Genomic DNA, 72,089 nt, shown 5'->3' with positions numbered 1-72,089 from the left:
TTCAGATGTTATTAAGCCTCAGTGTTTAATATGCTACAAAACATTGTCGAATGAATGTATGAAACCAGCCAAGTTAAAGCGGCATTTGATGGCTCAACATCCTGAGCTAGCTGGAAAGCCACAGGCTTTTTTTGACAGAAAGAAAAAAGAATATTTAAAGCAAAAAGAAACTTTTACACAATCTTTGGTGTCGAACAAAAAATTAATGAAAGCATCTTATTTAGTGGCGCTAAGGGTTGCTCGAGCCAAGAAAGCTCACACAATTGCGGAAAATTTAATTCTTCCAGCAGCAATTGACATGTGTGAAGTAGTTTTGGACGGCAAATGTGCAGCCAAGCTTAACCCTTACGAGGTTGGGCTCCCTGGAGTCTTGCTCAGTTTGGGGGGGGGGCTGTCGATTCTTCTTATGCTTTAGGAGTGATATCTCTGTTATTTTTTAAGGTACGGCTTCAAACTTTGGGATTCACTTTGTAAAATTATTCACGCTGAGCATATCCGAAAATTAAACCTATGTGAATTTTAGAACTGCTCATAGACGTTGAAATGTTCAGGTGACTTATGACTTTTGGATTATTTTGCAATTAAAGCAATTGTAGCGTGAGTTTACACATTATTTTTTGGTAGAGTAATGAAGAACATGCATTGCCATGTTGTGATTAAATTTTTTTTACATAATCTCAATTTGAATCTATATTTTTCATGCAAAATAATAACTTTTCCCACGCTCAAAATAAAGCTCGCTTCTTGACTAAAAGAACAATGCTTCATCAATTACATGCAGTAATGAGATTTCTGAACGCGTGTCACACTAATTTGGATTATGATCTTGTGACCTCGGTTCCAAGAACAGCAACTCCTACGCTTTATTAACAAATGTAGACCAGCTGAAGAAGCAGGGTGGCGTTTATCAAATACTATTATGTAATCCACGAAACGAATGGAAGATCATGCAACAAAAAAAGCGGTTTAAATGCAATGTATTGTAGTTGCAACAGCGTCTCTCAATGTAAGTTCAATGTGAACTCGGCTACATACAAGGCTAGTACTAGGAGTAAGATTACCCGATAAAGTCGATGATGCTTTACATAAACAGAAGTCAGAAAGAAATTCAAAATAAAACAGTTACGGTTCATTAATTAACAGAACGCCACAACGCTTTTCATCAAAAGGAAAATCTGTAATGCCTCGGGTCATTTTCTTGTGGATTCAATAAGCTCTCTAAGATTCATATGCCACACACTAAAATCCAAACAATATTTAGATTTATTCAAAGTAGTATTTATTATGCGTCAAATCATTGTGAACCTGGAGAAATACTTTACAAAGAATTAGCTGCCTAATGGGCGTTTATGCGATAAAAATGTCAGTTTGGCAGCAAAATATTGATAAGTATTTTGATTTGGTTACAGCAATACCGGACTGCAGCAATTGGCACAAGGCTCTTGCAGCAACGTTTTTCAACTTGATTCAATGGTAAAGCAACCTGTGTTCTGTCAGGTTATGTACACACAAATTCAGAAATATTTAAGAATATGCAATGAGGCACATTGAAATTACAAGTGGCTGCACATTTACAGTTCGATAATACGAGAAATTGAATACAACGCTAATACAATCATTTCGACGTGGATTCAACATTGCAAGACGATGTAAACATGCGCGGGTTTGCAATTAGATTACTTCTCTTCTGTCCTTGTTTGTATAAAAGTTATAAAATCAGTCGTTGTATCCGTGCTAAAATTCAGCTATGCTCAAACCGCATTATATTGATATTTTCTAAATAGAAAATGGATTTATAAAATATGAATACAATACTGTTTCAGCATATAAAAATGCTGAATTTTACATCGAGTAATACGATTAGTTTTATGACCCACTTTTTATACAAAAAAGGATAGATGATTTTGATAAGCAATCTAATTGCAAAACCGCACATGTTTACAAGTATTCAACGTCTTGATATGTTGAATCAACGTAAAAATAGCTATCTGTCTAATAAAAGGAAAAAAGGAAAATCTCTCATTGAGCTCCGCGTTTTATTTGGCTGTGGTTGAAGCCAAAGTTTATAAAACCGCAATCATTCAAATAGTTTATTCTGCGCAAAAGCAAACTTGACATACTCGTATGGAATGTGCAGGGCATAAAGGCTTTTCACAGCATTGACATTGGCCACGGTTTTTTGGTAGTTTATTTTTTGTGGCTTTGGCACCTTCTCAATAAGCAAACGCAGTAGTTGTCCACCGTGGGGACTTCGCTTTGCACGTGAATGAACCAACCCATCCTTTGGTCGATGATATCGGTGCCACCCTTTGTGAAGTCGTAAAGCTTATACAAGCCTGGCTTCTTTTTGCCGTCATCCTTGGTAATCCCCAATAGAGGTTGCATGGTCGTCAACATCAACACATTCCGCATGCCAGAATTCTTCGTTTTTACTACATAAGAATGTAGGCTGAGATCAGCCTCACTCGTCTGCCAATAAATTTCGTACGAAGATTTCTCCCTACCACTCACTTGCTTCACTTCCAGGGGTATTCCTCTACGTATAGCGTTGAGGGTTCCAGCTGACGTTATACCCCTGTCAAGCAACCACTGCGCGAGTGGTATGGAGGTGTAAAAGCGGTCATACGAAATATTCCGACCTTGAAGGTCACCGTGTTGTTCCAGGCTCATCACCATTCCTTTTACCAGTTCTTCTGTTCCACGAACGTAAAAATTAAATGGCTCTTCCTTCGGTTTACCTGAATAGACCGATGCCGCAAATGTGTATGGGAATCTGCTGGCGTTTACCGACTTGAACAGAAGGCCATATTTCGCAGGCTTGTTTGGATTATATTGCTTGAAGGCAATTTGTGTCCTCATGGGGTATAGCGTTTTGTCCAACGACAAGTAGTCACCTGGAATGACATGTTTGCCGCAGTTTTCGTTAAACATTTCGAAAACGACTCGAAATTCGGCCAACCGGTCATTCTTCCAACGTTGCGGCCTAGTATTTTGGTCGTCAAACGAAATGTTCGAAAATAAAAATTTAAAGCGGTTCTTGCTCATTGTTGCACTAAACACGGGATGTCCTTGCAGTTGATTGAACAATACATCCGTGGAATGACCAGCCTGTCCTAAAAGCCCCCGAAAATACTCCAATTCAACAAAGGCCAGCATCTCCTCGTTGTTGGTTGGGCCAAAATAGCAGTACCTGCTGTCATCTAAAATTCTCTCTGGCAATTGAGAAATGAGTGTGGCAATTGTTCTATTTGTTTCTTGAACAATAATGTTCAAAATGTTTAAAGAAAAAAATAGTTCCCATGCTTGCCGAGGGGTCTTGGCTTTATTGGCTTCTCCTCTAACACCAATCGGGCCAGATATAATGTTAGCCCGGCCCCTTCTCCCATTGTGCACCGGTCTCGCATTAGACCAAGTAATGCTGACGCCGCCCTCTTGTCTGTTCTTTGGCTTTTCTACAAAAGTTGTATAAGACTTCAGTGTGTCAGAAAAACTCAACAGCATCGTAGTTGTTCATGTCGAGATAGGAATCTATGCTGTTCACCAGTCTTTTCGATGTTATAATCCGTCCTGATGGCGCAAACTCCGGTTGAACATCGCCCATGGAAGGTAACTGGTCGTCAATCTCGATCGGAATCGCTGTTGCGGAAGTTGACGGAGAAGAATCCGCTTCTTCATCTGAATCGGAGTGCCATAAATCCTCCAAATCATCCGCCTGGCTTTCGTCGTCAGAATCCAGTAAAACATGTTGCAATATTTCTTCAGCACTGAATCCTTGCCTTGCCATGTTTTATTTAAAAGTGAAAAGGACGTAATTTTTTTAATAATGGCGTTGAAATACTAAAGAAAATGTATAATGAAAGAAATTGTTAGTCCCATAGAAACTAGTTAGAAAAAAACTGTTACACAGAATTATAAAAATCGAGAATAAATCAAAACTTTGCAATATAATAAATTGTCAGACCGTTGTTAAAAATTGTGAAGTGCACTTTACATATTTACTGATGATGAAACTATATGAATGCTATGGTTATCTATGGTGATTCAGATTAGCTTTTTGAGCAATGCTTCACGTTTATGATAAACTACACGTAGAAGGGAAATCCAACAGGCGTTTGCACAATATCGTCGTTTAGCGACGTAGATTCGACGAAAGCGGCATAATAATTAGTAGGCCTACCTGGTATCAATATTGGCTGTTTCTGCAATGTTGCGTTATGACCATGAACGCCACGTGGCTTGAAAAACAACATTATAACGCTGAATGAAACCATGTGCATGAAACCGATAATCTATCTAATAAAATTATCTCTGATGTAAATTCAACGATTGGGCAATGGTATGTCACAACAAAATTACCAAATATTCCATCATTTTGACGGCTAGAATGCATTGTTGAACCTAAACCGAAAAATATAGATGCGCTGTTCATTCATAATTTTTGATATTTGTTTATATGTTTAGTGAAAATAAGCTGTCATTCTTGTTATTATATTGAAAACGAAAAGAGCAGTTTGCAAAACGTCTATATTACCATGAATGCGGTTTCATCTATTTTGATTGTCCCTTGCTGTAGGCCTACTCAGGCAAGTTGTAATTATCACAATCTAACTTTTCCAAACTGTGAGCACTATATCTCGATGCACATTTGTGTATTGTGAGAAAATTTTGATGGTGTCCAAAAATCAAATACTATTTACAAAATAACTCGGTCTCTTACAATATCCTCATATGTCACATCAACAAATACTTTCCTGACTTACCAATAGGCCTAACTAAGGTAATAAAGAAACATTCTACTAACGGACAGTTCAGTGATAAAAAAAATCCAAAAGTTTGATATTTCTTGCAAATGCAAACAATATAAGTTTTTCATAAAAAGATGAAGTTCAATAGCATTACAAGAATTCCATCACCATAATTCAAAAAGAACCTTTCCATTACTTGGGTTGACCCTTGCGATTACCCCGCATATGGGTTATGTTATGTACCACTATAGTTCACCGTACTGCCGATTGCCTAAAGCATGAAAAAAGTTGCATCTGTCTGCGGTTATAAGTTATATTTTTTTCTAAATTGAACTAAAACAGCTATTCGCATTATGAAACAGTTGGAAGTTTTTATGGAAGTTTGTTGGAAGTTTGTATCTCTATAAAAACGCCTGCCTGCAAAATGATATCATGTTCATAAAAATTACTAGATGTACATAACGCAATATACTTTATGATATTATATTTTCTGATTATACATTTCCAGTCCTTGTCACAGACTGCATAATGCTTACTCATTCACTTTCAATGTAACTGAAAGTAGTTGTTAGATAAAACCTATATATCACACGCGCTATCAAGTAAAAGCGTTCTATTTTACATTCATTGGATTGGCTCAATATGAGATGGCTACTTCTAAACTACACTTATGAAGGCAGAGTCTGCAATTACTTGAATTTTTGCAGGTGTTACCTACAATAAATAATGCGATTAATCGAATACAATTCTCACACAACTCGTGAATATGTCTAGTCAATCAGCGCTGACATAATGCTGGACGATGCATTATTGTTTATTGAATAATTTAGTAAATATGCGTAACTTCATTTGTTTGTTATTGTGAGACGAAACTAGGAAGAATGGAAATAGAAATGGATAAAATAAAGGTATTTTTATTCAATGTAAACGCGCTGCCGCGTGTCATTATCTAACTAAAATATCTCTCGCCGCTAGCCTATGTCGATTCATCGTTTTCTGACGTCACGTCCATTCGATAATAAACGATTTCTTTCATGCATTCTCAGTTCAGTTTGGCAGTTACCCGCCTTTCCGTCGATTCAACGTTGCAAGACGTCGCATAAGTTCATATCTTTAGTTTGGTAAACGGAGATGAGATTTCATTGTGACATTGCTATGCAAACTTACATTTCACATAAGACAACTTGACAAGTAAATACACAAGTTTTCACAATTTATGACGAGTTATAGCACATGGAAATGTTACGCTACAATTGCTTTGCGAGGTACTGCATCGCGGTTTAGTTTATCAGTGACAGTGAACCTGGTACAAGAAGCCTCGAATATATTGATTCAACTAAGCTGCATCACGTATAAACGTGGTGGAACGATCGTCCTTTTCACAAAAGCGTGATGTTCTGGTTTATCCTACACAAATGAGAAGCGTATTGCATTTCAAATCTTTACATGTCGACTTGGAAATAAATGTTTACAAGTATATGTGAGAAGCTTTGGGAACATCGACGCCTTTTCTGCTTTTGATAGTGTGTCGGACAAAAGGAAAGATTTGAAACCAAAATCATAATATGTTACAGAGCAGCTTCTATAGTAGGCAATAACGTTGTAGCCTATGCTTTGTTTGATGAAAGGACATAATTGTCTGCGAAAAACTATTCTCGCTCTAGATGCATTGGCACCAAGTCTTATGTTTAATTTTACGCAATTTCAACCGCAAGCGACGGTAACTCATCGTATCAAAGTTGAAGCTTTTCTTGTATCGACGTCGCTTATAAGCCGTGGTGAGAACAAAAGGTCCACGCATACTGTCAATTTCTTTCACGCTGTGAAGCAGGTAGGATTAACGAGACACGGGCCAAATTAATCACTTTCATCCAGCTGGTGGGAAAATTTTGAACAATAGAATATGAAATATTTCAGAGGATGTGCTGAGAAATGCCTTATATCTCACAATTTATAACCTTAATTCGCTCAAAATTTCAGCTCAATAGAGGTGAATGAAAGTTAGGAAAAGTCAAGAAATCTCATAGTCGCAGCCTCAGTGGTTTTAGAGATACAACTGTTGATGCAAAAAAGTTGAATTGACAGCCCCCCCCCCAACCTTCAAACAGTTAAAGAAATTCCATTGTCGAACAACACGATTTCATAAAGAATCGATGAACTTTCGAATGACATAAAAGCACAGCTGCTTGAAAGACTGAATCAAACTAATTTTGCAATCCAATTGGATGAAAGTACGGACATTGCCAGCCAAGCACATCTCTTGGTTTATGTTAGATATTCATGGGGAGACGAAATGATAGAAGATTTTATGTTTTGTCATCAAATGCAATGCAGAACAACCGGTTTAGACGTTTTCAACGTACTTTGTGATTTCTTTTCACAATCAGAACTGTCGTGGGAACGATGTGTGGCTATATGTACCGATGGTGCAGCTTCAATGACCGGCAAGCACTCCGGGGCTGTAGCTCGTATCAGGGAAAAAGTACCGAACATTATACAAACGCACTGCATGATTCTTCGCGAAGCGCTTGTTGCAAAACATTTAGGAAAATCTTTGTCTGAAGTCTTATCTTTATGTGTCAACGTTATCAACTCTATCAAAGCTCGCCCACTGCAGTCCCAAATGTTGTCGAAACTTTGCGATGAACTAGGCTCAAAACATTCAAGCCTTTTGCTCCATACGGAAGTTAGATGGCTGTCGCGAAGAAAGATCGTAGAACGCCTGTTTGAACTGCGAGAGGAGGTTTTAATTTTCTTGCGAGCGCACAATGCGGACTTAGCTTCACTAGTAGCCGATGAAATTTGGCTTGGGAAACTTGCATATCTGGCAGATATTTTTAACCTTCTCAATCAACTGAACTTGTCACTTCAGGGAAGAGATGCGAACATTTTACTCAGTCAAAACAAAATAACAGCATTCACAAAGAAACTCAACATATGGAAAACGAGAATAAATGAAAATGTTGTGGATATGTTTCCTGTTCTGTGTGACTACATTGCCAACAAACCTTTAATAAATACAGATTTGATTTTCTCTGACATTCAACAACATTTGGAATTGCTTTCTGTACATTTTACGAAGTACTTTTTAAAAGAGACATATGAGAATTTTGACTGGATTTTAAACCCTTTTGTTGTTGCAAAAACTGATCTGTCAGGACGCAAAGAAGAAGAATTGGCTGAATTGTCATCTGACCGAACTTTAATGATTAGTTTCAATCAAAAACCTCTTGCATCTTTCTGGTTAAGTGTTGAGAACGAATATCCACTGCTCTCACAAAAGGCTACCCAAATGTTATTACCTTTTGGCTTTTGCCACTACCTACATGTGTGAGACAGCATTTTCAGCTCTTACAAATATGAAGACAAAATACCGGTCCAGACTTATCGTAGACTCTGAATTGCGAGTTTGCTTGTCACAAATTGCTCCAAGAATTGACAAGTTGTGCAGTAAGAAGCAATCACATCCATCCCATTGATGTTGTCATTTCGATTAATAAACATGATTCAGTGTTACTGATTTTTATTTGTATTAACATTTATCGCTGGTTAGGCGGAAAATTGATGCGACAAAAGATTGGGCTCCGCGAAAAAACACTTTGACAAATAGGGGTCCATTGCCCAAAAAGTTTGAGAAACCCTAGCCTAGACCATACAACTAAGGATATCCATTTCAGAATCCTTTACAACCGGTTTCAAATTTGAACTGCATCAAATTTTAATGGACATTTCTATTGAATATACAAAAAAATGCAACGTTTTTAATGTGATAAAGGATTTTTGTCATGCAAACGAATTTATTTTCACACAAGTCAGTTTAATCCTAAATTTTATTTAATCATAATTAATACTAATTATTAATAATAATATCATTAATACTAAATCAGAACATTGCGGCTAAACTGTTTCAATATAAAACACATGGCTAAAAGCACGATAATTTTGAGTAATCTTTCTTCTCTATCAGTTGGATATTTTTAAATCGCGACAACAAGATGGTTTTATCTGAACTATTGTGACGTGGATTGAAACGATAAAACTACAGTTCACCAATTACCAATATTTACCAAATACAGTTATTTTGTATTTACTAAAGTCTACAGAGATAGACAAACATTATAGGTACAGTGTAACCAGGTATCTAAACTCTTGAACATAAAAATCACAACCAAACGACACATACCTAAACGTGTATTGTTAAAACTTAGACTTCCTGAAGCATTCCATCCAAGATATTAGTTATTGTTTACACTGATTCAACGTTTACAGAAGTTAAATCAACGTAAAAAATTACTAATTTGCTCTATGGGTTATTGTTTATTGAAACATCCAAGCAATGAAATCCATCCGTCTATTTGTAAATATAAACAATTTCATATTGATTTCCAGCGCTTGAATTTGACAATTAGACAAAATTTGAAAAAAAAATCAAATATTTAAAAAAAAATATCATATCAAACTTGTGCCACTTTTTCAGTGTAGACTATACCTACTTATCCAACTTGCATAATTTGAATATGTAGGCTACTCTTGCTGTTTCTAGAAAATAAACCATTGGTTGAATAATTGCTTGATTGGTTGAATAGCTTCTACGGAAAGATTTTATACATAAGTTACAAACATTATCTGACAAAAATTTGAACTGGTTATTTGCAATCCACAAAATAGCACTGGTAACTAGGGCATCCAGCATAGCAATAAAAATCAACTAATTTTTCTAACGTGCACTAAACTGTGTCTATATACCCATCAGCAGGGCTGGCCTGTAGTAATCTTAATCTGTAGGCCTACAGTCCGATCGGAGGGCTACGACTTTTTCAGAGGCTCACTCATTTTTAATACGATATGCGTAATGTTTTTCGGCTATGGAATGAAGAATGATGCTACAGATGCTTGATATTTAATAGCTTACATTACGCAAGATAAACAGTTCCCATGCCCTCCAGCTGGGGGGGCCGACCTCGGTCTAGAGCAGTGGTTCCCAACTTTTTTTCTTTCATGGCCCATTTTGTTGCAAAAATTTCTGTAGCCCATTAACATTTTATGCAAGAAAACAACTACTAAATAGTTAGTAAAAGTATAAAAACTTCAAGTTACAAATTTCTCCTTAGAGACCCAAGTTACTCCCTAGGAGACCCACACGGTTGTAGGCCTAGTAGATTAAAATTATCGCCTGTAGGCCTACAGTATATGATGCAATACTAGACATTGATTGATTTACATCGATAAAACTATCATTTCAATAATTAGAATGAAAATGACTACTCTGTAGCAGAAATTCTGTTCATCGTTATTACCCAGCCACGTCATCTAGTCCAGATCTTTACCACATCGGGTACGGGTCTGACCAGATCTCTACCACATCTGGTTCAGATCAAGTGGCTGTCTGGTTACAATCAAAACCAATAAACAAACGCACAAGTGTAGATTAAAACTGATTATTGTGACAGAAATGAAACTACAATTTTTAATAAATCTAGCATTTTTTTAAATAGGTATGTGGCCCACTTCAAAATATTTTCATAGCCCACCAGTGTGTTATGGCACGAGGATTGAAAACAGCTGGTCTAGAGACCAGTATGGCGTACTGTGACCACTTTTTAGGTATTTACATTTTTTCAGCAAGATTTAAACACACATTAACCCTATCTTAATACAAGCTGTTTTCGTACGCGGAAAGTACGTCACGGGCTATCTTAGCCCCGTGCTAATTAATCGCTAATAACGGGAGTTATGAAAATCACAGAACCAAAATATTTTACAAGATAATAGTCATGTGTATTGTGCGTATAGAAATTAAATTATACCCAATAAATTTATTGAAATAAAGTGTTTGAGATGAAAAAACGTCAGAAAGTCGGTTTTTATTCTGATTTCGCAAAAATCAATTCAAAATTGAAATTTTTGAATTAGCTTACAACATAAAGTAATGCTAAACTAAACAAAAAATTACTTTTGCTCATAAATATAAGGCAATTTTGGGTGTTTTTCATTTCAAAGTAATATACTAATATTTACATTGCACTAACATTAACATATATATATCTAGCATTGCACGAACATGTCTAACCACCTGAGACGAAATGCTTGTTGTGAAGGGCAAGAAGGTAGAAAAATTACCAGTGTAGGTTTAGAAAATTCGCAAAGAATAAAAACTAAAAGTCAAGAAATTTCACATTTCTAGCATATTTCCTTCTGAGAAATATTTCACTGCTAGAGTGAGGCGTCCTCATAAAACCCGTGTCGCTACAGATAAGGTTAATCCTGTGTCTGTTATCTCGTGGTCGTTTACTGTGTTTTTTTTTTAATTTTAAAAATTTGAAAATTTTGAAGAAAATTCTTGAAAATTTCGCATTCAGAGAGTACTTTTTAGCCTAAATCAATATAATCAAATTTTGTCAAATTATGCTGCAACAGAGTAAAAAATTTTTATTGAAGGTAATTTAAGGGTAGGGACAATTGCTTCTTTTTCTCCCCTGTTTGCGTCTTTACAAAATGGATATTTTAGGAAGGAGTAGATTATCCAACCGGGAATTTAACCCTTTGCTTTTCAACGTTTTTTTGGAAGTTAACTGCTCAAGGGGGGGCCGTTTTTGGATCAAATTCAATCAGGTGTTACGTGTGATCCGCTGGTGCTATTTCAACAGAAGTTGCACTGGTGTGAAAAAAAATCATTTGTCTATAAGTTTGAAAAGTCATTATTCTAAAATTTTTATATGTTAAACTTGATATTTCAACTTTTGCAAAGGTACCCAAAAACGACAATTTTGATTTAACTTGCCGCCTTTAATTAACCGTGCTAATCCAATTTCATGCAAAATTCTAAAGGACAAAGAGCTCGATCAACCGCACGAAGTGTGTGTGCGGTGTGCGGACTCATTGCGTCGATAAAGATTTACGACATGCGAGCAAATCTTATTGTAGGCTACTCATTAATCATAAAATAGTTACAGAGTAACATTGTTACATGAATTTGAAAAAAACAAAACTGCGTTGTTTTATATTTTTGTCCTGAACTAATGCTTTGCGAAACCCATGGCCAGCTTTTTGTTTTATGGAACCAAACTTCTCATAATTAACACCTTGGCCTACTTGAATAGCTGTTTACATGTTCGTTTGTGTATTTTAGGTCTACAATTGAGTTTGTAGTATGAATATTTTTAGCAGAGAGAAGACAATTGAACAAGCTGTTGAAATTATCTGAAATTTCTAAGTTCAAATTAGGCGCTTTTGGAATTGTGGATTTGTGTCAAGTCGCATCACAAATATCATGCAGGCTACATCATAAGTCATTTGGCTTACGGGTGTTTATAAACATAACTCATGAATTACATCCACTAAAAATACAGCATTTACATCAACAAAGCTAAGTTCGAAGTTCACTTTTTATTGAAGATTGTGTCAATCAATTTGAAAATGCATTTTTAGTCCGCCAACGTCGAAACAATGCAACAGCAAAGTGAGGAATATGGGTAAACAAAGGAAATGTGAAATAAACCCACAGTCAGCAGATCTACATTAATTTAACGTTTACAAATGTTGAATCAATGTAAAAGGACTGAATTGCTGACTTGGTCGTTATTGTTTGGAACACAAAAAATACGCGTAAACGCGACGAAGCGATACAAGAGCAAAGCGGCGATTATGTTTCTGGCCAAAGAAAATGGACTTATGACTTGAAAGATAAAAATGATTATAACGAAGCTTCAAAATTTGTCATAAAAAATATTGCAGAGATACAATAACCACAATCATTTTGTGCTAGATTGTGAGAAGACTTCCTAGATTCTTTTCAAACATTTGCAGTATTGGAAATTATTTTGTATAACTTCATATTGCCAAAAAATGGCTTCTTGTTTGATAAAACGTGGCTACAATTCTATAAAAAATTCTTAGGCCTACTACATTGAAGTAATGAAATGTTTTTTTTGTGATTTTTTCTGATGACGTTTTACATCATCCGAAAAGTAAGAATAATAATGATGAATAATTTCACATAACCATGGTTTGTAAACGCTTCACAAAAATTTTGCGGAGACTTTACTGTTAGACGTAAAACGCTTGTAAAAGAAAACTGTCGGGTTACGTATTTATAATGTTTATTACGCTGTTATCGAGTTATAAACTGCCGTTGTTGTCTACCTTTGTGGTTGCCGGCCAGCTTAGAGCAGCATGCAAACTACGCGTTTATGGTATTTGCATCGTGTTATGATTCCCACAAATTTCCCACAAGGTCTTTGTTTTTATCTTGATATTTTTGTGCCTTTTCTGCCCTAAACTTGAAGTCACTGTGCAGCACAATCCACACCGGTTTTTAGAAATCCACAATCAACATTGAAAATCTTTTGTGTTGTGCACCATTTCAAGTAGTGTCTTCCCCTGAACTGTTACACAAACTGCCCAGAACCAAGTTGATTATGAATATTATAGCCGTTGAGTGGCCGTTATTGTATGTGTGGATTTATTAGCTGTCTGACTAAATTCATGCCAAAGTCGAGCAAATTCTGCTTTCGGGATCCCTGCCGTTTTTTTCGGTATTTTTTGTTGATAAGTTTAGGCAGCATTTTTCCAAAATAAATGAAGACATCGGTATTGTTCGTCACTTAGATTTAGTTTTCTCAGCATTGTTTTTTCATTCATTGATCCATTGGTTTATCCCACTTTAGGAATAATCAGATCGTTTATAAATGGCGGGTTTTCACAATAGCCGGCCTCTTATACATTGGCGCAACGTATTCAGATGTTGAATCAATGATCAAGAAAGCCGATTTGTTGTTTGTCTGATGTGACGACGAGCATTGTGCCTAGTCTACAATACAAAATATTTTATAGTGAAGACGAGGCATTATCATCTTTATTGTGCGCTCTTTGGAACAATACACAGTGCACCGTCGAACAAAAATGCAACACATAACAAGTAAGCGGACGCGACATAAAGCAGCGAAGGGACATGTAGTCATCGAGTAAGCTGCTACGTGATCTCGTAATTTTGAGCATACTATATCTCACAATTACTGTTTGCAAAAACGCCATTTTTTCAGCTTCTTCCAAAAGCATTTGCAGTGATACATTTCCTCAATGGAAAGTTTTGTCAATGAGAGTATATCCATAGAACGTTTATTTCGAAACCAGGTTTTTCATGTCACTACTCACTACCTAAGGGAAGATTTCTTATTGTAACGCTTTTTATTCGTCAATGGATATTTGCTGGTTGAAACAACTGTTTTGAATAGTTTGTGGCCTACATTGATCATAGATTGCTTTTCTTCGTAAAGCTGATAACGCAAAAAACGTTTGCTATTATTGTTTCTAATTAACAACTTTGTGACCACTGGCTTCTTTTTGTAGCATTAGAAATAACGCGCTTTGTGTTATTGAGGTCAAACCAAACAGAGGAAACAAGAGGATGTTCCTCTCTGCTCGCGCATATGGATTCACGAAGCAATTATGAGCTTATGGCTTGTTATCGCAATGTAATCCATTTCACGCTTTGCTGGAAGTTAGCTAGAAATAGCAAAAATTCACCAAAATCTTGAATTTACAAGAAAACTACACAACTTTTAGCATCACATTTAGTATCATCAGATCCGCCTGGCAAGTTTAGGAAAAGTCAAGAAAAACCAAGTGCATGGCGTTACTGTGCTTCAAGTAATCAACGGAAATATGAGGGGGGGGCCAAATCTGGCCTCCCTTTGAGGAGCAAAGTGTTAAGAACTTTCCAGGTTGGCCGGTCAGGCGGTCACTGTATTGTACTAATGGAAATTTTATTTGAAGTACAGTAAGCTAGTCGTTACGCTTATCCTTATTTTCTCTTTAACAAACACTGACAATAATTTAATTTACAATTGTTCAACTTTGCACATAATATTACCGGTGAAAATTTTTATCTAAAATGGGCTAAATAGTTTGTGAAATAAGCATATTTCCTACACAAAATGTATGTATATCCCAGACCGCCTCATTATCCTCCTGAGTGCACTGCATCAGGGCTCCAGAACCAATCCCCAGTGAGAGGAATGGAACTGCCAAAGTAGATGCGCTGAAAGTGTGAACCTGCTTTGGTTAGAATAAACAGTTGGTGTAGCCAGGGAAGACATTTGCAAAGTTTACATGGGCATTACACAATGTCCAATGCCACACCGGCGAAGCCTACAGTGTTTGATTTCAATATGCTTGCAGTGCTTACACATGAGAATGGTGGCTTTTGCACCTTGCAGAACATAGCCTACCTTAGATATATGTACTGCATTTCAGTAACCTGTGACGGAACAATGCCCTTCACTTCCCTGTTATTGAGTAGCGGATCATGAAACCATGATTATCTTGATGCCATGCGGCTCTCAGGGTGTGCGCTTGAGCAACGCTTTTCAATACTGCTCTCCATTCAACGGAACCTAATGGATGATATGATTTCTTGGTTACAACACTTCAAAAACATATTATCTGAAACTTCACTCTGTCAATCTCGGTGACCGGGCCTTGAATTTTTTTTCCTACGAACTTTTTGTCTCATTTGCATATTTCCATAAGTGTAGACATTATTGGTTACCGCGCGGCGCTCGTAATTGTTTTTACCGATTAATTTTTTTCGCGCGTTTTTCAAATTCAGCAGCCAATTTTCACCCTCCAGGTCCAAACCTAAACATGCAGTACGCTTGGTCAAGACACACAATGTACCTTACCGTATAAGCTATACCCCCCGTTAGCTCATTGTCCGCCCCGTTAGCTCAGTGGTTACGCGTCGGGCTCAAGATCACGCGACACTGGTTCGACTCTCGGGGTGTGCGCTTGAGCAACGCATTTCAGGACTGCTCTCCATTCAGCGGCACCTAGTGAATGGAATAATTCCTCGGCAACAACACTTCAACAATCGGAAAACTTCACTCTGCCAATCTCGGTAACCGGCCCTGCGTCAAGAGCCTCTACAAGTATGCAAACAAGTACCAGGAATAACCTATCAAGGCTTTGTCAGTCCAAGGATAAAGATTCAAAAACCAAAACCAAACCAAACCTGTTGATTGTGACACTGAGTTAAAACTAAAAAAAAGTAATACGATTTTGGTAAAGAGGTAATTTTCTTTAACCATAAACAAATAAAACCAAACAACCAAACGCCATTTAACAAAATCTAATAACATAAAAATAAATTAAAAATTACAAACGGTTTCGGCCATACTCATGTTAGCCCTTTTCAAGTAACCAACTGACTGATGTTATACATAAATTGAAGTTACAAAAGTGATCTACATGCAGTATACAAAATTGAAAAAAGAAACGCATAACAATAAAACAGCAAGGCAGAGGAGAGGAAAAATTAAATGACTCTTTTGTGCAAGGAAAATACACATATCACATAACGCAAAATTACGTGAAGACATTTAGCAGATAGAAGACGTCTGCGGCGAACAACTGCCTATATGAGGCGAAGATTACAAGATTTTATTACAGTAGTAACCTAAAGCCTCGTTGATTTTAGTATCAAATTCGGTGAAGCATCTACGCACAATTTTGAAAGACTCCAGGGATGGTTTATTGTTTGAACAAGTTTGGCAATCGAGTATATGATCTTTAATGGCACTTTTTCTGTTGAGCAGTTACAGTAAATTCAAATGCTCCCTCACTCTCGGCCAAATGTCGCGTGGACATACCAATGTATGCACAGTTCGCGTCGTGCGAACAAGTGAATTTGTACATGACATTTGAACACAAAAAGGAGGGAATCCAAGATTTCAGCTGAAAACAATAACCAACTTTAAATGTTTTATACATCGAATAATATCACTGTTAAACTATAATTTTATAAAACAATAAAAATAACATTTTAATCTTGATAAAACCATAGGCCTACGATATAATGGTGTCCGACGTTTTTTCGTAAACAGTTATTCCTAAAACAATTGTTCGTAAACAATTGTTCGTAAACAATTGTTCGTAAATAATTGTTCGTAAAATTAATTCTTCGTAAAACAATTCTTCCTAAAGCATTTCTTCGTGCATGCAGTTGAGATTTGATGTATACGAAGAAATGCTTTACGAAGAATTGTTCTCCGGATTTCATTTTACGAACAACAGTTTACGAACAATTGTTTTACGAACAATTGTTTACGAACAATTGTTTTACGAACAACTGTTTACGAATAATTTGCCTATAACCGATATAATTGATCCTTCATGAATGCATGATTTGTGTCTTATAGTTTCGTTGCAGAAAACACTTTTAGACCAATTCTTCCCCTTCACTATGCACCAATGGCGTGTAGACCACCGTCAATCTGGAAAAATGATTCTGCGCGATCCGCCCAATAAAAAATAGGCCTAAATAAATATTTTAATGTTTTGGCTTGCCTTTAATTAAGCATCTATAAAAATACTTTCCAGAAATATTTGTCAAAATTTTCAGTTTGATTCGTGTTCATCGTAACATTTCCTTCCCAAACGTGTTAATTTGGTGCTCAGGCATACAAAGGAAACAGTCTAAAGTTAAAAGATGCGTAAATATTTTTAGCAAATTAAAATTAAATGAATATTTCGACGTTTTGCCCCGCCTTCAATTAAGCGTTTATAAAAATACTTTGCCAAACTATATTTCGGAATTTTTTTTTTAATTCGTGTCCAACGTTAAATTTCCTTTCCATCAGTGTTAATCTGATGTTCGGGCATTCGAAGGAAACTTTAGCAAAGTAGTTTGAAATTGGATAAATATTTTACTCTAAATAGAAATTAATTAAAACCTTTGACGTTTTGAGCAGCCATCAATTAAGGGAAATCCAAGATAAATATAATTTGCTACAAATCCCAAAAAAACACTCCGGAAATGACAACAAAATATTATTCGTTTTCTATTTCACAGAAAGTGATAGGCCTATTTGAGATTCTCAAACTAGTAGAGTAGTTTTCTATGATAGTTTCATACGCTCAGATGGTAATCTCATTCAAAGAAGCGTCAGACGTGTTTGGTCAAACTTTGTCGGGCACCTCATCATTACGTTTTGAGATTCTTTGGTTTTTCACTATCATTTTGAATGCACAACAGAATGAAATTGGTTGGATTTCAAAACCATTAAAAAAACATTTTCTGAAATGCCAAAACAAATCACAGTAGGTTATTTCTGTTTCAAATGTCGGTCTATCTCATCCTTATGCTGGCACAGGACACCGATAAACGATAAATCATTTTCCTACCAAGTTTAGAGTTCTAACTTAGGTACCGGTATTCGTTGAAGTAAAATAATTCCTCACTACCCTGAACTAAACGCACTTCAAAATTGGAAGCATCTGGTTTGTTGGCTTTGAATCTTTATCCGTGAACTGACACAGCTCGATAGGTTATTCCTGGTAGTTTCGCATACTGTACTTGTAGTAGATTTTGCCGCAGGGCCGGTTACCGAGGCTGTCGGAGTGAAGTTTTCCGATTGTTGAAGTGTTGCTGCCTGGAAATTATTCCATCCAATAGGTGCCGCTGAATGAAGAGCAGTTCTGAATATGCGTTACTCAAGCGCACAACCTGAGAGTCGAACCAGCACTACTTGATCTTGAAGTTTTTTCGTTCACAAAGTCACGAGATAACCAACTGAGATATTTAGGATGACAATCTGCAGAGCAATTTCATTGAAAACAATGATACCATGACGTCATCATCTGCCTCCAGGTTTAACAATCCCATTATACGTCGTTTTGGCCTATATGTATCTAGTAAGTATAGTACCTCAAGATTCATACACTACGCTATATACGTAGGCTAATAGGGTACAAGTGCCCATGACAGAAAAACTAGATTTCTTACAAAGCTTTGCATATATATATTGAGTAAACAAAATCAGTCAGCTTCGGAAACTTGTACAATATTTGTTGATTAAGCTTTAGCCAACGTAAAGCTTCCATATAAGCTTTCCATAAGACAAGCTTCAACGAATTATTACTTTCCAACACACTCATAGGCCCAGGAAACGGAAGTTTTTTGGGATAAAATCTTCTTATTGAGCTTGATATCTGATTTTTGTCGTTTGTTTTTCTTTATCAGCCCAACTTACTTATGGTTTTGATGTTTGTCTTGGATGTTTGTCTGACACAAGGAATTCAAAAAGGAAAAAATGTATTGTGTTTCTTTGTGCTGTAGTCGTGTGGATCGTACTTCAGAGAAGACGGCAAGCGTTCAAAGGTCTGGTGAGCGAGGTCCCCATCACCTTGGATAATCACAGAAACATATTGCATTTCTCTAGTGGAAATCTGTAGAGGCCCTGAACTGTAGCAATGAAGTTATTCTTCCAGAAGCCCGAGGTCCACCTTCAACACCCAATAAGGTCTTCTAGTTGGGTAGACAGAGGCTAGTGTGTAAAGTCGATAGTATTGACAGTGTCTTTCCATCGCTCTAGCCTCTGTGACTCCAGCTGATCGAGCAGTGTTGTTGCGGCGGAGTTAGAGACAGCACCAGGTGGCGAAGATAGGACCGGTATAAAGTTTCACGCTCTGAATCCGAGCACGGCGTGTAGGTTTTTCGACGGACGCGAGGGACAGCTTATTTTGTTGCAGTTTTGCAGTAACGGCAGAAGTCTTAGTAGGCCTCATCCACGTTGACGGTAGAAGGTGATGGTAATTCTGTCACGGTTTGATTGGTTATGAGGTTGTACAGCAATTCCAATTGGCGTTTCTGAAGTGCCATCGCTTTACTGGAGCACTTGCGATGGGAGTGACAAACTTAGGGAGAGTGATATTGCAAAGATCGGTGTTGAGAGCGTGAGAACTTCTGCAGCACATGTCTTTCAGGAAAAGAGCTATCTGCATCTACTGTATGCATCTTTAGGCCAGATCAGAGTTTGTACCAGTTCAACAGCGTCCGGATCAGAACCTGCATATATCTTTTGGGTTGTAAAAAAGGAATAGTGTGTTGTGCACAGCCCATGCAGCTAGGCATTCTCCGTCGCGTTGATGTACTTGTAGCCCCAGTCGGTGTGCTGGTAGTTGAAAATGCCAGCGTAAAAACTGGGTGAGGGAAATGCGAGTATAGATGATAGGTATAGGGCTGAGGATGGTGGCTTGTATATAGGCCTATTGATGATGTTGTAATTTTCAATATTCACACAAACCCATTTATTTCCTCCAGTTTAAGCACTCATGGATAAATGCTTTGGGTAGACCTAGCTAATAAGTAGTGTGGAATTACTAGCTGGTCTGCAGAAGTGCAGAGGGTCTCCTGTAGGAGGATGACAACAGCTCGGTTCTTATGAGCCAGCTGCTCGATCAAATCAATTTCGACGGATGTGGTGCCCTGGGCGTTCAGCTGTAAGATGGTAGGACGACGGAACTTGTCGAAAGTTTTGAAACTGCCGAGCTCTGAAAAGAGCTGTTCCCGTGAAGTCTTCTAAACGTTCCGGGTCGAGGCTCCGTTTCATTGGTCTTTGTTTCGCATTTTCATGCAACTTATTGGGGAGTCCATGTGAAGGTGACTGCTATTCTCCCTCTTACATCTTCATCAAGCCAGAATATATTAGTTTTATCTGGAAAAATGTTTTTTTACTCATGTAAAATATGGCTATAACAAGTATATAAAACAGCTGTATGGAAAAAAATGTCTTGCCTCTCTTACCTATTTACGATAAAAGAATAATTCAAATAGTGTTCCGGCGGGTCAATTGCCCTCTTGATTTTTAATTGTGTAATTGTGATGAATTTTGTAACTTGACTGGCTGACTGATTTAAATAACATTGAATTGCCTTGTATCTTTGTTCTCCGTGACGTGGCTTGCCTGATGACTAAGACCTTTCACCCTTAATTGTTGCTTTGCCGCGTGCCGTTGTGTCTGGAGACCACTTACCTTTTTGTGTTAAAACTCAGTATCGGTAAAGCAAGAGGAATGCCAAGACAACTTTGCGATATGTGTGTACTTCGGATTTGAGTTTAATCGTTGTGAAAAATCATAAGTGTGTGCAAAAATCAAGTTTTTATCCAGATTCAATCAATCGATTCAGACTCAATAAATCATAACACAATGTGCGATTGCAAGTATGATTAAAGTAAACACAGGAGGGATAGTAGGCAATCAATAAGCTCCTACTCTTGTAAGCAACTAGAAAGTTACATATTTGTGCTTTAATACATTCACATAACTTAAAAACCAAATATACAAAATATATACATTCATAGCTCTCACACAGCAACATTTTTCAACAGTATCTTTTGCAAGAAATTGTTTCGTTTTAATGCGGTATAGCTTTTTGTGGTTTCATGGACTGGAACTATCGGGTAATGTTTCGATCTTCGTGTGTTTTTGTAAACTTGTGCCACCTTGAGATGTGGTCATCACTGAAATTGTACCGCGTGATGACGTCCTGCTTGGTTGCAGAAACTTCTTCGTTTTCGATATAACTTTGTCAAAGACATCAGAGTATAGTATGGGATTAAGTGCACTGTTGATGGGCAGTAGAACAATGGCAGATACCACGTAAACCACACCGGGCAATGGAACCCCACCAGCGTAGAGAAAAGCCATCACTGAAAGCGGAACCCAGCAGCAAAAATCCGTTGTCAAAAGTCGAAAGATCTTTTTTTGCAAAGCTGTAAATAAACACAAAATATGATTTGTCACATCTCAAATAAGTTTATGAGTTTTTAAAGTTTTCTTGACTTATGCCCAATTGTTTTATCTCCCTCAAAATCATAGTAAAACGATGAGTACGATTCACAATTAACACCACACCTAATAGTCCGGGAGCGGGGATGGTTGACCCTGCATTGTTGTATTAAGTTTTTTTACTGTTGATTTTGGTAGCCAAGGGTCTCTATTTTCAGAAACTGCTTGATGACATGTTGTCACCTTTGGGCAATTTGAGAAATTCAAGATGGCGTCCAAGATGGCCGCCATTACCTATAAATGACCATAACTCCCTATCCATTCACCTTAGGAAGGTGATTTTTGTCTCTATACCTAGGTTGTAGGGGTCAAGCTATCCATTAAAACTAATTATTATCTTAATATCGTATTACATAATGGTAATTTCCAAGATGGCGTCCAAGATGGCCGCCATTACCTAAAAATGGCCATAACTCCCTATCCATTCACCTTAGGAAGGTGATTTTTGTCTCTATACTTAAGTTGTAGGGCTAGGGGTCAAGCTATCCATAGAACGAAGTATTATCTTCATATCGTATTACATAATGGTAATTTCCAAGATGGCCGCCATTACCTATAAATGACCATAATTCCCTATCCATTCACCTTAGGAAGGTGATTTTTGTCTCTATACCTAGGTTGTAGGGGTCAAGCTATCCATTAGAACTAAGAATTATCTTAATATCGTATTACATACATAATGGTAATTTCCAAGATGGCGTCCAAGATGGCCGCCATTACCTATAAATGAACATAGCATAACTCCCTGTAGCCTAAATCCCATGTAACTATCATATTGTAGTAGACGGGCACTAATAATTCACTATTGTCTTTTTAGGTGCTGCCCGTCAGGGCCCGATTAACCATGATGCACATGAGGCACAGGCCTCAGGCCCCCTGGTTTTAGGGGCTCCCATTTTTTTACATTAGTACCGTATGTGTAGGTAGTGAAAGTTATTGTGCCAGTGTGTCCACAGTGGTTATTTTTGAGTAACAATTTCAAATTGTGTAACGATTTTGCCGTAACAGTTGAGCACTCCTGCTCTGCATTGAAAGCGATTGCCAATAGGGGCCCCTAAACTTAGCTGTGCCTCGGGCCCCCATCAGCCTTAATCTAGCCCTGCTGCCCATAGCCTATAATATAGTATGACGATCACCAATAGTGAAACATGAATGGAGAACAGTGCTTTTTCGTGTCCAAATTTGGATGTGAGAATAAGGCTGAACCGTTGAAAGACACTGGTCCTGTCAGTATTCAAAACTTTATCAAGCATAGCAAAATCTATGGGGACAGGTATCATGAACTTCTTGAAGAAAAAGTTAGTGAAAATCCTGAATGCACAGTTAAATGTCACAGAAACTGTGCTTCAACATACACTTCAAGCCTCCAGGTTCAAAGGCATAAAAGGAAGAATCCAGAAAGTTACTCGTTTTACATTCCGCCTAAGACCAGGAGACGGTCATCACTGCCAGGGTTTATCTTCAAAGTACATTGTTTGTTTTGTGGTGAAACTTGTGTGCTTGAAAAATATCCGAAACACCCTAAACGTTGGCGACCAGCATATTCATGTCGGGAAATAGGCAGCGCAGGTGGCAAGAAGTCACTCAAGCAAACTATACGTGAAGCCTGTGAACGGCGTCAAGATGAGCTATCAGAAGTTGTGCGACAAAGGGTAGATATCACTGTAAGTGACCTTCACACAGCTGATGCAAGGTATCATGTGGATTTCCGAAATAGCTTCTTGTCAGAAAAAATGTGGCTTCAGCTGCAACTAAGTCTGATAGCCAAACTAACATTGATTGTGCCTTTGAATCACTTGTTGTAATGATCAAAGACTCGTCCGGCTTCCTGAATTCAGTTGAGTTGCATGAAGCATAGGCTACAAAGAATTCGAGAGTGATAGTCTCACACGTCGTTTAATTGTCCCAAACCAGATTTACGCAAGGGTGATTTGCCTGCAGGTTATTGGGCGGGACAAGGTTGTGCTTGGTCATGAACTTGCGTCAGTTTCAACATCCATGTTTGATGATACTGGAGATATGAGGGTTGTGAAATCTAAATCTACCTTAAAGAAAATTCTCCAAGTTGAGGTGTCTGATAGAGTTGCTGGCAGCGCAGAAGGTTCTACTAACCTCTTCCAAAAACAAGAAGCAACTGATAGTTGATGATTTTGTCCAGGATAAGAAGTTTCGTGAGGACAACACACAACATCATAAGTTAGTGGTAACAGGAGCAGATCCGGTGCCAATCAAAATCAGTGAAGGTAGAATTGTCATCTCACGAGCAGATCTGTTAACTTCACACGAAGAAGCAGATAACGTCATTGTTCAACAGGTCTTGAGTGGGGCCTCGCAAAATGCAGAAAGCAAAATCACTGTCGTTGCCGATGACACTGACATCTTTGTACTGTTGCTACATTATCATCACATGGCAAATCTCAAGAATGTTGTATTGATGGAGTCCCCAATCAAAGGAAGCGCGGTGCTTGATATAGGAAAAAAACTGTACAGAAGCATTGTCAGGTAGTCAAATGACTACTCACGGCACATGCACTTTCTGGCTGTGACATCGTCGCCTCCTATTTCAAAATTGGGAAGGCTACTGCATTCATAACACTTCGATAATTCAAACGAAATATGGTTGGGTAAAGGATGACCAAAACAAGTCCCTTCAACCAGTCACCCTACCTGATGAAGTCGAACTAGCCCCAGAGATGGTATACGACGTCTAATAAAATATGGATGCCACAGTACTACTCCATGCAGTTCACGTGCTTGTAGTTGCAACTCTGCTAACATGAAATGCACAATATTTTGCGCCTGCTATAATTGGGTTGCTATAACCTGACATCATAGAATAGTATGTAAGATAATTTAGTGTTACTACGGCCATGAATTTCACACAAATTGCGGTGGGATGGCGCAACGTTGTTGGCTTTCCAATTATGCAAACCTGGTTCGACTCCCGGCTTCAGCTGGTTGTTGAAAAACACCGCTCACCTCTACCCAGGGTGTAATAAATTGGGTGGGCGTAGTTGCTGAAGTAAAGGCGGCCGAGAGAAAGGAACTGGCCACCCTACTTTCCTCAGTGCCGAAGGCTTAGTACAATGAGAACCTTATCTTCTCATACCCGACACTTGAATCAAGTATGGGACCCCCCTTTACCTTTTACGGCCATCTTGGAAATTACCATTATGTATGTATTACGATATTAAGATAATACTTAGTTCTAATGGATAGCTTGACCCCTACAACCTAGGTATAGATAAAAATCACTTTCCTAAGGTGAATGGATAGGAAGTTAAGGTCATTTATAGGTAATGGCGGCCATCTTGGACGCCATCTTGGAAATTACCATTATGTATGTAATACGATATTAAGATAATACTTAGTTCTAATGGATAGCTTGACCCCTACAACCTAGGTATAGACAAAAATCACCTTCCTAAGGTGAATGGATAGGAAGTTATGGTCATTTATAGGTAATGGCGGCCATCTTGGACGCCATCTTGGAAATTACCATTATGTATGTAATACGATATTAAGATAATACTTCGTTCTATGGATAGCTTGACCCCTACAACCTAAGTTTAGAGACAAAAGTCACCTTTCTAAGGTGAATGGATAGGGAGTTATGGTCATTTATAGGTAATGGCGGCCATCTTGGACGCCATCTTGGAAATTACCATTATGTAATACGATATTAACGTAATACTTAGTTTTAATGGATAGCTTGACCCCTACAACCTAGGTATAGAGACAAAAATCACCTTTCTAAGGTGAATGGATAGGGAATTATGGTCATTTATAGGTAATGGCGGCCATCTTGGAAATTACCATTATGTAATACGATATGAAGATAATACTTCGTTCTATGGATAGCTTGACCCCTACAACCTAAGTTTAGAGACAAAAATCACCTTTCTAAGGTGAATGGATAGGGAGTTATGGTCATTTATAGGTAATGGCGGCCATCTTGGACGCCATCTTGGAAATTACCATTATGTATGTAATACGATATTAAGATAATACTTCGTTCTATGGATAGCTTGACCCCTACAACCTAAGTTTAGAGACAAAAATCACCTTTCTAAGGTGAATGGATAGGGAGTTATGGTCATTTATAGGTAATGGCGGACATCTTGGACGCCATCTTGGAAATTACCTTTGTGTAATACGATATTAACGTAATACTTAGTTCTAATGGATAGCTTGACCCCTACAACCTAGGTATAGAGACAAAAATCACCTTCCTAAGGTGAATGGATAGGGAGTTATGGTCATTTATAGGTAATGGCGGCCATCTTGGACGCCATCTTGAATTTCTCAAATTGCCCAAAGGTGACAACATGTCATCAAGCAGTTTCTGAAAATAGAGACCCTTGGCTACCAAAATCAACAGTAAAAAAAACTTAATACAACAATGCAAGGTTAAGGGAAAAAATGGCGTTTGGCTCCCAGACTAACAGTATAGATTCAGACGATGATTATTCTTAAATGAATCTTTCTTTTTTTGTGGTATCCAGAGTTACGCCCGGTAGTTGAAGATTTAGAAGTGGACGGGAAGGCAAGGAATCCAATCTTCATGTCCACCTTCCAGCATGCTTTTAATTGTCTTGCCAAAGACACAGCCACATTCTCTTGAGCGGTGTCGAACCGACACCCTTTCGAGCCCCGTTTCCAAGCTCACCACTCGGGAATGCAGTATAGATTACAGACATTCGAGCAATCAACATTTTTGCTTAATTATTTCATTGCGTCGAATCTTAACAATTTACCGGCATTTCTGCTGTCGATCTTCATTCTGCTATCTGATGCCATTCCAGCTGCATTCATGGATGTACGTCTCGTGTGAATGACAATGAAAGCGTACGCAACTGCGATGTATACGAATGTCAGAAAGTTGAAAGTTGCAGTCGCGAACGAGAATGCAAAGGCGTCATCTTTCGGTGTCTGGAAGAGCCGCGGTATACAGACGCTACTGGCGCTGTAATATCTAAATTGAATTGAGTTGTGTTCATACAACAGATACTATTAACTAATAACTATTAGTATAATTATTACAGATAGTATTACACAAACTCGCTAATTGCCAAGCAAAAAAAACAGAGTCTTAATTTTTTTTATTGACAAAGCATTTTCATTTTGAATAAGTTTATTTTAATAGTTTTTGTTTTGATCAAGAACCTTTTAAAAATCCCACTAACAGTGAAACAGAAGAATAAGGTTTTTCGGAGAATACTAAGGGTGTTTGCTGGTATTGTATTTGTGTATTTTGAAAACAGCTCTGCCGTGATTTGGTTGAATCTTAATATCTGCCATTTTCAAATTTTCTAGATAAACGGCTTTCTGTGTTTATAGCTGTAAAATTACCAAGGTAAAGCACTCGAAGTTGACTTTTGTAAGGCTGGAACAGACAAGCAAACAAAATTTTGAAGAATGAAATTTGAATACTGAAAAGTTTGGGTAGCCTATTCAACAGGACAATTATCGTTTCTAGCACTAGTTGCAACGTTCAGCTGATGAAAGTGAAAAGAAACAATAAACAGGTTGGTTAATTCTCAAATAACAAGAAAAACGAAGTCAAACAAATTTATAACACTTTAAAACTAAATGGATTTCCCAAGAATATGGCAGAACAGCACACTCATTTCTTGACCAAACGTCACGTCAAACAAAGCACCACCAAAACTTATAACAGTTTCACCACCATTTCATACATACAGAGAGTTTCTGAGTCGATAAGGAGTTAAAGTCGCTATCGAACCATCGGCAATATTTTATCACTACCAAAAGACCCAACCCCTTTTCACAATAAATGTGGTGTTGTTTATGAAATTTCGTGCAATGATTGTAACGCAGTATATATTGGCCAAACTGAACGTAGCATAAATTTCTGGGTCAAAGAACATCGCAGAGCTGTCAAAAATATGGAGTTGCGCCTCTATACGGCTGCATTGACACTGTCTGCTTTGTAAAGCGCTGAGGAGCAACGCATTCTGCGAAGGATACAGCGCTGTATAAAAAAAATCATTATTATTATTATTATTAAGATGAAAAGTCAGCCCTTTGTTCACACATGCTAAAAGAAGATCACAAAATTAACTGGTCAGAAACAAAAATTTTGTAAAATCAAACAAATTATTATCAACGCACCACGGCAGAAAGTTGCTTCATCAACATTACATCAAAATATTGCAAAGTAGCCTACTCATCTAGAAGGATGGAAATCTATTACCGAAAGCTGATAAATCATTATTGTCTTGATACGCAGGCTTCATGCCTATTTGAACACAGTTGGAAACGTTATTGTAATTTAATTTCGTCTCGAATTTTTGTTGGTTTTCACTGCTTCCAATTTATGTTTATTGTTGGAAGTTTTTACGTAATTTAACGTGGAAAGTAACCGCTCACACATCATTGAGTAATCTTTAAAATGTTGTGTGTTTTATTTTTACTTGCCTTCAATCGCACTGCAGTGTAAAACTTTGTAAATTTTATTTTGTATGTTATTCGCTCTGAGGATTGGCATTGTCATGGTGCGCGAAACGTCAGTGAAGCAATTAACCAACCTGTTTATTGTTGCTTTTATTTTCACTTTTATCAAATGAACGTTGCAACTAGTGCTAGAAACAATGAAATTTAAGCCAGGTTTTTATTTGTTTATTAAAACATGGTTTTGCAAGATAACTTGTTATAAAAATGTATTAGGTTTGTATGGTAAAATCTCGATGTTGGCTTTAACCGCCTGATTGGCTTTTTTCAAATGCTATGCTTTTGTATGGTAAAACGTAATAATCGTATGCAAGCTAAGCTACTTAGCGTACCGTAAAGTCAAGTATGCCATCACTACACCAGTAAGCTACGAAAAACCAAACTGATCGGCGAGACGTAAATGATACGGCATTTAATGAAAAGAAAAGCTAGTGTGTTCGGACGGACATTTTTAGGCTACATAAGCTTACCTAATGCTTAATAACATTATAGCCTAATCTACTTTATCGGACGCTTTTAAATCCGCTTCATGCAACTCGAGATGTAAAATGAGGTGAAGTAGCCTGCTGCAATAAGGTGTGTCAATTTAAAGAGGAAAAATGATTTTTTTGAATTTCAGATGGGAACTTATTTAAAAATATGTGTATGGCCGTGAATAAACCAAATCCAATTTTTTTTTTTGATTGAACAAAATTTTGCTTGGTAAATCTGTGTTTGTTTTAAATAGTGATAAAAAAACCACAAATATAAAAACATTTTATTTTTTTCCCCGATTATTGTTTCTAATGAGGCATGTGTTCTTTTATTCCATAATAATACGGTGTTTATTAATTGCTAGGAAGTTTTTCTCCCTTTAAAGATCATTTTTCAGGTTCCACAAGCTATTTTTTTCCCAGATTCACATTTTTGAAAATTTTTACAGTTGTTTCTCAATATTTAACATTACACTCGTTAGTATTATATTATGAAGATAAGCATGCTATTGCAATTTGTTAATGTAATTTTTTCCATGAACTAATGTAAAAACATGTAGACCAAAATTAAGTCGCCTACCAAAAAAAAATCAACTAACATCAAGGATTACCATCAGCAATAACCAACGATAAAATGACAATACAAAACACAAAATAATGGTATTTTCTTGACCAACAAGTTTCATCAAGTCTTGTTTTGATTCATTCCTTGACATCATGCGCCGACTTGCTACTTGGCCCCTGATGCAACCCTCACGTCTTTCATGCATATACACTTCTCCAGCTGCCTCACTGACTTGCTTAACGCACCTTTCAATTGACTGACCATGATAAGGCCACTGTGGAACTTCCATAGGTTCGTTAATCAAGCAGTTTACTTGTGCTATTGTAAGTTTGCAAGTCAAAGGTGGTTCGTACACCCTGTCGGACCAGTCGATTAGCTCAATTAGAGATGAAGCATCTGAGTTAATGAAAGGTGTCTTTCTGGGTCGTACTGAAACATCTCCTAGTGTTTCATCATCTCCTCCTCTCAGATCTATAATCTTTTGTACTCCAGCTTTTCTCTCCTCAATGTCTTCTGAGCACAAAATAGTCTGGATGATGTTTTCGCTGAATGCATACTATGCTGAACGTTTGATGGTTGGCATGACAGCATCCACTACTGTCTTGTTTTGCATCCGGACTTGCTGGAGTGGGCGCAGAATGTAACATGGCCCTTCGACCCAAGAGCGCTTAATTTTAATATTTAACCAACAGGGATAATATACCCCGACAATAAATTCTACCAACATTCTTAAATTATGAAGAGTATTGCCTTCAAGGCCATGGATTGAGATCCATATTCTGCAAACCCTATTTGCTGTTGTAAGCCACCTGAAATGGCTCACAGGACCAATCTCAAGGAGAGCCAAATCAGCAGGAAGCTTTCCTGTTTTAATGGCCTCGGTAATTCTATATCCGTAAGCTTGATCAGTAGACAGATCCGATAGCCTATAACATTTTGAGATAAACCAATAAGGGGTTCTCCAATGGGAAGTTTAACAAATGAAGTATCCACTTCACGTGTTGTGGCAATGTCTAACATCTTCCCAATGTCACCTGTCCCTTTGTTGTTAGACAAGGTCTTTCCATCGATTGTTTTCATTAAATGCCTTAAGGGTAACTCGTTGGTGTGGAGGGCACAAATCAACCATATCCGCTTGCGTCTCAGCTTCACTTCTACCCAATGGATAACACCACCAGCCCAGCCAGTATTAGCGTTCGTGAAATCGCTTCTAATTGCCTGCAGACTTTTTTCAATCTCTTTATTACCGAAAAAATCCATGAGATTATCTGCAATCACTTTAGCAGGTTTTTTGTTGGAAGATTCTTTCACAGGAGTGAAATGACAAAGATATCTTCCTCCTGGTTCACTGCATACTGAATAGTGCTCTTCTTTGATGACGCTCGAGAATTGTCTGTCTGAATTGTCTGCTTTTATTAGAAGCTTTGTCATGTCTTGGCGGCCGTCAAAGAAGATGCATTTAATGTTACCATCCTTGCAAAACTCATCAAATTCTGCATCCAAAGCGCCCATGACTTTTAATTGGGCTCTTTTGACTTTACTATGATCAACTACAAGTCTCTTGTCTTCCTGTGTGATCAAGCCCCTATCCATAAAGGCAGCAGTGGTCATAGCAGCCGCTGCATGTAGCCCAAGACCATATCTAATGCTCGTCATAGCTACAATATGTATTTCTAATGTATTCTATTGTAATTTATTACAAGATTTGCTTGGCATTTCTGTGCTTGATGTCACATATTTAACATCATCAATATTTTCATCATCGGAGGACATGGTTTCGTTAGATGATATTGAAACCTCTTCCCTAATTGTTTCAAAATCCTCCACAGTCAGTTTTCTTTCATCTTCTTGTCGTTTCTGTCTTTTGGCCTGCCTGTTGTGCTCAGGTAGGCTATATCTGGCAAGGCAATCTGATGTGGCCCAATTGATCTGATCTTATTTCTCTGGCCGTTGATAAAAGCAAGCTCTTTCCCTGGAATCTTCTTTTCCTTTGGGCACGTCCACGTACATATTATGTGAATTTGTATTTTGCCAATATCTGGTGAGCAACCAAACTCGGAACACGGAATAATGCTGCATTTACAATTTAGGATATCAAAAAGCCTGTCAAGCTTTGCAATAAATGCCTCTTTGACTTGAATCTTTCCTCTTCCAAGAGATATATCTTTTTTTTCCTGCTCCCAGCTCAAACGAATCTTTTTTAAGATTGCGGGTCGGCACGTAATAATTAGGTATACAAAACAACAATTTGCTCGGCCCCATCTTTTCAATAGTTCAGGGGATATGTCCATTGCCAGATTGGATAGAGGGTAGTTTCTCACATCCTCACAGCTTCGTTCTCTCAACAGTAGCCCATATCTCAGAAGACACCTCAGAGTGGGAAGCACAGAAGGCAACATCTCTTGACCTGTTCCAATAAGATTGCTCATATGCGTCAAAGTCCCTTGTCTTGTCCTCTTCTTAGAAGCCATCGTTATTAAATTTATTTTCAACAAGTTAATGCAAATATTTTAATCTTGAAAGTATACTTGAAATCTAGTTTAAAACCCTGTATGCACTATGCAGTGTCCATGACCAATTGGATATTTGCATGTTTGCAGGCATGTACGGTAATTGATTGAAATTGTAAATAAAATAATGAAGACTAAAAACTATAAAACAGCCATTCAAGGTTTCAGATTGTTTCAACTGACGTCATTTGGTTCAGCGTTGATTTCAGCTGAGTCAGCTCCAACAAATGTTGCTATTAAAATGTATTTGAAGTTGTATGAAAGAAAATAACGGAGTCTGATCGATGGATAATTTCAACCATAATAATGACAAGAAATTATTTCCCCCCGGGAAAAGTTAAGTCCGCCGTGGGACTAATATCAGGTGTTTAGAAGCATATCAAACCATTTGATGCGGAAACATACAATTTCAACAATTTCTCACAAAATTTCGGGGGAGGGGCGGACCCCTTGCTCCCCCATAAATCCGCGCCTGGCATCTGATACAAAAAAAATCTTGAAAGCTGAAAAAGTATCTTTAAATGAAGACTATAACAAATTAGAAACAATTTAAAGTCATATTTATATGGAATTGAAGAACTTATAACTAAAAAATGACCATAATCGGAACAAATTTTTTTTATTTGTTGTATTTTAAATAAACCTAAATTTACCAAGCTAAATCTTGTTTAATCGAATAATAATTTTGGATTTCAATTATAGATATATGTTTTTATATACGTTCCCTAGCAAAGTTCCAAAATAAATTAAATCAACACGCCCTACTGCTGCAATGCTGCTGAAATTCTGCCTGTCATGTGACGACATCCTGTTGCGTGATTGGATAGACGAATATGTTAGGTTTCAGAAAGTTATTTTTGCACAGATTAGAATATGTTTGGTTTTACAAACCAATTATCTCGAAAACCATACTACATTGAGGAACAATTTTTTCGTCAGGAGATGCATGAAGTTTAACCATTATCTTAATACGAACTGTTTTCGTACGCGGAAAGTACGTCACGAGCTATCTTAGCTACGTGCTAATTAATCGCTAATAACGGGAGCTATAAAAATCACACAGCCAAAGTATTTTACAAGATAATAGCCATGTGTATTGTGCGTATAGGAATAAAAATTTTACCCAACAAATTTATTGACATAAAGTGTTTGAGATGAAAAAACGTCAGCAAGTTGGTTTTTATTCTAACTTCCAGAAAATAGCTTCAAAATTGAAATTTTTGTATTATAGCATAAAGTAATGCTAAACTAAAAAAAAAATTACTTTTACTCATGAATATAAGGCATTTTGAACGTTTTTACATTTCAAAGTAATTCCACTAACATTTATATTGCACTAACAATTAACATATATATAACTAGCTATGCACGAAAATGTCTGAGACCACCTGAGACGAAATGCTTATTGTGAAGGGCAGGAAGGTAGAAAAATGACCAGTGTAGGTTTAGAAAATTCGCAAAGAATAAAAGCTAAAAGTCAAGAAATTTCACATTTCTAGCATATTTCCTTCTGAGAAATATTTCACTACTAGTGTGGGGCGTCCTCATAAAGCCCCGTGTCGCTACAGATAGGATTAAACGTGGAAAATGCAAAAAAACCATTTTTGGCAAAATGGCGGATATTAGGTTTACCAAAATCATGGCAGAGCTGTTTGAAACAAAAAATCGCATATATGTTTATAAACAAATTTTCTGCTTTTTAAAAAAGCAATTGTCAAGTATTTAACTTTTAACTCACCCCAAATGTGTGGTGAATTTGAACGAATTGGACAAATTCAGATTATGCACAACGCTCTGAAATTCTTTCCAAGAAACAGCGGCTTGGATTTGTGTCAACATTTCATCCGTATTGGTGGCATATTGGCTTGGCACATACGTCACTGATCTCATTGCCCAGGACTTTGCGGCATCAAAACTGACAACTGAATTACTAAAAAACGATTTTTGCGAAATTAAAGCTTTATTAGCAAAGATGTATTGAAGGTTTTCGGCCAAAGGAGCAAAAGCTAAAACAAAAGATAGAAGCCACCCAGTTCCAATCAAGAGGTACATTGTGGATGCTTTTGGCTTGATCGAGGCTTCAAAGGGCTGAAAATACAAATAATATTATGAAAGATGATGTGCTGTAAATCACACCAGGCCTACTATAGCATTCTCGTATAACTTTCGCTATATACATGATGCGAACATTGTTTAAAGTGGCAATCATTACACCCCAAGTCTAATATCTTCACACATCATCTCTTCACACATATTTTTGTTTATAGATGACTAATTTTACAACACAATTTTAAAATAAAATGTTTGTTCCGCTTTGCCCGCTTTGCCCATTTGGGTATGCGATGAACTTTTGTTGCTCGTTAAAATTCGATTGTTTAATCTTTTACAACAAACGCAATTCGTTTACAACAAACGTTCAACTTATTACAAGTCAAGTCATTGGGGAAGAGACAAAGTTGCATAATCACTTGGTAAGAGTCACAGCTAGTCGATCATCATAAGCCTATCATCAGGACTGAAGGGTGATAACATAATTCAACAACATAGACTGGTTCAACAAATGCAGAATATTGTCATATATTGTCATGTCTGCCTGATCTGTGGATGGTCAGCTAATCCTGGGAGCTATAAGATTAATTTGATTTGAACGAGTGACGATCAGTGGAAGAACGATGATTAATTTAAAGTTTCGACTGAGACAACATTACTTTGTATCAACAAACATGAGCTACGTTACGTCGTAAAAAACTTGAAAATGTAAAATGAAATTGGAGCCTGCGTTCCAATATAAATGAGACGAAGGGTGTGGCACCGGAAAACATGCGAACTGATTGACAATGCTTTTGTGACAGGAGGATGATAAAGAAGAGGAAGCTGACAAATTTGTGTATTTTGATCCACTGTCACCAATAAGCTTCTAATTTAAATTTATAGAACATAATTAATTAATTACATTATTAATTAATTAATTACACTAGAACGGCCGTTAAAAAAGTATAGGCTACCTCCAACGGCCGCTGGTGTCGAAATCGACACTTTTCACAAAAACTTTATTTTAATTAATTATTTTAAAATTATCAGTAAGAGTTTGTTTTATTTTACAGTGATAAAATTATCTGAAGCACTTATTACTTTTGTCACCTATTTGCGCTGTTTATTTTTTGGTTTTAGACGAAAATTATGATGTAGGCCACCAGGTATTGATTAGTTCGAAGCTTGACTGTATCTGTATTTCGACTCTGTACGATGATCTAAAAATTCAAAAGAGCGAAGACACAATTATCATAACAATAGCACAAAGTTTTCTTATTCAGGAGAAAAAAATCAAACAAACCAACAAACACTTTACGCAATGCAGCCTTAGAACTCTATGACTTTCCAGTCACCATTGTCACACTTCCCACTTTTCGACAGTAGCGGCAAATGGTAACTGTATTGTTTCTGCAATAATGTCTAGAACATTTTCTGCGTTTTCTAGATTGTCGTCCCTGCTCTTCTTCTCTCTCCAGTGTCGACTTTCGTTTTAGCACATGAGCAGTTCTCAAGCTCTCAATATGGAGGAAAAAATCACGTCGGCTGATGTTGCTGCCGGAACGTTTTCTAAAAATAATCCAAGAGTTCAAAGCTGCAATATCTAGCATATTTTTCCAAACTGCAAGAGGCCATCTTTTGCTTGCTGCAAGCTTGGTGCATTTTTTGCCATTTGGTTAAACACATCAACTGCTACATTGCTCTCGCTATAAAAATAGATCGCAAAAGGTTTATTTTCCTCTGTTGCATCAATACTGGGGCTGTCATACATAGTAGAAAGGACATTTGCATTTTTTTGCGCTCATAGTTTACAAGCATGCAGCCGTTTGCTGAATTGTAGAAGAATTTACTGGAAAATCGTTCTTCTCCACCCTTGGTCATCTCCTTTGTCAGTCCTTTTCTGTTAGCTCGAACAGTTCCAACAATGGTTATATTTCTTTCCTGTAGCAATCCAGCAATATTCACCCTAGTAAAGAAGTTAACTGTTGTGACGTTGTACCCACCTTGTCTGAGTAAATTGGTGGTGATCCTCATCACTACATCCTCGGCGAGAAGCCTTCCATTTCGTTGCTTTCTTTCAATAGCTCCGAGGTAATATAAGTACGGTACGGTATTGCATACGTATTTAGAATGAACCTCGGCTAACACCCAGAACTTAATGCCAAACTTGTCTGGTTTGTTTGGCATGAACACGATAAAAGGACATCTGTTTTTCAGTAGAAATAGCTGTTCATCGATTGTCAGGCTCCAATCCGAAATATAATTGTTGATGCAATAAGCAACAAATCCTTTCAGTGGCTCTCGAATATGAATAAACTTATCTGTTGCAAATCGCTGATAGATTTGTGGAAGGTATTTGTAAACTCAGTAGGATGACCTAAAATCAAGCCGAGCGATAACACACATCAAGCCGAGCGTTGGACAATTACCATGAGAAACGCTATATGTAAGTGTGAAAACTATTCAATTCGTTTTTTTCACACAGAAAGTCTTTTATACTTTACAAATCTTATTAAATTTGTATGAGGTGTCGATTTCGACACCTCGGCCGTTGGAGGTATATCCGCACATTGTAGATAACATAAAAAGATGTTTTAGAAAAATAATACTGAACTATAAAGTGTAAGCATAGTTGGGAAGCTACTGAAAGTTTGAAAACGTTGCGATAACAATTAAGGCCCAAAATAGTGAACTAAATTTCTAAAAGTGTCGATTTCGACACCTCGGCCGTTCTAGTGTTAATTGGTGAAATCGCTTATTTGGCTCTGAAGTATTGTGAAGAATAAAGGCGTTGAAGTGTAGATATGAATGAATCCACTCTTTTAAGATTGATAAACTAGACAATCAAATACTCTGAAGATTTTTAAGTGTAGTGCAATTATTGTTTGTTTCGTTTCTTCTAGCTATTTCTTCTTTCGTATGAGAAGTTTTTTCTGTAGACTACCTTTCATCATTGTCAGATTTCCAGGCATTCCTGAAGCAGCTATATGATGGTAAAACCGTTCAGTATTGAAAGACTAACTTCCTTTGGTAGAGTAGATGTCAGAAAGCGGAAGAATGTGTGATCAGTGCTTTTTTCTTCTGCATCACAGTTGCATGCGACCGATGCTGATAGGCCCTATTTATGAATTAAAGATCCGAAGTGCCCAATGCCTTTGAGGAGGCAATTCAGTTCTACACAGGCAGGTTGATTGAGCTCTTTTCCTTGTAGAATGGGTCCAGCGTCGGCAACAAATGAGTGAGTATTAGGGTGCGTCGTGTGCCCCCAAAATTTTAAAAAATGATCGAAAACAAAATTATTTTTTTTTGTTGGTGAGGCTTGACTAAAAAAGCAAAATTACAAAATTTCAAAGAATTTGGTCAAGGTCTAGGTGCTCCACATCCCAATTGCCCGTATCCCCTTGTTAGCTTCACAACAGGGTGGATTGAAAAAAAAACTTTTTTTAAATTAAAAAAGGGGGTCTACACCCCTGAGAAATTGGCAAAAACAACAACAAAACTGGTTTCAGGGAGTTGTACCACCTATTGGCTGTGCTACCCCCCCCCCCATTTTATGGGGTGAGACCCCCAAAATTCTCAAATCGGATGTAACTTTGGAACTGCTGGTGCTAGGAACATAAGTTTGGTATCAAATGATGCAGAATTGTAATGTTTTTATCTGCTCTAAGAGGACTTTTTGCCTTAATTTCACTAGAAAAAAAGTTATGACAAAAAACGTATATTTGACAATGTTTTGGACAAAAACGGTAGCGCAAGCACAAAGTAATGGGTAAATGCACATGCTGTACTGCATATACTGGTCACAGATTTGGATACTTTTGCTTATTGCATTTGCAATAAATATACAGCATAGTATGCAACTATGCATAATATACGGCACACATGACATAGAGAATACAAGGGTTAATCGAGAGGATGTTGGCAGTGGTCTAACGGTACAGTAGTGTGATTGGTAATACAATATAGTGCTCATGTCATGTACACACACAGCTGCATGACCTGGGGGTTACTAACTGGACTGTTCAAAGTGTAGGTGCATAAAACATATAGTGTAATTGGTAGACGTAATTGGTGATGGGTAGACTGTGATCTGCCATGAAATCATTGTCAAGAAAATACCAGCACACAGATTGATATACTCCATACTGCTGCATGTGCTAGACTACCGGTACTACATTGAGACTTCAGCAATCAGCACAAAAAGTTGAACATGTCAATCTAGTGGGTTAACCCTAGTGGGAATTGCTTCTTGCTGTTGAATTCTTTCATAAATTGACAAGATCGTACCTGATGAATCAGCCCAGGTCATCCCTTCTTTCAAAACCTACAGCATATAAGCTTGCTTCAGTCACAAGATTGACGTAACGCTCCACTGCTTGGTTGTGGCAAGGATAATCCAGCCGCAGAGGTTCGTCGATGAAATTGTCAAGCTGTTGATCTGTTAGCGATCTCATGATAGGTGGCTCAGACTTATGAACTGTACCAAGCTTCACAAGTTGGTGGTATGATTTTGTTTTAATATTAAGCTGTGGCACAAGAAATCTGCATATTGCAGGTGGCACCGCTGGTGAAATTTCTTTTCTCAGCTTTCGATTTTCATCTTCTGCTTTTTGTGAGGAGCCAACATGATTCTTGCTTTGGTTTTCCTGTGCTTGTGAACCTAAGGAATAGATTTGTTGGACTGCTGCTCTTCTAACTTGGCAGCCTTCATCGCCTAGCATACCAACAATGACATTTTCAGATTGAGCAAATAATGCATTGCGTTCCAAAACCTTCTTGGAAATCTCTTTCACTTCTTGCTTTGGGAAGATTTCTTTGCAACATGTTGAAGAAGTTTTTTAACCCATCAGATAATGAATTGTGGTGTTATATTTCAAACCAAGATGGGAAGCAAACCTTGATGCACTATGCAGTATTCAGACAAGTTCATGAAAATTTTGGAAGGGTTGATTACATGAGTCGTAAGTAGCCTACAAGCAAGTGTTAGCCACCTTGAATGACATAATTCCCCGACTGACAAAAACTGCAAGTCTTCATCAACATTCAACATGCCCAATTGCCCAAGCGCAATGCAGGCATAATCCATATATTACACCGGTCTACAAAAAAAGATTTTTTATTGCTCCATGAACTTTGAAGACTGATTTAGAGTAATTTTGGGGTGCTGAATCCGAATCTGACCTCAGGTTTATCCTATCACGTCAGTTTGTGAGATATGATAACAACAAATTGTTACTTTTGTCAAAAGTGGAAGATTTGGCGTTGCGTTCACCACCAACATATGCAGTGCTATAGCAAAAGGTTAGTGTTAGACAGGCCAAAACAGCCTTTAAGTAAGGTTACTGGCTAAGCATTGCCATAGGCCTGCTAAAAATTTTGTAGTTTTATGCAAAACATTGATGGGGGAGGGGGTCAGTTATACTTTTAGCCTCCCTTTTAGCTTGTTATTACTGCCTTGTTAATAATGTTGCTTAGAAAGCAAATTGGTATCAAAATTATAGTTGGTGACTTGGTGAGTGTATTCCAGCTACTTATAGTACTTATGCACTACATGGCCTGGATTTCGGATATAGCACAATGTGTAACGTGCAATAAACACAACGTCAAATCTTCCACTTTTGACAAAAATAACAATTTGCTGTTATCATATCTCACAAACCTGACGTGATAGGATCAATCTGAGGTCAGATTCGGATTCAGCACCCCAAAATTACTCTAAATCAGTTTTCAAAAGTCCATAGAGCAAAACTCGAGCTGTTATGTTAAAACAAGGTATTTATGGACTATAGCAGGGGTCGGCAAACTGCGGCCCGCGGGCCAAATGCGGCCCGCGGACAAACTTTTTGCGGCCCTCGAACGATCTTACTTTTAGTCCATACACTAAAGTTTCATCATTATGTACGCATGAATTCATTTTATATCATAACAATGTCTACTGTTGTTAAAATAATCAACTTTGTTTTGGCAAGAGGCCTTAACCACAGCCAATTCAAAAGTTTACTTGGAGTGATGAATGCTGTGCATCAAGATCTGGTGTATTTTGCGAGGTTAGATGGCTAAGTCGCAGTGCTATGTTACAACGGTTTTATGATTTGCGAAACGAAATAGGGACTTTCTTGAAACAAAAGAATGCAGGTTTCGGCATTGATGAACTGAGTGATCCTGATTGGTTAACAGATTTAGCCTTTCTCACTGATTTCACTTCTCATATGAACAAGCTAAACTTACAACTACAAGGAAAGGAGCAATTTATTAATCAGATGTATGATCATATTAATGCCTTCGTAAACAAGCTACGTCTTTGGGAAACTCAATTAATCAATTCCAACTTTGCTTATTTTCCCAATTTTGGCCTTTGTAAACCTTCCAACCCTGATAAGTAGCCTACATATCACTTATCGTTTCCACTAAAACTAACTTTGAATCTCGATTTTGCGATTTAAAAAATCAAAAAAACAGATTCGATTTATTTGCCTTCCATTTTCAATGGATGTCAATACTATGCCACATGAGATGCAAATGGAAATAATTGAACTTCAATCGTCTTCGTCGTCGTGTGAGCCTCTGGGGCCAAGGGTCTATCTTTTTACCACCCCAGATTCACGATGTTCCCGGACTACAGTGGAAGGCTACTAGAGAGCAGCCAGTCTTTGGTTGAACATTGAACTTCAATCATCCAACATATTGAAGGCCAAATACGATTCAGTTCCAATTGCCAACTTTTTTAAAGAATATGTCCAGAAATCCACCTATCCTCATCTGTATGACAATGCAAAACGTGTAATGTGCATGTTTGGAAGCACATATTGCTGTGAGCAGCTTTTTTCAAAAATGAATTAGGCAAAGAATAAACTGCGCACTCGCCTGTCAGATCGTCATTTGAATTACGTATTGCAAATATCATCAACAAAGTTGCCAGTTGATTTAAACACCTTGGCCATGAGTCATGACACAGAAACAACATCATCCTTCACATTGATAAATGATAACTAAACAAAAACAATGCATTGCGTTTTAATACGTGTTTGACAAAAAATATGAAACGGCAACAAACACGTCTCATTGTGCAATAGACACAGGCATAGGAGTTGCAGGTGCGCCATGATTTTAAGGATAATGTGGCGATTGTTTATAGGTTGAAATTTATGCGGCCCGCGCGTTACCGGAAGTTTGTAGATTTGGCCCAGTAGTACAGAAAGTTTGCCGACCCCTGGACTATAGGGTCAAATTCCTGTATTTTTAACTGCAATGTGGAGGACCTAAACATTAATATTTTTTGCTGAAACTTCATATTATTGCTATTTCAGTGAAACCTCACCACTGAAAAAAAATAATACAAAAAATATGAACATTGGGGCACATGACGCACCCTAGTGAGTATGGAGGTGTATGTCCACTCCTCTTTTCAGGTGTTAGTAATCCAAGGCGAAGCACAGGTGTTATGCTCTAGTAAGGCTTGTGCTGGAGCAACAACAAAGGTTTCTTCCTTTGAAGCTTTTTTTGTCACCAATCTGGTGATGTAGCTGTGGAGCCAATGGAGTGGATCCAGCAACTAGCGAGCCAGGAAGGGTCTGGTGGATTAGCTGGGCGACGCCTGAGAAAACTCGTAAAAACTCAATGGGTTTAGGTTTCAAGCATCCCGATACCATAAGCAAGGCGTCATTGATGAGTTTGTCAAGCAGGTGAGTATGATCACTACGACTCCATACAAAGGCACAGTACGGTACTCTGCGGTAAAAATGGACAAGAGTCAGGGTTGCAGTGCGAAAAGTTATTGGGAAGTAGTCGACGGGCAGATAAAAATCCTCCCGTCAATGGATTTTTCATCCATTTTCTGATATGTTTAAAATTAAGCTTTCTGACAATACATCAACAGAGACCCAAGAAATAGCATAGAACTCTTTTTTTTTTCAAACACATTTTAAAACACTGATATTCCCTTGAATGACGTTGATTTCGAGATCAAACTCTTAATTCATTACATACCTTCAAAACAACATACAAGCGGCATGAGGTTAACAGGATCATGGTGACCACTGATGCTTCACTTGAGAGCACAACAAGCACGCCCATCGCTGTGCAAACCGAGCTAGATAACCATTCGAGCCGATGAAGGCAGAATACTCCATCATATACAACTCCCGCTATGCCAAGCATGATGAGGTATATTCCCATAAGAAGATCTGCGATTGCCAGATTGAGTAGCAGCATGTGATTTGTACGCAGTGAAGTAGAGCTTGATCTTTCGAACATTCTTGACATAGTCTTTATTTTTGTACATACAACAACCTAAAACAGTATAATTGGTTATTTGAACATTGGCAAACAGTAAAAAAATAGTCATCAAACAGCACTAGATGATATATTGGTGGCTTGGAGCAGCGGATAAGAAGGTTGCTTTCTAGTCATACTATCCTGGTTGAACTCCCGGCTTAACTCTTTGAAGGTTGGGGGGGGGGGCTGTCAATTCAACTTTTTTGTATCAACAGTTGTATTTCTAAAACCACTGAGGCTGCGACTGCGAGATTTCTTGACTTTTCCTAACTTTCATTCACCTCTATTGAGCTGAAATTTTGAGCGAATAAAGGTTATAAATTGAGAGATATAAGGCATTTTTTTAGCACATCCTCTGAAATATTTCATGTTCTATTGTTCAAAATTTTCCCACCAGCTGGATGAAAGTAATTAATTTGGCCCATGTCTCGTTAATCCTAACTGCTTCACAGCGTGAAGGAAATTGGCAGTATGCGTGGACCTTTTGTTCTCACCACGGCTTATAAGCGACGTCGATACAGGAAAAGCTTCAACTTTGATACGATGAGTTACCGTCGCTTGCGGTTGAAATTGCGTAAAATTAAACATAAGACTTGGTGCCAATGCATCTTGAGCGACAATTGTTTTTCGCAGACAATGATGTCCTTTTAATCAAACAAAGCATACAACGTTATTGCAATGACTCAGCGTCATTTGGAGTAGATTTGATGTAAAATGTGAGATAAGTATTGAAAGTGATCGACTTGTTTTGTTTCACTCTCATTTCTCGTGACATATTCAACGTTGTGGACTGGTTTTAGATTGTTCTGTTTGGGCCACAACGCTTTTTTGAATAATTAGAAATTTAGCTACTGTAGAAGCTGCGCTGTAACATATTATGATTTTGGTTTCAAATCTTTCCTTTTGTCCGATACACTATCAAAAGCAGAAAAGGCGTCGATCTTCCCAAAGCTTCTCAAATATACTTGTAAACATTTATTTCCAAGTCGACATGTAAAGATTTGAAATGCAATACGCTTCTCATTTGTGTAGGATAAACCAGAACATCACGCTTTTGTGAAAAGGACGATCGTTCCACCACGTTTATACATGATGCGGCTTAGTTGAATCAATATATTCGAGGCTTCTTGTACCAGGTTCACTGTCACTGATAAACTAAACCGCAATGCAGTACCTCGCAAAGCTATTGTAGCGTAACATTTCCATGTGCTATAACTCGTCATAAATTGTGAAAACTTGTGTATTTACTTGTCAAGTTGTCTCATGTGAAATATAAGTATACATAGCAATGTCACAATGAAATCTTATCTCCGTTTACCAAACTAAAGATATGAACTTATGCGACGTCTTGCAACGTTGAATCGACGGAAAGGCGGGTAACTGCCAACCTGAACTGAGAATGCATGAAAGAAATCGTTTATTGTCGAATGGACGTGACGTCAGAAAACGGTGAATCGACGTAGGCTAGCGGCGAGAGATATTTTAGTTAGATAATGACACGCGGCAGCGCGTTACATTGAATAAAAATACCTTTATTTTATCCATTTCTATTTCCATTCTTCCTAGTTTTGTCTCACAATAACAAACAGATGAAGTTACGCATATTTACTAAATTATTCAATAAACAATAATGCATCATCCAGCATTATGTCAGCGCTGATTGACTAGACATATTCACGATTTGGCCGAGTTGTGTGAGAATTGTATTCAATTACTCGCATTATTTATTGTAGGTAACACCTGCAAAAAGTCAAGTAATTGCAGACTCTGCCTTCATAAGTGTAGTTTAGAAGTTGCCATCTCATATTGAGCCAATCGAATCAATGTAAAATAGAACGCTTTTACTTGATAGCGCATGTGATATATAGGTTTTATCTAACAACTACTTTCAGTTACATTGAATGTGAATGAGTAAGCATTATGCAGTAGGGTGGGCCGTTTTTGACTTTTTTTCGAAATTCGAAAACGGCTAGTCATAAAAAGTGGCACATGCATGAAAAAATTACGTGTGCAAAATTTCATCAGTTTGGGGGTGCATCTTCTGCCCCCGCAGGGGGGTCAAACTTTCAATTTTTTGGAAAAAAGGGGAAATTTTACTTTCCGTTTTAACATAATTTTGTTTATAATTTTTCTACTGGCTAGTTATAAATTGTAAGTGGGATGTACCCACAACTTTCCTATGTAAAGGCATGTTCGAAGCTTAAGGTTTACTGCCCCCGCATCGACGGCCAAAATGCTGAATTTTCACCAATTTGAGATGCTATTTTGTCATTGCTCAATAAACAAACTTGTCGCAAAAGGGCGAGATGGTGTTAACGCTGTACGCACATTTATGTTCTGTCCATTAACTTTGCAAGATGATACGAATGAGGTACAAACATCAGTACATATTTATGATAAAGACTTACAAAAAAAATGAATAACCTTTTGAAGTCAAAGTCTAGAGGTGGGCCTAAATTTCAGCAAAATTTGGACCAAATGAAAGAATCTGCAAAGCAAAAATATTCGAAATCGGTTGTTGTAGCCTAAGTGTTCCAATTTTCTGCAATGGACTTGACCGCAGGAAAATCGTGTCCCTGCTACAGAACAACAGTTCCTTCTTGATCAAAGAACAACTCGCATAATGGTGATTGATAAACATGATAAATCGGCCACAAAATCTAATTTTAAACGTTTTCCGAAGAGACTCGCAAGATCAGAACAATTCCGTTCTTTACGTGAAGACCCAGGAGCAGGCGCAAGTAGCGTTTGGTTAAAACACTTTTAACTTCTTATTCAAGCTCATAAACTTTTTCATCCAATGAAAAACGCTGCGAAGATTTAGATTATCAACCCAGTTTTGCCTCGGAAAACCCCAAAAAAGCAAGGTTACTTCCAGTTTAGTAGTATTTGCTGAATCATGCGATCGTACTGGTATTTCAGATAGGTCTGCAGCACTTATTGCTTCATCATTTCTACAAGATGCGAGAGTAGTCAATCAGTCATAGATAAAAGCAAAGTGAGAAGAGCGAGAAAAGAAATGAGGTTTACAACTCAAATGGAAAGTAGGCCTATCATGTGCATAAATTTGCAAAGCATATATTTTGATGGCCGAAAAGATTAAACCATCAAACAAGATGAAATTGGTGGGCAACTTCGAAAACATTTCGCAGTTGAAGAGCACATTACTTTACTTGAGGAGCCAAGTTATCATTTCATTGGTCATTTTACTGCAGCCAACGGATCTAGTGTGTCAATAGCTACCGGGATTCTTGAATATCTTGGATCCAATAAAATTAGCTATGATAATGTAATGGCAATTGGATGCGATGGAACCGCAATAAACACAGGTCAAAAAGGCGTCGTGATAAAGTTCCTGGAAGATCATTTCCAAAAGCCACTTCAATGGTTAATATGCCTACTCCATAGTAATGAATTGCCTCTTAGGCATCTTATAAAAGATATGGCAATACTAGCAAACCTGATAGCTTCACTGGGCCCATTATAAAGCAGCTAGCCACTGTCACACAACTAGATGTTGTAAAATATAAAGCAGTTCCGGCACCAGAGATTGAAATTGATGACAATGACCTCAGCACTGACCAAAAATATCTTCTACACATGCACAGAACAGTGAAAAGTGGAGATATATCAATTCATTTCGCATATAGGAGTCCAGGTATGATGAACCACTCAAGATGGTTGAACACAGCCAATAGAATTCTACGTTTATACGTTGCATCTAACGTGTCAGCTGTATTGGTGGAACGTGTGGACTATATTATGAATGTTTATATTCCAGTATGGTTTTCCATTATAAAGGAAAGCAATTTCACTAATGGCCAAAAACATTTCTTTAAAATTCTACACTCTGCTCAGAAGCTATCGAATAAAGCTCGCAATATCCTCAACAAAGTAATATAGAGGAATGCGTTTTATGCCCATCCTGAAAACATTTTGATTGCAATCATATGTTATACCAAAGAGTATGTAAGGGAACTAAGATGGAGAATAATTTTCAATTCAAGAATATTATCACCTCACAGCACTAGTCAGCAAAAATTCACCCTGTCAATATTGCAGTTCAGTTCCGTACGTTGCTTTGAGATGATAGACTGGCAAAATATTCCAGTTACGGAACCCCCAGCAATGCGTGGTGTTGACAGCAATGTGATAAAAGAGCACATCAAACCAAAGATGCCTTCACAACAGTTGTTTTCTACGTTTTCTCTGCCACAGACAACAGATGCTCATCACTGCATCACATGTGGTGGACAGCATTGAAAGAGATGGGTAGCCTACATTAAAGCAATATTACAATCAAGGAAAAGAAATTGCTAGGTTCCAGTCGAAACAAGATTTTATGATTTATTAGACTTCAGCCAGAACTAAATTTGAGCAATAATCTGGGGAACTGGCTAAAAGACCTTGTTGTTTGTTGTATTTTTGACACAACTTCTTTTTTTTTTTTAACACAAGTTCTTTTTTATCGTTAGGCTACATTGCTGTCAAACAAAGTTTGCTCTTGTATGTGGTTCTGTAGTAGCCTATCAAGTGAACGTTTAATGGTTTGTAAATGACAAATTTGTGTAAACAAGATCATGATAACAATTCACGTAGAGCTGTAGCCTACAGTACATTCCATTTACGGAATCTGCAGATCATATTGCTTTTATTCTGAAGTAAATTATAGGTTGCGTTTTGTAGCTGCAACTGATCAAACGTAGGCTACTATTGCTTTTAATTTAAGCAAGACTACGTCTTATAGTTTGTCAATTCGTATCATCCTACAAAGTTAGTAGACAGAACGTAAATGAGCGTACAGCGTTAACACCATCTCGCCCTTTTGCGACAAGTTTGTTTATTGAGCAATGACAAAATAGCATCTCAAATTGATGAAAAATCTGCATTTTGGTCGTCGATGCGGGGGCAGTAAACCTTAAGCTTCGAACATGCCTTTACATAGGAAAGTTGTGGGTACATCCCACTTACAATTTATCACTAGCCACTAGAAAAATTATAAACAAAATTAGGTTAAAACGGAAAGTGAAATTTCCCTTTTTTTTCCAAAAAATTGAAAGTTTGACCCCCCTGCGGGGGCACAAGATGCACCCCCAAACTGGCAAAATTTTGCACACGTAATTTTTTCATGCATGTGCCACTTTTTATGACTAGCCGTTTTTGAATTTCGAAAAAAAGTCAAAAACGGCCCACCCTATTATGCAGTCTGTGACAAGGACTGAAAATGTATAATCAGAAAATATAATTTGCAATGTACTCAACCGGAACGACGGAAACCTTTTACCAAAACCTTATAAATCATTATTGTCTCGACGTGCAGGCTTCAAGCCTACTTAAACACAGTTGGAAACGTTATTGCAATCTAATTTTGTCTCGAATTTCTAGTGGTCTTCAGTGCTTCGAATTTATGTTTATTGTTGGAAGTTTTTACGTAATTTAACGCCGAAAGTAACCGCACATCATCAGCGAATCTTTAAAACATTGTGATCTATTTCTCTTGCCTTCAATCGCACTTTTTCTGTTGGTCGTCACCGCTTCGAATTTTTATGTCTATTGTTGGAAGTTTTTACGTAATTTAACGTGGAAAGTAACCGCTCACACATCATTGGCCAATTTTTAAAATATTGTGTGTTTTATTTTTTCTTGCCTTCAATCGTACTGCAGTGTATAACCTGGTGAAATTTTATTTTGTATGTTATTCGCTCTGAGGATGCGCATTGTCATGGTGCGCGAAACGTCAGTGAAGCAATAAACCATCTTGTTTGTTGTTAATTTTACTTTCAATTTCATCAGATGAACGTAGCAACTAGTGCTAGAAACGATAATTGTCCTGATGAACACCCAAACTTTTCAGTATTCATCATAAAGTATATTGCGTTATGTACATCTAGTAATTTTTATGAACATGGTATCATTTTGCAGGCAGGCGTTTTTATAGGGAAACAATCTTATTCCATAGTTTGATTTACGGCACTTATCCAACTGTTTCATAATGCGAATAGCTGTTTTAGTTGAATTTAGAAAAAAATATAACTTACGACCGCAGACAGATGCAACTTTTTTCATGCTTTAGGCAATCGGCAGTACGGTGAACCATAGTGGTACATAACATAACCCATATGCGGAGTAATCGCAAGGGTCAACCCAAGTAATGGAAAGGTTCTTTTTGAATTATGGTGATGGAATTCTTGTAATGCTATTGAACTTCATCTTGTTATGAAAAACTTATATTGTTTGCATTTGCAAGAAATATCAAACTTTTGGATTTTTTTATCACTGAACTGTCCGTTAGTAGAATGTTTCTTTATTACCTTAGTTAGGCCTATTGGTAAGTCAGGAAAGTATTTGTTGATGTGACATATGAGGATATTCTAAGAGACCGAGTTATTTTGTAAATAATGTTTGATTTTTGGACACCATCAAAATTTTCACACAATACACAAATGCGCATCGAGATATAGTGCTCATAGTTGGGAAAAGTTAGATTGTGATAATTACAACTTGCCTGAGTAGGCCTACAGCAAGGGACAATCAAAATAGATGAAACCGCATTCATGGTAATATAGACGTTTTGCAAACTGCTCTTTTCATTTTCAATATAATAACAAGAATGACAGCTTATTTTCACTAAACATATAAACAAATATCAAAAATTATGGATGAACAGCGCATCTATATTTTTCGGTTTAGGTTCAACAAAGCATTCTAGCCGTCAAAATGATGGAATATTTGGTAATTTTGTTGAGACATACCATTGCCCAATCGTTTAATTTACATCAGAGATAATTTTATTAGATAGATTATCAGTTTCATGCACATGGTTTCATTCAGCGTTATAATGTTGTTTTTCAAGCCACGTGGCGTTCATGGTCATAACGCAACATTGCAGAAACAGCCAATATTGATACCAGGTAGGCCTACTAATTATTATGCCGCTTTCGTCGAATCTACGTCGCTAAACGACGAAATTGTGCAAACGCTTGTTGGATTTCCCTTCTACGTGTAGTTTGTCATAAACGTGAAAGCATTGCTCAAGAAGCTAATCTGAATCACCATAGATAGCCATAATATTCATATAGTTTCATCATCAGTAAATATGTAAAGTGCACTTCACAATTTTTGACAACGGTCTGACAATTTATTATATTGCAAAGTTTTGGTTTATTCTTGACTTCTATAATTCTGTGTAACAGTTTTTCTCTACCTAGTTTCTACGTGACTAACAATTTGTTTCATTATACATTTTCTTTAGTATTTCAACGCCATTATTAAAAAAATTACTTCCTTTTCACTTTTAAATAAAACATGGCAAGGCAAGGATTCAGTGCTGAAGAAATACTGCAACATGTTTTACTGGATTCTGACGACGAAAGCCAGGCGGATGATTTGGAGGATTTATGGCACTCCGATGCAGATGAAGAAGCGGATTCTTCTCCGTCAACTTCCGCAACAGCGATTCCGGTCGAGATTGACGACCAGTTACCTTCCATGGGCGATGTTCAACCGGAGTTTGCGCCACCACGACGGATTATAACATCGAAAAGACTGGTGAACAGCATAGATTCCTCTCTCGACATGAATAACTACGATGATGTTGAGTTTCCCGACACACTGAAGTCTTATACAACTTTTGTAGAAAAGCCAAAGAACAGACAAGAGGGCGGCGTCAGCATTACTTGGTCTAATGCGAGACCGGTGCACAATGGGAGAAGGGGCCGGGCTAACATTATATCTGGCCCGATTGATGTTAGACGAGAAGCCAAAGAAACCAAGACTCCTCGGCAAGCATGGGAACTATGTTTTTCTTTAAACATTTTGAACATTATTGTTCAAGAAACAAATAGAAAAATTGCCACACTCATTTCTCAATTGCCAGAGAGAATTTTAGATGACAGCAGGTACTGCTATTTTGGCCCAACCAACAACGAGGAGATGCTGGCCTTTTTTGGATTGGGGTATTTTCGGGGGCTTTTAGGACAGGCTGGTCATTCCACGGATGTATTGTTCAATCAACTGCAAGGACATCCCGTGTAACATTTCGTTCGACGACCAAAATACTAGGCCGCAACGTTGGAAGAATGACCGGTTTGCCGCATTTTGAGTCGTTTTCGAAATGTTCAACGAAAACTGCGGCAAACATGTCATTCCAGGTGACTACTTGTCGTTGGACGAAACGCTATACCCCATGAGGACACAGATTGCCTTCAAGCAATATAATCCAAACAAGCCTGCGAAATATGGCCTTCTGTTCCAGTCGGTAAACGCCAGCAGATTCCCATACACATTTGCGGCATCGGTCTATTCAGGTAAACCGAAGGAAGAGCCATTTCATTTTTACGTTTGTGGAACAGAAGAACTGGTAAAAGGAATGGTGATGAGCCTGAAACAACAAGGTGACCTTCAAGGTCGGAATATTTTGTATGACCGCTTGTACACCTCCATACCACTCGTGCAGTGGTTGCTTGACAGGGGTATTACGTCAGCTGGAACCCTCAACGCTATACGTAGAAGAATACCCCTGGAAGTGAAGCAAGTGAGTGGTAGGGAGGAATTTTCGTACGAAATTTATTGGCAGACGAGTGAGGCTGATCTCAGCCTACATTCTCACGTAGTAAAAACGAAGAGTTCTGGCATGCGGAATGTGTTGATGTTGACGACCATGCAACCTCTATTGGGGATTACCAAGGATGACGGCAAAAAGAAGCCAGGCTTGTATAAGCTTTACGACTTCACAAAGGGTGGCACCGATATCATCGACCAAAGGATGGGTTGGTTCATTCACGTGCAAAGCGAAGTCCCCACGGTGGACAACTATTGCGTTTGCTTACTGAGAAGGTGCCAAAGCCAGAAAAAATAAACTACCAAAAAACCGTGGCCAATGTCAGTACTGTGAAAAGCCTTTATGCCCTGCACATTCCATACGAGTATGTCAAGCTTGCTTTTGCGCAGAATAAACTATTTGAATGATTGCGGTTTTATAAACTTTGGCTTCAACCACAGCCTAAATAAAACGCGGAGCTCAATGAAAGATTTTCCTTTTTTCCTTTCATTAGACAGATAGCTATTTTACGTTGATTCAACATATCAAGACGTTGAATACTTGTAAACATGCGCGGTTTTGCAATTAGATTGCTTATCAAAATCATCTATCCTTTTTTGTATAAAAAGTGGGTCATAAAACTAATCGTAATACTCGATGTAAAATTCAGCATTTTTATATGCTGAAACAGTATTGTATTCATATTTTATAAATCCATTTTCTATTTAGAAAATATCAATATAATGCGGTTTGAACATAGCTGAATTTTAGCACGGATACAACGACTGATTTTATGACTTTTATACAAACAAGGACAGAAGAGAAGTAATCTAATTGCAAACCCGCGCATGTTTACATCGTCTTGCAAAGTTGAATCCACGTCGAAATGATTGTATTAGCGTTGTATTCAATTCCTCGTATTATCGAACTGTAAATGTGCAGCCACTTGTAATTTCAATGTGCCTCATTGCATATTCCTAAATATTTCTGAACTTGTGTGTACATAACCTGACAGAACACAGGTTGCTTTACCATTGAATCAAGTTGAAAAACGTTGCTGCAAGAGCCTTGTGCCAATTGCTGCAGTCCGGTATTGCTGTAACCAAATCAAAATACTTATCAATATTTTGCTGCCAAACTGACATTTTTATGGCATAAACGCCCATTAGGCAGCTAATTCTTTGTAAAGTATTTTTCCAGGTTCACAATGATTTGACGCATAATAAATACTACTTTGAATAAATCTAAATATTGTTTGGATTTTAGTGTGTGGCATATGAATCTTAGAGAGCTTATTGAATCCACAAGAAAATGACCCGAGGCATTACAGATTTTCCTTTTGACGAAAAGCGTTGTGACGTTCTGTTAATTAATGAACCGTAACTGTTTTATTTTGAATTTCTTTCTGACTTCTGTTTACGTAGAGCATCATCGACTTTATCGGGCAATCTTACTCCTAGTACTAGCCTTGTATGTAGCCGAGTTCACATTGAACTTACATTGAGAGACGCTGTTGCAACTACAATACATTGCATTTAAACCGCGTTTTTTGTCGCATGATCTTCCATTCGTTTCGTGGATTACATAATAGTATTTGATAAACGCCACCCTGCTTCTTCAGCTGGTCTACATTTGTTAATAAAGCGTAGGAGTTGCTGTGCTTGGAACCGAGGTCACAAGATCATAATCCAAATTGGTGTGACACGCGTTCAGAAATCTCATTACTGCATGTAATTGATGAAGCATTGTTCTTTTAGTCAAGGAGCGAGCTTATGTTTGAGCGTGGGAAAAGTTATTATTTTGCTTGAAAAATATAGATTCAAATTGAGGTTATGTAAAAAAAATTTAATTACAACATTGCATGTTCTTCATTACTCTACCAAAAAATAATGTGTAAACTCACGCTACAATTGCTTTAATCGCAAAATAATCCAAAAGTCATAAGTCACCTCAACATTTCAACGTATATGAGCAGTTCTAAAATTTACATAGTTTTAATTTTCGGATATGCTCAGCGTGAATTATTTTACAAAGTGAATCCCAAAGTTTGAAGCCGTACCTTAAAAAATAACAGAGATATCACTCCTAAAGCATAAGAAGAATCGACAGCCCCCCCCCAAACTGAGCAAGACTCCAGGAGCCCAACCTTGTAAGGGTTAAACCGGTTGTTGAAAACAGACCGCTCACCTCCAACCTCTTTCATTTGGTGGGTAATTGCTGAAGAAAAAGCGACAGAGAGAAAGGAACTGGTTACCCTACTCTTGTTAGTGCCGAAAACTTGATATGCTAACCTCATCTTCTCATCCTCAAATAAGATGATAAGGTTATAAATCATCCATTTTAAATTCAATCGTGCTGACTAATAAAACGTCGAGAAATAAAGCTAGTTACCACTGGTTACATCTTGTGGTAGTTTAGTTTGTAGCCACCAGAAAAACACGATATTATTTGATAAAAGACTATAGTTTGCATACTTTTGCATTGGAAATACAAAAGATTGAAATTGAATATTTTGTAAATAACACATAACAGTGAATTAATGTTTAAAGAGTCGAAAAAAATGAAAAACATGAACACGAATGAATGAAATTTTTGTTTCTATATCTCTTTTTGTTTATATGTCACAGCATGGTCACAGTTATCTTACAACTAAATCGTATTATCGTGCTACATTATATTTCCAAACAATTTAGAGTTAAATTGCTTTATTTTCTCGTAAAAATAAAAATACATTCCCTTAACACTGACTAACTTATTGCGATCAACATACCATATTCCCTGTGAACGCCGTTAGTCCCATTACCCATACAAGACCACGAAGAATCGGGTTTGCTATGAGTTGGTATCTGGACGAAAACAAATCTTCGTTTCTTGCTTCCACTGTGGTTGGGCATTCGTCACTTGCATCACTGCAATCTTGATGACCATCAAATTTCTGGTGACATTACAATCGTTAAATATGAGTTCGATTCCCTTCTGCATCACTTTCTTATATGGGAACACATATTCCACTAAGAAGAGTGATTTGTTGCACCCATTAAGTAAAAGACTCTTTAAGTAAAGGACTGGAACCTCCCATGTTCGGGGATTGTAACTTGAATCCGAATGATTAACTTGAGTCCTGGGTAAAAGTGACTTCTAGAAAAGCTAGAGACACAATCTTAGAACCCATATTAGAGTTTTTGAGGATGGCGAGTTCAATGGTATTATTTTCAACACCATTTCATATCATTTTCAAGGTCAAAATATTATAGTTTAAAGGCATTCTAAATGAAATTTTCAAACGGGAATTAAGCATTAAAATGCGTAAACTGAATACTCAAGAATAGCCTACATTTCATAAAAAATTACTGAAAAAAAAAATGTTTTCAATGGCGCTGGCAAGGCACAAAGTCCAGTGTTTCATTTATTTTTTATTTTTTGCAAAATTACCAAGAAGTGGAAAAACTGCTCGAGAATTACGTCACCAGCGACTAGCAGTTGCATTATCAAAAGTCTTTTCCCGCGTTGGGTTGGAAAGTTCAGACGTGTTGCGTTCCAAGAATTTTCACATTGATTCAAGGCCTGGAAACGTTGAATCCATGTATAAAATGCTGATTACTCCACGCCTTCTGAATTGCCTAGCTGAAATCGTTTCACATGCCTTTGTGGAGTTTGCCTTCAAAAACTTGTTTTATTTACATTTTCATTTTACATTGATTAAAGGCCTGAATACGTTGAATCTATGTAAAAGAGGCTGATTTACTGTTTGAAGAACAAGATCTGCCCTTTGAAACTCACGCAGTAAAAACTCTTGCCCCATCAGCTGATTGCTAGTCGCTGGTGACGTAGACTGTATAATCGCACGCTTCGCTGCTCAAGCCCATTCCGGTTTTGAAACCTCTGACAAAAGCACGCGCGCAATGGTGGTCAGACCGCAATGGGGCCAAATTTTTTTCAAAATCGTTTTATGGTAGCATGTTAAACACAAAGAACGTGGAAAATCGCCAAGTCAGGTTTTTCCTTTAGTATGACTTTAAGATTAAATTACAGAATTTTGGTAATTTTTGTCCATTTTTGAGTCTAACTCGTGAAGCAAAACTGTTTGAAAGAAGTCTGTGACGAAACATGATATTGTGATTGTGGACCTACTGCATCTATTCCCAGCTAGCAAAATTCGCACATTTTCTATTGATTTAGAGTCTGCAAACGTTGAATGAATGGAAAAATGACAGCTTTTGCTACCTGGGTTGTGTAAGATATTTTCTATACACTGCCTTTAGAAGTTGTTTGAAGTTCACTTGTTTACGAATGGCGATATATTGATAAATGCCTTTTTTGGCGGCATAGCAGCTTTTTCCTGACGATTCATTAACTGCAATTGATTAACTGGAAATGTGGGGCAAGAGTTCTGTTCGATTGTGAGCTTGGATTGTGATAGCGTTTTGTCAGCCAGTTCGGAATTATTTAGTAAGCCGAGATTTGTAGAATTCGGATAAGCAGCTTGAAAGTGAGTACAAATGTGAGTACAAATTGATTGTTAATTTGGCTTTTGCTTTGTGTTAAACGTCTGACATAGCCTATCTATCAGCTTTGTACGCGCTGGGTCCACTTGGAAAAAGCTTGCTTAATGACAAAATTTTATTGCGCATGATCTACGTATTTTCGACGTATCGTAACGCGTTATTTTCATTTGCTATAGCTGAATTGTAACAGCATTTGAATCCTGTGGAATCACTCGGAATTGTGGTTTGAGAGATTGTTGACAAAAAGATCAAGTAAATATCATTGCAATAAACCATTTACATCTATATTCGATAACAGTCGGATTGCTTTTGCGGTCAAGCCTCGTGATATAGGATAATATCACATTATTATAGGATAATATCACATATTGGTTGATATCAATCATCGTTTACTAATGTACATTTTGTTTGTTTCTCTTTTGGAAGCTTTATAGCCGAGTTGGTGATTTCATAGGTTGATTTCGTGATAGACATTTTTCCAACTATTCTTTCCAACTAATGATAGACATTGTCTATTATGGTGTCATGTTGTTATGTATTGTCACTTTGTGTATTATATTGTAATCATAGACTCCTTTAGATAATAGTTATAGTGTTGAGAAATACATATGTTGTTTATGTAATAACATGTTTCGTCACGACTTCTTTGAAAATGTTTTGCTTTAAGAGTTAAACGCGAAAATGGGAAAAATTACCAAAAGTCAGTAATTTGACCTTAAAATATAATATTTTGACCTTGAAAATGACATCAAACGGCATTGAAAGTAACACTATTGAACTCGCCATCCTCAAAAACCCTAATATGGATTCCAAGATTGTGTTTCTAGCTTCTCTAGAAGTCATTTCAGCCCAGAACGCAAGTTAATCATTCGGACTCAAGTTACAAACCCCGAGATCGTAAAATTCCAGTCCTTTACTTAAGGAGTCCATGGTTGCACCATAAACGTAAACTCAAATGAAGCTAAATTGCATTTTCTAGACCAAAGGGGATAGTTACTTTTATTGAGGGATATTTCTTCGTATTTTTAAAGGTAGGTAGCCTAGCCTACATATATCATTAAGGTGAATTGCTTCCAAGAGGATTTTTACTATTGAATATTTAGTAAAGAAGGTTTTTGTAGAAGAGTGTTTGCCAGGGGATTTTTAGTGGAGGACTCTTACCGACAACCATATCATAAATTTACACAGAACATAAAACTTTTAAATCTAATTGTAACTGGTGTAGGCTAGCTAGGATAGGTAACAAGTAAAAATGTTAAAACTTTGCATTCAAGGTCAAGCAAATTCTTACACAACCACTGATAGTTACCAATACAGCATCCATAACTCAAGATTGAATAGTTTTGCGATTTGCAAATGCGGCTAGGAGAAACCTCAATCCTCTACACTTTACAAAAACAGCTTCAAACGGGAAGTTTGACATTGGTAAATGGATGAAGATTATTTTATCTACTTTACAAGCATTTATCATAAACACGAACACTATAGGCTGGATTAAGATTGGAAAAACTTACTTTATCTTTTGGTACAAATAAAGGACTTTTACTTTCGCAGTAAAATCTTCCATCGGAAGAGCATCCCATTTCGTCAGAATCGTCATCACAATTGATGTTCAAATCACAAACAAATTTATTTTCAATTGATATCTGCACAATACGTTTTGCCACAGAATAGAAAACCAACAACCGTTTTAACAATTTTAAATATTATAAAAAGCAAGATTTTCTCTCCCTGGACACACACATTAATGCAGCATTCCAACTGTTTTGCTAGTAAGCCAATTCATGCTTTTAACTCTACCCAAATTGCAATTCAAACAAGGTCGCTTTACCAGCTTCAGCTGCATTATCAAACAAATACATTTCGCTGTTTAACAATCACAAGACTTCAACATCATGAGCTAGGCTTGAAGGACCAGAATAGTTTTACTAGTCTTTACTTATCTTTTCAGCCTGTAGCAGCGACTTTTGTTGTGGTTTTCAGACAAACGTTTTCCATATTTTATTTTTGAAAGAAGAATGTAGTAATGGCTCACTTTTGTTTTTTGAAGAGCAGGACAGTAGAACCGATCGGTGCAAACATCTTCATCTGATTTGTCATCGCAATCATAAACACCGTCACAAACTTTATTTGTAGGAATGCTGATTAAACCTTGAGCGAGACAACGAAATCTGTCATCGCAATTTTTCTCATCCACTTTGTTAGCAGTGCAATCAATCACTCCGTCACAGATTTTGTTTGCGTTCAATTCGATCCTGTGTGTATAGGTCACCTTCGAAAATCGAATGCTGTCCTAAAAATTGCAAAAAATTGTTCTGTACTGTAACACATTTAACTTACTATCTGCTATAAACCTGTGTATTTATAACCCATCTTGATGTGCTTTTCAGACAAACCGTTTCCATGACCCAACGTATTGTTTAGGACGCTTGTATGCCACCTGCACTAGTGAATGAACTTATGTTTTAAGCAGCAATGCAAAATAAAGTGTCAACATACTGTTAGTCTTCTGCGTGCCACAGGAAAAAGTAATGTTGAGCGATACCGATTAATATAAGCCGAGAATCTAAACTGAATATGCATGAAAGATAAGATAGAACAGCTTGAAGTAACGGAAATCCAATTAATCCAACGAACTGCAATAATTAGTTGTAATCAGAAACTGATAAAACAATGTAGGCTACACTTACAAAAAATAAACATTTTCGATCGTTTTGAATAGGTTTTGTTTCTTCAGTCGAAACACAACGATGAAGCAAAGCATCCATGCACTTTGCGAAACATTCCTCTAATGGACTTGTACCATTAAATGATGACGTACATTCCTCTTTTCCTCCACAAAGTACATCAATTTTGTTGGAGCAAGAAGTCGGACATCTTGAAAGTCACAATGTAAAGTCTCATGCAGTCATTTGGAAAACTTGTTTTGACAATTTTGTTTGTAAATTTTGCATAGATGAGTAGTCAGGCGGGGAGGTTTTTATTTTATGCAGAAATGTAAAAATTACTATCGACGGACGAAGCTTTGTTTCGTACTATCCAACTGGAAGCAGTTAAAGTACATTCTAACATCACTACACGTGATCACGTGTAGCTTACTAATAAGATGTAGTTCACTTCATGTTTAGGAGACTAAATAAAATATTGTTTATTTGAATTCTTTTGTTATGTTCATTTAAACATTTTTGGTTGAAACATTGATTTCTTTGGCCGTTTCTGTATTTCCTTTATGATAGATTCCTCATGCAGTTGTCGTGTAAGCCTCTGGGGCCGAGGGTCTATCCTTTTACCGCCCCAGATTCACGATGTTTCAGGACTAGGCTGGAAGGCTATATAGTAGAAAGCAGCCAGACTTTGGCTTCATCATCCAAGGCACGCAGACCTTCCACTTCGTTAGGTGGCTTGAAGATGGTGGATTCGTTAATAATGTGGTCCGCAGTCTTTTCCCCGGCACCACATTAACAAAAGAGGAAGAAGCCATTCCCTATTGGTGCATGGTAGAGCGAATAGACTCGTCCGCACAGAGACGGTTGAGGCGCACCCACGCCTGTTTTTGTACTGTCAAATCGATGGGGTGGTGTCGGCATCGGGAATGAACAAATGGAGTCTGGTGATACTCGAGTTCCATTTATAATTGTCATCAAATTCGTTCAGCGGCTGGCACAAGTTGATGTCTTGATTTCAGTCGATCGGGTTGCTCATTTGGGAAGCAGATGTTTTGGAATAGAGAAGATAGTTGGTCTTCAATGACAACAATCGAGTGGTTTCTTCGCAACGAACCTCAGCAGGTTAGATACCAACAAGATTGGAAAGATTGTCCAATGGTGTGGGACGCAGCAGTAGCATTGACAGGGGATGCAGGGGGGTACTTTTGGACCCGGCCCTATTTTAGGGGACCGAAATTTTTCAAAACGCCGCGTGCCAAAGATTTAACATTGCACTGTGGCAAAGCGAAGCTTGTTACTTTTGGTATTAAACTACCATGTCATGCCATATGTAAGCCTATAAAATTAAAGAAATTAAATTTTATGGAGCCCGGATTTTTTCAAAACATCGCTTTCCAAATATTTAACATTGCACTGTGACAATAAAAGCTATAAATTCAGCCTTGTAATCACATTTAGATGCAATGCATGTTACTTTCAGTAGCATCAGCTAAAGCTATAGGGGGTAATAAGTTGTTTTTATTTTTATATTTTTGTTTGTATCATTTTTTTTTAATTTCCTTTCTACCCTAAATTTTTCTGAAGGTGTTGCGGCCGTGCCAATTTATTTTTCAACTAAATATCTTACTTCGGTCACAAGCACGTTTTGACGTTTGTGTTTTGTCGCTTCTACCTTTTTCTCGACCTTTGCTATGTAGACGTGTATTGTTTTTGTTTTGATGGTCAGAAATAAAAACAACTGAACTGAACCGAATGTGCTCATATATGCTCATATAATTTAAAACAGATTAATTTTATGGGTCCCCCATTATTTCAAACATTGCTATCCAAATATGTTACTCTGTCACAAAAATTTGTTGGGGCCCCAATTTTTTCAAATTACCATCTTTCAAAATTCTTAACATTGACGACTTGTTAACAAAAATCCAGAACCCATTCTTGTGGCGAGTGTGTTTTTATTGAGATACATTAAATGTTACCACTTTTCCATAGTAGGCTACTTATCTTTCAATATCACGCCAAATTGAAGTTTTAAAAAGTATCCATTAAGGGCTTAGATTTTTTAAAACCTTATCTGTGCTCTGTGGACATTAGAAAAATTTATTCTTATGACAACTTTATTTAGATACATTGATGTAATTTCAAGTACCAACCATTATTATTACTGGTATTTTATACATGGCTGGACAAGTAATGTTAGAAGCTTGTTTTTTCAAAACGCAGTGCATTTGTTTGTCTTCTTCAGGTTTACACCTGGTGGTTGAAAATTTAGATTAAGTGGACGGGAAGGCAAGGAAGCCAATCTTCATGTCCACCTTCAGACATGCCTTTAGGTGTCCTGCCACAGACACAGCCGCATGCTCTTGAGCGGTGTCGAACCGGCGCCCTTACGATTGCCTTTCCAGGGCTTTCACCACTCGGCTATGCAGCCAACGCAGTGCATTAATTAACATTGATAATAAGTAATGTACATTGATAACAAAAAAACGCATTGTCTACTTTGGCCCTATTTAAAAGTTGTAAACCTTGTGAAAACTTAATTAAATATTTTAGTAGTGGAACAACTTGTGTTGTATCATTATTATTCTATAGTTTAACTCATAGAAGGTTGGGCTCCTGGAGTCTTGCTCAGTTTGGGGGGGGGGGGGTGGCTGTCGATTCTTCTTATGCTTTAGGAGTAATATCTCTGTTATGTTTAAAGGCATACTAAATGAAATTTTCAAACGGGAATTAAGCATTAAAATGCGTAAACTGAACATTCAAGAATACATTTCAAAAAAAATTACCTAAAAAAATTTGTTTTTAATGGCGCTGGCAAGGCCCAAAGTCCAATGTTTCATTTATTTTCTTTTTTTTCAAAAATAAAAAGTGCAAACACAGCTCGAGAATACGTCACAAAAGACAGAAATAACAAAAGCCACGTTACAACATCTGATGTTTTAACATCAGATCTGAGGTTTTGAGCAAACTGTCTGATGTTTTGACGTTGAAATCTGATGTTTTGATGTACAGGGTGGTCCACAAAAATGTGACACATTTCGTTTGTTCATAATTTCTACAAATCTGAAGATTTTTCAAAATATTTCAGCCGGAGATGGGACATAGCTATAAGTTTTTGCCCTCAAAAGCACTTTTGAAAAAACGAACCGGTTTCTGAGTTATTTCAATATTTGATAATATGTTCGATCCATGCTCCTCGCTGCTGAATCATCGCTGCCACTCTCACATTGAAATTGTCCATTACTCTCCCTAACATGTCCCTTGGAATTCTTCTAATTTCTCTTCTAATGTTTTCCTTCAGTCTGTCAATGGTATCAGGATTGTCCTGGTAGACTCTATCCTTCAGATATCCCCAGAGGAAGTAGTCGGGAGGGTTAAGATCAGGTGAATATGGCGGCCAGGGGTTGTTGGTCCTCCTTGAAATCAATCGATCCCCAGGAAAGTACTGATGCACATACTCAAGGGTACGATTGGAACAATGCGGTGGGGCACCGTCTTGCTGGAATACAGCTGTACTCAAGTCGATCCCCCTTCTCCTCCTTACTGCTGGAATGAATTGTCGTCTGATCAATTTGATGTAACGTTCAGTGTTAACAGTCACCTGGCATCCCTCGTCGTCCTCAAAAAAGTAGGGACCAAAAATGCCATTACGTCCTATTGCACACCAAACTGTGACTTTTGTTACACTCAAGGGTGCTTGCACATGCGCATGAGGCCGTGCTTCTGCCCAAAATCTCATATTTTGTTTGTTCACATGGCCACTCAAATGGAAGTGGGCCTCGTCGCTAAAGAGAAGCACATCCAAAAGACCGGGATTGTTCTCAATCCGTTCACTGATTTACTGACCAAATTCAAATCGTTCATCCTTGTTGGCTTGACTTTGAGTCTGAAGAAGCTGAATTTCGTATGGGAAAAGTTGCAAGTCAGCATGAATAATTCTATTGACAGAAGATCTTGAAATCCCCACATCCTGAGAAAGTCTTCTGGTGGATTTCCGTGGAGACTTCTCCACACGAGTTCGAACATCGTGAACTTTTTCGGGGGTTCTTGCGGTGGAAGGTGGAGCACTATGGTTCTTATTGTTGTTAGTCACACAGCCAGTGTCTCTGAACTTCTCCAACAAGCGTTTGATAGTATTCCGAGACGGTGTTTTCCTTCCAGGAAAGTCATGACGAAAATGTCTCTGGGTCAAGATTACAGATTTTGTCGAAAAGTAACGTTCAATGATTTTTGTCCGCTCAGTCACTGAAAATTGATATCCCGGCTCCATACTGCTACACATAAAACTTATAGCTGCACTCTATAACTAACCTGAAAATCAAGAGGTAGAATTAATTTTTATGGAAATGACAGATAAACAAAATATGTCACATTTTTGTGGACCACCCTGTACATACATACATAGCCTACAGTTAAATCGCCGGCAGTGACAACTGTTGCGTGATCAGCTGATTGCTCGTCTTTTATTACGTAGACTGTACAGTCGCACGCTTTGCTGCTCAGGCCCATTCTGGTTTTGAAAGCTCTGACAAAAGTACGCGCGGAATGCTGATCAGACCGCAATGGGGCAAAATTTTATTGAAAATCGTTTTATGGTAGCATGTTAAACACAAAGAACGTGGAAAATCGTTAAGTCAGGTTTTTCCTTTAGTATCCCTTTAAGGCACGGTTTCAAAATTTGGGATTCACTTTGTAAAAGTATTCACGCTGAGCATATCCGAAAATTAAAACTATGTGAATTTTAGAACTGCTCATATACGTTGAAATGTTGAGGTGACTTATGGCCTTTGGATTATTTGGTATTTTTTGGTAGAGTAATGAAGAACATGCATTGCAATGTTGGGATTAATTTTTTTTTACATAATCTCAATTTGAATCATTTGATTAACGAGACATGGGCCAAATTAATTACTTTCATCCAGCTGGTGGGAAAACTTTGAACAATAAAATATGAAATATTTTAGAGGATGTGCTGAGAAATGCATTATATCTCTCAATTTATAACTTTTATTCGCTCAAAATTTCAGCTCAATAGAGGTGAATAAAAGTTAGGAAAAGTCAAGAAATCTCGTAGTCGCAGCCTCAGTGGTTTTAGAGATAGAACTGTTGATACAAAAAAGTTGAATTGACAGCCCCCCCCCCCCCCCAACCTTCAAAGGGTTAATAAACAAAACTATAGATCTTTTCAAAGTGTTGCATGTTGATTACTCTAAAGGTCTAATGCCCAACAATAACATTTTTTTAAACCATTTTATTTACTAATTTTTGTATCAGTAAAAATTGCACCGTTTAACAACATAGTAGGGTTACCAACCAGTGCCGCATGGTGATCATTCGTTTTGGATCTTTACATCTTTTAGAATACTTCAAGACATGCTTGATTTTCACAGGGACTCTTTATATCACATCACATCAGTTTATTTTGATGTGATCTAAACAGCTATTGAAAAAAACGACAAACCTAGTTTGTGTATAAAGTCTGCTGATGAATTAATTAAAATGATTTTTTTTTGCTATAACCACAAATATTAAGCTGACAAGTTTTTAGAGGCCTGTGGAAAGTGTGAAGCTGAAATAAGGTATTGAATTTGGATTATTCTGATCTGATGATTCGGATCTGTCTCCATAACAAGGTACACATTACAGACTTTCAGCTCGTTTTATCTATATATAACTATCATATGTTAAATACATGCTTTTACGGTTACATTTAACCCTATCTTAGTAAGAGCCGTTTTTGTATGCGGAAAGCACGTCACGGGCTATCTTAGCGCCGTGCTAATTAATCACTAATAACGGCAGCTTTAAAAATCACAGAACCAAAACATTTTACAAGGTAATAGCCGTGTGTATTGTGCGTGTAGAAATTAAGTTTTTACTCAACAAATTTATTGAAATAATTTATCTAATAATTGTATCTATGTTGTGGTTGTAGGTTGTACCGGTACTTAGGTTGTACCAGCTGTGAAAATTAACAGGAGCTGGTGTTTATTTTTATCTAAGTTTTTAAATATACTTTAGACAAGATAATAGTTAATGCTATTGATGAAGCATTTTAAAAAGTTGTGAAAGGGCATCTCAGGTCTCAGTGACGGTTATACAATGTCGTTTTACAGGTTGCTTTGGTTTTGAAGATTTGGGGACCCGGATTTTTGCTTGGTACCGTGCCAGAAATGTTCTCTTAACGGCCCTGGACCCAGGCATCCGATCAGTGTGCCCAGAGCGCTGTTGATGGCAGTGTCGATGTTGTGGCAGTGAGCACTGGGGCATCAAGCAGGTGCACAGTACTGCTTAGGAATAGAAACTTTGCGTATAGCAGCCCTAGCCTCCAGATAAAGCCTGCCAAGCGATGACATTTTTATGCGCAATGACATCACATGGTGGTTGTATGTGAGTGATCTGTCTAAGTGTCTAATATCACCACAAGATACCTGGATTCGAGGCAGAAGGACAGAGGCTTTCCATAATTCTGGTCATGTAGCTCAGGATCAGCTTCCCGGTTGTGCAGATGGAAAGCTGCTGCCACAGTTGTGGTTTCGCTGAGTTGCAGTCGTCATTTCTGGATATAAGCTGAAAGAGTTTTCATGTCCTAGATCAATGTGTCTTCTAGGTTTTCCCACGATTTTGGGGAATGGAGAATTGCCACGTCATCCGCGAATGCATATTTTGCTGAGACCTTGCTTGGCAGGTGGTGAGTTTAGATGTTAAAGAGAAGTGGAGCCAGCACTGATCCCTGTGGCTGTGGGACGCCATTTTTCAGGCTTTTCAGTCTGCTTTGCCGTTAGTCGCTGGTGGCGAGGATGAAGCTTCGATTCATGACAAGTTCCATTGGTGTCACTGCGCAAGAAACTCCCATCGGGCTTTGCGCTGTTCAAGCGCTTGGCAGGCTTCAGCTGGGGAGCGAGGACTGACTCTTTGCGAGTAGCAGCCCTCACACTTGTCTACTTCTCTGCAGAGTCCTGTGCACCTGTTTGGTGCCGCAGTGCTCACTGCCACAACATCGACACTGCCATCAACATTGCTCTGCGCAAAGTGACCGGGTGCCTCTGTCCCACACCATTAGACAATTTCACCATTCTTGATGGCATCCAGCCCGCTAAGCTTCGTCGCGAAAAAGCCACTCTGTCCCTCGGTCGATGGGCATTGGAGCCCAATCATCCTCTCCATTCCAAGATCTCTGCTCCTCCAAAAAAAGCACACCATCGACTAAAATCAAGACACCCATTCGTGCCAGCCTCTCAACTTCTGCACAACGAACATGATGGACAATACATATCTGCGGCCAATTGAGCCGACCATGAAAGGATCTCTCAATGCAAGTCAAACACCACCAGACTCCATTCCCTTCATCTCCGATGCCGGCACCCGTTCCACCGGTCTGAAACTACAAAGACAGGCGTGGGTGCACCTCAACCGTTTCCGTGTGGCCGTCGGGATTTTCCATTCAACTAAGCACCAATGAGGAATGGCTTCTTTCTCTGCTTGTAAATGCGGTGCCGGGGAACAGACCGCAGACCACATCATCAACGATTGCACCATCTTCAAGGTACCTAATGGAGTGGAATGTCTGCGTGTCTTGGATGATGAAGCCAAAGAGTGGCTGCTCTCTAGTAGGCTTCTAGCAGAGTTTTGAAACATCATGAATTTGGGGTGGCAAAAGGATAGACCCTCGACCCCAGGGGTTCACACAATGACAACGATGGCAAGTTTCATGATTATATGGACCATATGTCGGTTTGGAAGCCGGCGAAGCAGCTTGCAAGTTAGGCCGCAGTGCTACACGGTATCGTGGACAGCTGTAAGATGTTGAAAGACAGCGCTGGCTTTTTTTTACGCAAAGCAATCCTCGATGTCTTTTGTGATCTGTCTCGTAATTTACCACAGATAATAATCTTGGGAAAGCTCAGATTTTTCTAATCGTACATATCTGAAGTGGAAAATATTCTAAACTTAACTGTATATTTTTTAAAAACGATATTCTTGCATTTTTGCAGCAACAACAAAATGTGTTGACATTTATTATTTATTTGTTTGTTATTAAAATTAGAATGAGCAAAAACTCTAAGATTGATCATTGTATTGACAAATGTTTTTTCCAAACCTGCATTCTTGACCAGAGTTAACTGCCTTGGCGTCCTTACATTTTAAAGTTACCCCGCAATATTCGCTTCTGTATAAAAGAAAACAAGGCAAAACTGAAAGTTTTTGACACATAAAACTAGCAAATCATTCAAATTTTTAACTTTGTTATCCAAGTCATTCACTCCACAGATTGTGCGTTTGATGTGCTGTACAATTGTAGCCACAACCATTTCAATACGTCACTAAGTTTTACCAGTAGCCTACTTATATGGTAAAACACAGTATTTTTCATGCTTTCCCTTGTTTAAAGACGTTTTCATAAGACAGTCATTAATCTTGCTATTTGTCGTTCAGTACTAAAACGGCCACTGTTTGCCCTTCGTATAACAGAGAAAGTTAAAGCATGAAATGATAGACAATAATTACCTCTCATCTCTATTGTCTGGACAGTTAGCAACAGAATCACAAACTGAAGTGCGGTTTATACAACTACCATCTCCACATGACACTTGTCCAATGGAACAGGAATTTGTGTCGGTCTTTCTAAAAGAATTGAAGACCTCAGAGTGAATTAAGTGTGACAGAAACACCTTCAAATCTAGTTTCATTTTGTTCGGTTTTAGCTAACATGTCTTGCCAAACAGAGATTTATCCTACTTGTACACCACTTTAAACTTACTAGAAATTCGCTGCACGTCTATAAAGTTAAATCGACATGTCCATGTCGATTTAACATGTCAAATTGGACATGTCGACGACATGTCCAATTGTCCACGCGTCATGATCAATTTAATTTAAAAAATATATATATAATATGTATTGATCAGATGCCTTGCCTGATCCATTGGCATGAATACGTAATAAGCTTGAAAGGTGATGATACAAATCTTACAACTCAATAACTCACATGGTGGCTATAATTCTTGACACCACATCATCGCACACTTTTGGCAGTTCTCCCTCACACAAGCATTCGTCTGTCAAATCGGCACAGTCTATGACTCCATCACAGACTTTACGGTGTGGTATAATCATGGACCGATCCAGGCAGTAGAAACAAAGTGAATCGTTGAAGGTTGTGGAAGGCAGAAAGCGCACATCTCTGAAATTTAAAAAATGAAAGTGATAAATAGGTTATTATGTAAAATCATAGGCTACAGGTAGAAGGAAAATTCTTGCCTGAAAATTAATGTAGGCCTACTACAGCTCTTACTTAGACGTAAAAAACGTAAATAAAACACAACTTGAATGAAATATTTATTATGTTGTAATCTACAGTTATATTGCAACCTACAGTAACCTGCAGTTTTAAACCGCTTAAAGCAGAGTTGCGCAAGGTCTTGAAGCCACGGGTTGCATTTCGCTAGTCTTGGTGGATTGCATTAAATTGTTCACTTTTTTTTGTCTTTGAAATTCGGTCTGAGCTTTAAGGTTGTATATTGTATGGTAACCAATTACGTGGCAATCAACAACAATACGATGCAAGAACAACAGAGTCATTAAATTTATTTTCGAAGGATTTTTGAAAACGTTTGGAAATTCCAGGCATACAAATCAACATTTCAGCGATGCTCTGTAATTCGAATCAATTTGCGTGGCTCTTTCGAAAATGCTTTTTTGATAGATAGCCTACTTACCGAGATACCAGGACAAAAGGATGCGTAATTCCGTTGCGTGCAACAGGACTTTTGTCAGACTATATTTATCGTTGTTTTCATTTGAAATATCGACTATGTGGAATTGACAAGATTCACTAGTTGTGAATCTTCTTGTCTGCTATCTCGTGGAGTTTTGTCAAGAAAAAAAATGAGAAATTGCGTGTACTTATTTTACACTGCTGGAAACATTGGAATGTATACTTTTTTTTAACATTATAGCAATACAAGGTTTAAAGCTGAAAATGACTACCTGGCTTTGCTGTATTCTATGTCTGAAGAAAAGCACAAGTCATCGCCTTGATCGCAATCTCGTATTCTATCCCACAACATCGATTGCGGAATTCTGCAAAATTCACCATTTCGGAGACAACGAAATCCTACTCCGTCCTGCCACCCGTCATCTTCCTGACAACCATTACAAGGATCTCCATTGCACACAGATGATCTTCTCACGCATGCATTGTTTTGGCATCGAAAGTATTCGGGACAGTCAAGATCACAGTAAGAAGTGTTCAGATAAGATATTGGGTTGTGGCACAAGAAAGTCTGACTTGCGGAGCAAGTGACAACGGTGTATGTGCCGAACACAGTTTGTCTAAACAATAAAAAATCTAACGTAAACTTCAACAATATTTAGTTGCAATAAAGATTAAAAAAATTATTGAAAATCTTAGGTTGACAGCATAACTGTCATTCTTCGGAGCCTATCATTCAAATCGCCTTGGTAAAATCAGGCCCTTAGATAAACCTCACTGACCAACGAATTAGCCGCTTATCAACAAACCGAAACAAAAACTTAGACGTAATTGGGGCTCATCAAGATAGCCTATACTGTTTAGTAGCCAATTAGAGAAATGACAAACAAGAAAAAACAAGTGAGTAAGAAACATCAGTTATTTCTCAAATAGGCCTACATGTACCTTAGCACAAAGTGAAAATTACTGTGAATGACTTTTAACTCTTCATCTAATGATTATAACTCTTTATCGATAATTATGTGTAAAAGTTCATCAGCTACTATTTTCCACCACACAATTTGACTGGTGGACTACGAAGCATTATCTGAAAGCAAACGATTCTTTTTAGTGCTACACTAGTAAGAGTTTACCATGAACGTAAACGACAAAACTGATAAAAAACCAAACTTCAACAACCGTACAGTACAGTTTTGTATAAAATACAGCCTACCACGAGGACAAAATTTCTAGTCTACTTTCTACAGTGTCTCTACAACAGTGGTTCCCAACCTGGGGTTCGCGGACCCCTTGGGGGTCCGTGAGAAAGCATTTGGGGGTCCGTGATTACCTTGATGAATTTTGGAAAAAAAAACTTTGTTCTATATGCACGGATGGAGCACCAGCTATGATCGGGAACAAATCCGGATTTGCTGCTTTAGTAAAAAACGAAGCTCGCGTGGTTGTTACCCATTGCTTCTTGCACAGGTAGGCTACGCCTTAGCAGCAAAAACTTTACTAGCAAGTCTCAAAGAAATTCTGACGAATTGCATGAAAGTCGTTAATTTCATCAAAAGCAGAGCTGTCAACCACCGTAGCCTACTTTTAAAGCACTCTGTCAAGAAGTAGGGTCAGATTACGGAGTACTTTTGTATCATTCTGAGGTACGTTGGTTATCTAGAGAAGTTTTAGAACGACTGCAGCAGCTAAAAAATGAGGCATCAACTCTTTTGAAAGCAAAAGGAAGTCCCCTCTCAAAATTGTTCGAGAGTAAAAGTTTTCTATACGGCATGGCCTACTTAGCCGATATTTTCGGTCATATTAACAATGTTAATCGAGGCATTCAAGGACCAGGTGTGACAATAATTGATGCAGCTGAAAAACTGAAAGCGTTTTTAGTCAAGTTGCCGGTTTGGAAGCGCAGATTGGAAGCAGGTAATTACGCTAACTTTCCAATGTTAGAAGATCTTATCTTGATGGATGAAACTCAAAGAGAATGTACTCTTTTGATCTCTATGAGAGAAAAAATTTGCGCACACTTGGAAACCCTGCAAATCGCATTTCAACGTTATTTTAATTTAGAACACCTGCCGAACGAAGTTGAAACATGGATTCGAAATCCTTTTCTTTTTGACTCGAACAACATTAGCGATGACAATCTCAGTAAAGATGACCTAATTGATTTGAGATCAAAAGAGTTATTACGCATTGAGTTTCATTCAAAAACTGTGGAAGAATTTTGGTACTCACAACTGCAAACCTATCCATTCTTGGCAAAGCAAGCGATTATTGTTTTGTTACCATTCATAACCACTGAACCTTTGCGAGGCAGGATTCTCAGCTCTTGTTACAATAAAAACAATATCGAAATCGCCTGGACAGTGGACGTTGAAGATGACACGCGTGTTGCATTGTCAAAAACTCAACCGTAGTTCAGTCGTTTAGTTCAGGAAAGGCAACAACAACCATCTCATTTGCTTACGTTGAAAAAGTTTCGGCATGGCACTTTGGGTCACCTTAATATTCAAATACTGCTGACATTTCTTGAACAATCCATTCATTTTCTTATTTGAGCAACTGTTTAACCTGATATTTGCCGCAGGAGTCACAGCGGCAATGCAATATGACACCGTACAGTAGTTGAGTAGCATAATTATTACAATAGTCAATAGTACTGTGATTGAACTGACTTGTGTGAAAATAAATTTCTTTGCAATAGTCAATAGTATGTTAATTGAGTTTCAGGCAAAATTTAGGTAGGGGTCCGCAGAATTAATAATTTGTCTAAAGGGGTCCGTGACAACAAAAAGGTTGGGAACCACTGCTCTACAACATGCCACATGAAATTGAGAAATTCTCTTTCATGCTATGTCTTGGAAATAGGCTACAATATTTATATATTTAAAAAGTTGGAGAACTCAGTTCACATTTGTAAATTGTGAGAGTTTTTATATTATTTTTCTATACTGCCAATCAATTGATTTTTTTCTTCATCGTCATATCCTTCTTTGAGTAAACTAAATCGAATATAGTTATTACTAACTTATCTAAACCCTTGACAGCCAGTTTCACCTAAAGGAGGATCATCAGAAGATCCTTATTCAAATATAATTCTTTGAGTAAACTAATATTCTTGTTATATCGTCGATCATTGATGGTGCATTGTCAGCAGCCTATGCATCAAACTTGAAACTTGCGTAGTTGGCGTGCAATAAAAATCACATCTATTTGCTCATTATTGGATTTGTTTGAAAACAAAACATGTTAAAATTTCCAATATGTAGTCTTTCTAGAGTAAGGTAAACATGGTTGCTACCTTAAGTTCGTTTCATTTTGAATCCTGCAGACCGAGGTACTTGTGACAGCATTTGTATCGCTTTGCGGCTCACACTTTACAGTCTTGTCGCAGAACTCACGCTCCGGAATATCTTCCTTCTGACAAGGTATTCCTACGCACGACAATATAAGGCCATTGAGACAGAATAGATACTGCAACTACACCAAGATTACCTGATGTTGTGTTAGAGTTCGTTAGTGTCTTCAGTTTCGTGCATCATTTGTCTGCTTTTAGTTGACTCAGATTTAATATAATGTTTCTACTTTTGTACAGTAGCCTATAACACCATGTAACACAAAATTTATCCTTGGGTTAATACTATAATTTTCTGATTTAATATGGCATAAATCAACAAAAATAAGCATTCAAAAAGTTCCAACTTCGGTTTTGACTTTATGAGATTCATTCATTGGATTTTTTGACTAATTGTGATTTTTAAATGCAATGGCTCCCACTATATCTTTTCAAATCAATATAAAGAAGTGGCAGTTGTCGGCAGCAGTGGCCGAGTGGTTAGCGCGTTGGGCTTGCGGTCGAGAGCCTGCATGTTCGACTCCAACCACCCGCACTTGCTGTTGTTTCCCTTGGCAAGAAACTTTACGATAATTGCCTCTACCCAGTGATCGATTTCGAGTAATGGGTAGTACCAAATTTAAGTCATAAGTAGAGTAGACAACCGGAAACAGACATTGCCGTCGGCTGCAGCGTGGGTCAGGTGTACGTCGGAAGGCGTACACCGATGCATAGCGCTCAAGTCCGCTTTCCCGCAATGCAGGATAAAGATAAACAAACAAACAAACAAAAGAAGTTAAATCTAAGATTACTTATTGTTGTCATTGTAAAATAATGACGATGAACGTTGTTTCAGAGATTCTTTAAATACATAAACAAGGAAAAAACATGTATAGAAAGCGATTTTAATTTAGGCTACAAACACGATGGAAAACCTAAAGGCCTGAATACCATGCTACAGGCCTTTGGTCAAAATTATTACATAGCAAAGTTATATGTCGTCACTTAAAGCACTTAAAACGTATAACATAATTACAAAGAAATATATATTTTTTTAGATTGGCGATGATATATCAGTTTTCTTTCACGTAAACGATTCATATGTAGTCATCCATCATACTTTCATTGTAGGCCAACTGGCCTTTATATAGCGTTCCTCAAAAACCTGATATCTTCATCAAATTTTCCCCTTGTTTCTCTGAGGGATCACACTTTTTATCTTTGAATTGATCAAGGTTAGCATGTAGTGCGTGTAGTTTCAGTGACATCCTGCATCCCATAATTCTAATACGCATCCCTGAGTTGAGCAAAAAGAACCCTGTGGTTCTCTGTCTTGTGATTGCCGAAAAATATGTTAACTACAGACATGAAACAGGTCTAAGCTGTCTGTTAAACTTTAGACAACATCTCGATCAGGTAAATAAATGGAGTTTATCAGTCGCTTCACTTCAGTTCACGTAAATACTCCAGCTTCGGTTTTTGCATCTTGCAGTTTTTGAAACAGCTCTTTAATTGCTTGAATGCTCCACCCTCTGTAGAGTTGTTTAAGACCTAGTTTTATGTGCATAGAAGACATCAGTATTTTTGTTGCATCAACCTGAGATTGTTGTTTTACATTATAAAGTCCTACGTCATA

The 72,089-nt window shown here is 37.7% G+C and overlaps 1 protein-coding gene across 1 annotated transcript; it reads right to left on the bottom strand.

Annotated features, from left to right (window-relative positions):
- Nucleotides 1–20,630: 20,630 nt before the first annotated feature.
- Nucleotides 20,631–71,733, bottom strand: LOC145777485 (uncharacterized). The gene is made up of 14 exons (XM_082588864.1): nt 71,619–71,733; nt 70,421–70,553; nt 67,401–67,745; nt 66,400–66,594; nt 65,919–66,035; nt 65,512–65,580; nt 57,435–57,621; nt 56,780–57,037; nt 56,259–56,390; nt 53,010–53,174; nt 41,413–41,715; nt 33,134–33,483; nt 26,131–26,348; nt 20,631–21,297 (listed from the first exon to the last, which is right to left on the bottom strand). The coding sequence occupies exons 1-14, from the start codon at nt 71,731–71,733 to the stop codon at nt 20,966–20,968; spliced, it is 2,919 nt and encodes a 972-aa protein (XP_082444990.1). The 3' UTR covers nt 20,631–20,965.
- Between the last annotated feature and the right edge of the window lie 356 nt (nt 71,734–72,089).

Source organism: Aplidium turbinatum, chromosome 9 (assembly GCF_918807975.1).
Source record: "Aplidium turbinatum chromosome 9, kaAplTurb1.1, whole genome shotgun sequence".
Lineage (NCBI taxonomy): Eukaryota > Metazoa > Chordata > Ascidiacea > Aplousobranchia > Polyclinidae > Aplidium > Aplidium turbinatum.
The sequence above is the reverse complement of the archived record's forward strand: the minus strand, read 5'-3'. Positions and strand labels throughout refer to the sequence as shown.

Coding starts and splice junctions, on each gene's coding strand:
- LOC145777485 (XM_082588864.1), bottom strand. CDS start 71,733: ATGGGATGCAGGATGTCACTGAAACTACACGCACTACATGCTAACCTT. Junction 67,746..70,420: donor CAAAATGAAACGAACTTAAG/GTAGCAACCATG, acceptor TTTATTGTTTAG/ACAAACTGTGTTCGGCACAT. Junction 33,484..41,412: donor GCTTGTATGTTGTTTTGAAG/GTATGTAATGAA, acceptor TTGTATTTTCAG/CCCTTTGAAGCCTCGATCAA.